Genomic DNA, 72,089 nt, shown 5'->3' on the forward strand with positions numbered 1-72,089 from the left:
TAACAATAATTACTACATTTCTCCAATTATTATTAGCAATAGCACATGGCACACCATTGTAAGATAAATGCAAATAGTCATGCACTTTTTAAGCCGCTTGGATACGACATGTATAACTGATGGCCTGTCAGAGATAACCATCTTCACCTGTATTTACACTAGGAGACAATGTAAAAGTTAAAATTGATTAATTGCATTTATTGCGTTGCAGTGTAAGACCATTCTTAGTCTAGGCTCACCTGCATACTTTGATCCACTACCAGGTCATATTCCATTTTACAGGCATATTATCCTGGCTGCACTATCTCAGCTATCTTGCCGGCGATGTCTCCTACTAATGTTTATTAGCATGTATGTATGTCAGAAATGCATCCGTTATGTGCACTGCAATACTGATGATGTCCTCTAATATCATGGTGTTACTTTGTATACTTTTCTTAGGCTAGAAAGTAATTATTTTACTTGTAACCCAATAAGACTGACTTATTCATTGTTTGTACATTATGTGACCATTTTTGTCATAGCTCTTTGTTGTACATATCAAAGCATTATGAACATAGTGATAGCTTTGCAAGACATAGCAGCAAATGTACTATAAACTTGACTGCTATAATGTGGGTGAAAGTACAGTTGTGTAAAATCTTACCATAAAGGTAGATGTTCTTGCCTTCATTGCTGCAGTATTCTTAACGTATGGGGGATTCCCTGCTGTGGAAGCCCGATGTCTGGCCAGTCTACCAAGGTCTACTGTTTCTTTAAGGTATACCGAATGTCACCCAAATGCTCATCGCATACCATAGGGCATAAAGGTGACACTCAGGCCTACTATAATCAGAAGTTATTGCCCCAGTAGGAACACCAGTCCAAGGAAGCCAAGAGGTAATCTGTACATCCAGGAAGGCAAAGAACTAGGGGGGGGTGGAGGGAGAGAGTGAATACTGCAGCAGAAAAGGCAAGGACATCTACCATTATGGTAAGATTTTACACAACTGTACTATGTCCTTACATTCACTGCTGCAGTATTCCTAAGAAATGGGAAAGTGCCAAACCTCAAGAGGAAACTTGGGAGGGAGAAGGAGCAGAAGAGACCCATAAAAAGCCATGAAGAATGGCACCAACAAAACCAGCCCTAGCTCTAGAGATACCATCCAACTTGTAGTACTTGGTAAAAGTATGCACAGAGGTTCAGGTAGCTGATTCAAGAAAAAAAAAATTGTATATAAGCCCTTGAATAAATCACCAGAAGAAGACCAGAAGAAGTCACAGCTCTAGCAGAATGAACCTTAACTGAAGAAGGAAGGCTCTCACCATAAAAACCATAACAAAAGGAAATAGCCTTAGAAATCGAAGAAGAAATAGTTGTCTTTGACACAGCAAGTCCCAAAGATCTAGGATGAAAAGAAACAAATAACTGATCAGATTTTCTAATAGCCTTAGCCTTATCCAAATAAACCCTGAGTTGCCAATGCACATCCAAAGTATGCAGCACCCTCTCACTGTCAGCTTGTGGACAGGGGAAATAAAGTAGATAGATTAATAGCCAACAGTGAAAAACCGAAACAACCAGGAACCAGAGAGAAGCAACCGAACAGCAAAAATGCACTGGTGGAAACAAGTGCTCGACACAATTCTTTTAGCGTAAACCAAATTTATTAATCTACTATTCACCCAAAGACTTCATCAGAAAGGGTTTTTGTTCCTGATGAAGTCTTTGGACAAATAGCGGATTAATAAATTTGGTTTACGCTAAAATAATTGTGTTGCGCACCTGTTACCACTAGTGTACTTTTGTGTTAGGCAGATTAATAGACTGATTAAGTGATAGTTCATTAACCACCTTAGGCATAAAAGAAGCATTAGTGTACAAGGACACCTTGTCTTCATGAAAGATAAAAAAAGGAGTTCAAGCCATAAGGGCCTGTAACTCAGACACCTGTCTGGCAGAAGTAAGAGCTAACAAAAGAACAGTTTTCCAGGAACAATGTTGTAAAGAAGCTGAAGCAGCAGGCTCAAAAGGAGCCTGAGTCAACTTTTCCAAAACAAAATGAAGATCCCAGGGAGGAGGAACATGCTTCCTGGGAGCTCTAATATTAGGGACACCTTTAAGAAATTGTTTTACCTCAAATCTAGATGCTAAAGGAGGAAAAAAAGGCAGACAAGCAGAGATAGCTGATAACTGTGCCATAATAATAGAAAAGGCCAAACCAGCATTGAGCAACATACACAAATAAGAGAGAACCTAAGGAACTTCCACAGTAAGTGGGTCCAGGTTTTGAGAGAGACACCAAATAGAAAACCTCTTCCATTTGGATAAGTAGGATTTCCTAGTAGTAGGTTTCCTGGCCTCCTGCAGTACTTGCAGCACATCCTCAGATAAAAAGTGTCTATTTGGAATCAAAACCCTATCACCCACAGTGTCTGTTGAAGTGTGGACAGGTGGGGCTGGATGAGAGACTCCTCATCTTATGTGAGGCGATCCGCCCTGTGAGGTAACTTGTGATAATTGCTTCTGGCTAGATGCAGAAGTAGAGGAAACCAGTGCTGTTGCAGCTTAAAAGGAGTCACCAACAAGATTTTGGGAGCATCCCATTGAATTTTAAATAGGACTTTCGGAATGAGAGGAAGGGGAGGGAATGCATAAAGAATCATCCCCTTCCAAGAAAATGACAGGGTGTCTATCTTCCACACCAGAAGACCTGTGACTCTGGCACAAAACAAGTTGTCTTTTAAGAGGGGAGGCAAAAATATCCATTTGAGGAGTACCCCATTGGTGGATAATGTCCAGGAACACATCTTTGTGAAGCATCCATTTGTGGGAGTGAGTTAAGGACCTGCTCAGAGTGTCTGCCACAATGTTCTAATCAGAAGGGATATAAACTGCCTGAAGAGTCACTTGATACTTGACAGCAAGATCCCATAACAAGTGCCAACCTGTAAAAAAGATATGATTTCATTCCTCCCTGTTTGTTAATATACCACATCACTGTGGTATTGTTTGTGAACAATTTGAGAGGCCCTGGAGACTAGAGACAATGAAAGGCCTGAAGAGCCAGCAGAAGAGCTCTCATCTCTTTGACATTGATGTGCTCCTTCTGATGATGAGGTGACCACACCCCCTGCTCCGTTAGGGAGCTAAATATCACCTCCTTATCCCATGTCTGAATCATCTGGGAACAATTCCTGAGAGGGAAGGGGGGATGAAAAGAGATCCCTGGATTCAGGGACAACTGCTAAATCTACCAGTGAAGTTCTTGTCTGAGACAAGGAAGAAGGGGAACTATAAAATCTAGAGGATGTGCATGTTGAAGCTACACTGATTTCAGAAACTACTGAAAATTTCTCATGTGAAGTTTGGCGAGAAGGAGCATCAGAATGGTGGATGCCATGAAACCCAGAGCTCCTAGAAACTCCCTGGTGGTAATGGAAGCCAGAGGAAAAAGAGTGTGAAAGAAAGAAATGAGAGTTAAGGCCTTTGTAGGAGACAAGGGTAGAAGCATTGGCACCGTCTGAATCCTGTAACCCAGAAAAACATTATCCTGAGAAGGAGTCAGGGAAGACTTTTTGAAATTTATAGTGAACCCCAGGCTCTGAAGAAGGGAAATAGCAAAATGAAGATTTTTCAAAAGAGTGTCTGGAGAGGACACCTGAATCAGCAGATTATCTAAGTAAGGAAACATTTGGATCCCTTTATGACTGCAAAAAAAACATTCACAGGAGCAAGGCATTTGGTGAACATCCTTGGGGCAGTAGAAAGGCCAAAGGGCAAAGTAGAGAACTGAAAATGCCAGGAAGCAACAGAGAAATGCAAAAACTTCCTGAAAAGAGGCTGGATCAGAATATGGAGATAAGCATCCTTGAGATCTAGACATACTATATAGGCCTGAGGGAGCAAAAGAGGAAACAGAATCTGAATGGACAACATCTGAAAGGAAGGCACTTTTAGAAAAGTGTTTAGATGAGAGAGGTCTAGAACAGGTTTCCAAGTGCCCTCTTTTCTGGGCACTAGAAACAATCTTGAGTAGAACCCTTTCCCTTTTGGGTCACAGGCACCTCTTGAATATTACCCTAAGTAAAGAGATTTTGAAGAACCTCTGGGAAAAAAGGGCATTGTTCCTGAGGAGCCTGAGGAATGCCCATAAAAGGAGGATGGGAGTTCCATACCATGAATTACCCCTGATGAATCAGCAACAGAACCCAATAATCCTGAGTGATCTGAAGCCAAACAGGAAGAGAAAGAGAAAGGCAAAAAGAAGGATGAATGTGGCTGGGAAGAGAAGGATAGTCGTACAACATTTGGTTTGTCTGGAAAGGAAGGATTTGGAATCCCTAAAAACTGAGTAGCCTTACCAGGATGAGCCCGTTTGCCACTCTTCCTACCTTTAGCAGAAGGGCGGCATTGCCTATGAGCAAAGGCAAGCTTAGTGAGGTGGTTTTTCTGAAATTTAGGCACAGAAGAAAATAACACATTTAAGCTCCTTTAAGGCCTTACCCTTATCCTGAAGGGACTTAAACAAACCAGCAGCTGCTTCCCCAAACAAAAATTTAGAATCCAGAGGAGCATACATCAACTTAGCTTTAATATCATCAGGTAGAGGCTGAAGCCTAAGCCAAGAATAGCTCCTCATTGCTGAACCAAAAGCAGCAGCCCGAGAAGAGGCATCTGCTGCATCATAACTACATTTAATAGAATGACGAATGACTTAAGAGGAAGTTTTTAGCAAGGAAAGAACAGAAGTTTTGCCCTCAGAGTCTGGAAAATCAGAAATACATTGACAGGCCTGAGAAAGAAGAGCCAATACATACCTAGACATATGGATCTGATAATTAATAGCCTTAAAAGCTAGAGTAGCAGAACTGTAAACCTTCTTACCCAGCCTTTCTATAGTTCTGCTGTCCTTGTCAGAAGGCAATAACCTGGGTGAAGGAAGCCATTCAGACACTTATCAGAGGCTACAGACACTACAGCAGGGTCAGCAGCAGGACATATATATAGAATATAACAATCCTCAGGCACCCTATAAAACCTATCAGGCTTCTTGGAAGCAGGGAACAGAGAATCAGGCACATGAGAGGCATTGCAAAAAGCATGCAGTAAAGTAGCCAATACAGGAAGAATAGCCACAGGTTTAGGGGATTCCAACTGCAACAACTCATAGTACCTGTTATGGATATCAGAGACCTGTGCACAATCCAACGTAAAAAAAAATCCATCATCCTAGAGTGTATCCCCAAAGGAACTTTCATCAAAAGGAATATCAGGACTAATAGATTCCACCTCCTCTGACCCATAGTTCAAAGGAGAAGGAATTTGAGCAGAATACTTCAGGGAGTCATCATCAGAATCTGACTCATCCTCACAAGAATCCTGGTCGTTAGGCCTTTTAAGGGGAGTAGAACACCAAGGAGGAGTAGGAACTGAACCCATATGAGGAGGCTTTAAGGACATTAAAGCTTTAAATAACCCCTGAGTGAAGGCCTGCCACTCACTTTGTAGATCCCTAGGAGCAGAAGAAACATGTTAAATTTTTGGTTTCTTTTTTAAAGGAACATCACCTCCAGAAAACTGAGAAGGCTCAGACCCAGGACTGCAGTCGAGAATCATAGTAGGAACTTCTTCCCCAACTAAAATCTAAGGAACTCCTCTAGGCTCCTCCGAAAAAATCAATTATGGTTCCCCCTGAACATCCGAGATGGATGCCTGCAAAGCCTCTTCAGATGTGCTACCAGCCAGATCCTCAGTGACCACCAACACAGTTGTGGTAGAGAAATCTGACAACACAGCTGGGTGAGCCTCCGGGTTTGTAATGACCTTGAGAGAAACACCTGGCAGAGGCTGGACAGCAAAAAATTCCGGTTGCACCTTTTTCACCTTTGTCTTCCTTAATGGCTGGCTCTTGGGGTGGGAGATTCCTTCCATTGTATCTTTAGTGAGAAGCTTAAGACGCTGGTTCTCAAGATACAAGGTGAGGGAAAAAAGTCTACTGCGAAGGGATTTTGGGACAAACGCCTGACAAATTGTACAAGACGTATGGTCATGAGAAGCTCCTAGGCAAAAAAAGACACTTATAGTGGTGGTCTTTATGAGGAATCTGTCTCCCACACTGGCATTTACCTTTCCTGGGTGACATTAACCTCAAGGAGCACAAGAAAAGGCAAGAAAAAACAAAAACCCCAGTGGGGCACTTATCTGGAACTGCTACAAGTCAGCAAACAGGTGTAGGTAGTCATTGGAGAACGAAAATGCATTCAAGTGGTGGAAAATGGAAGATGGTAAAGAGTGAAAAGATATGTTTGGACTGGCGGCAAAGAAGTTCTGATTATGTTAGGCCTGAATGTTACCTTTATGCCCTATGCTATTCTAGTTGTGTTTGGGTGACATTCAGTGTATCTTAAAGCAACAATAGCCTTTGGTAGACTGGCCGGACATCGGGCTTCCATGGCAGGGAATCCCATATTTTAAGAATACTGCAGCAGTGAACGTAAGAGCAATCAATAATATTAAGGAGGAAAACAGTAAGAAGGATTAGAAAAACTGAAAATCCACGAAGGATATATGAAAGAGTTGTTACAACCATTTACTATTATCATTATTATTATCATTATGAATACTTTTTTCATGTGGAAATAAAAAATGGCATTATGGACTAGTTTAGCCACACATAGCAAAAAGAAATGGAGATTTTATTTTTTGCGATAAGAGGTTGATCTATGTTTTAGTGCATTAACTGCAGTTATTGAAGAGATACATTGAGTTTTATTTGCCAACTGAAGTGTAGTGCCCTTTTCTGTGATGTAAAATGTTTCTATTTTATGAAGATATACATCTACAGGCCTTCTAAAAATTATTTACAGTAAGAGACTGAAAACGTCCTTAATTTTACATTTCACCTACAAATATAGCACATGGGCCACTTGCACCCATGCCAGTGATATCTGAAATAGGTAAGCACAGTGGTAGAATCAGATGAAAAGTTACCTACCTTTTCCAGTACCTTATCCATTACTGGTATTAAGTCATGTATTGGTTTGACAAAAAAATTTACAGATGCTGCTTGCTGTGTACCATTTTTTGACTAGGATGCTACTACAGATTTATCATTGCATCCAGGTTAGTCATTTTGATGTTGGGGCTGTGGCTTGTGGGTCATATTGGTTCTTTCCATATGTGAGCGTCACTTCTCTGGCAGAGTAGCATGATTTGTTTCGGATAGAACACATTGCTGCTTTGAGCTCCTTCTTTTACGTTTGTGCACCTATTTACTGAACATGCTGTATGCATAACTATTAATTTACTTATTTATCCAACATTTGTTAACTGAGTAAGTTGACTGGTCCAAGGACCTGTTTTAGCCATGATGGGGGCCTAAGTGGCAAAAAGAACAGACAAACAGCAAAAGAGTAACAAACATGTATCATATGCATTGGAAAAACAAATATAATAAAAATATATAAGTATTTAGGAATATATTAAGTACAAGTGCTTTGAGAACAGAAGGAATGTCAGAGCATAATGTAATGCACACCAGTATTGTCAAGAAAGGGTGTTTCAGCTTTGCATAGGTATGTGTAAAGTACACAACAAACATGGAGAGAAATGCAATTAATCATAAAATAAGCAAAGGCATTGCTATTAATTTTCTTTCTGTCGTTTATATTATCACATTAGTGCCGTACTTGTGTTTTAATACTCTGCATATATGTAAAATAGTAGGAAAACCTCTATCTAACAGGTCCAGGGTTCAGTCCTGACCTCTCCTCTGCTAATTTGCATTTTCTGTTTGTGCACGTTGTTCCTCAGTTAGTTCAGTTTATCACACCTCCCAAAAGCAAGCTGCTTGATTTACATTGTTTTGGCTTTGGTCTTGTGCCTGAGGTTATGCCTGGAAATGGGTCCCAGATGACCATATCTGTCAACCAGAAAATTAGTAAAGCTTCTGTGTGTGTGTGTGTGTGTGTGTGTGTGTGTGTGTGTGTGTGTGTGTGTGTGTGTGTGTGTGTGTGTGGTATGAAAGCTGTGTTTATCTATAAATCTAGCTTTCCCGTCTAGCTCTCTCTTTCTCTTTCTATCTACCAGGTTTTTAGAAGTGCATCTAGTTGCACAAATGACCAGAGCCATGGCACTGTTGTAATAAGATGGACATCTCAGCATGTTATTCTTATTTTAGGAATCCCCTTTCCCGATCCTGAATCATAGGATCATGGGAAGTTACTAGGCTATTGGGCCTGAGGGCCTTACAAGCCCAGCCAAGAATTTAGCCCATGTTCCAACAAGTCAGCACCCGATGCCACTGTCTAGCAGGGGCATAATAATCATATTTCCATCATATCACAATGTTGCTGCTCAGAGCAGAGTTCCTTTCTACCTGAACTGTCTCTGAATGTCCTCAGTCATCACTTATTCATTTGAGCTCATGTGTTTAAAAGATCGGAGTGATATTCAATTTAAATCCATTTAGGATGAGTGTTACTTTAGAATGGAATTAACATAAATGGGTTATTAAGCAGCACTTCACTGAGGTATGTACATCGTTTAGTGAAGGGAGTGAAAACTTAAAATATTTCAAAATGTGTTTTTTTTTCTAGTTAGCAAAATATAAACATTTTAAAAACAGTGACTAGATTTTCTCAGAAAAGTATTACTGCTGAAAAAGTTTATGGTGGTTAGCAAATGTTGTTTTAGAAAGCAAAACTGACAAGTTCTGCAGCTAATGTGGAGTGACTCTTTGTATAAACATTTCCCCTCATAGTAATCATAACCTAACAAGTGGCATTGTAAATATGTATCACAAGTTGTGGTATGTGACCAGAAAGCACGAGCTTCAGGCCCTCAAATTCAAATGTCGCCAAGTACCAAAGTCTTAATTCAAAGTTGTACACAATGCAGGTGAGTAAATAAACGTTGTTGCCTTAAATTACATAGTGGTTTTACTGTGTAACAAGACATGCTGCTTTGTTGTTTGATGGAACCAACATCTATTAAGTTTAGTTTGACTTTCACAGTAATGCTTCTCAAACAGGACTCTTGCTGAATATGCAAACAATCTGAGTGTTGTAGTGTTTTACTCCTAGTAATTAGTCAGGTGAGACACAGCTGGGGAAGACAAACACATCTTGCCCTCACCATATGGATTTTAGCCTACTGTTAATTAAATTAACTTTTAGGAGAGCTATTTGAAATTATAGGTTTAATACATTTGTTGTGTAAGGTTTGCATAGATTCTTTCTGTGTATTGTACCTTAACTTTTAATTTAATTTATTCCTTCACTGTATATGTAAGTGAACAGGTGTATCTCAGACCATTTTATCTATGTCTGTGACCCAGGACAAAGAAGAAGGGGTAAATTTTATTTTATTTTATGTATTTTACATTTGTTTACTGGGATAATCCAACTGAGCAGATTTCATTTTCATAAGACGCCTGGAGATAAAAGCCCTTAAACTTGGTCAAACAAAACCTATACAAGAAAACATTTATAATAATTAAACATACCAGTTATACAGGATCAAAGTAATAGGGGATAACGCTGGTGTGTGCCTGTGTGAAGGGCAGGATAATATATTTTAAGGTAGATGTCTACCTGTCTCCATAGGGGTTCCCCAAGGATCCATCCTTGGACCCCTACTCTTCTCTGTTTTCACCAATAATCTAGCCTCTGCCACCAAACATGGCACACTCATACAATATGCAGATGACTCAACCATCATCTGCTCAGCCCAGTCCCTACTCAAACTGCAAAAAGTCACACAGGAAGCCTTTTCCTCTGTTGAAACTTGGTTATCCGATGCCCAGTTAATACTCAACCCAAACAAAACTAAACTACTCATCTTCCAACCCACCAAACATACTCAAAACAACTCTCACTTTAACATCACAGCAAAAGACAACACCACTATATACCCAACTGAACACAACCAAATTGCTAGGAGTAGAAATAGACAATAAACTAAAATTTGACATTCACATATCCATGACCATAAAAAAAGTCCACAAAAAACTAGGAGCATTATACAGAAATAAGCAACTTTTCACCAAAGCAGCAAAGATTTCAATAGCAAATTCCCACCTTATTTCCACCCTTCTTTATGCCTCTCCAATATATACCAACCTAAGGGAATGCGATCTAAACAAGCTAGAGACCTGCTACAACAAAATCGCCAAATTTGCCACAGGGGCATCCTACCGTAGTCACCACTGTCTCTCACTTGCTGAACTGGGCTGGCTTGAACTCCCTCACCTCCTTCAATGGTATCAACTCTCACTCGCCCACAAACTAGTAAACCATCCACTAAATGTCCCATCCCTCCAGAATCTACTCCAACCCTATCGCACCACCAGACCACTAAGATCCAGCAACAAAAATCACTTGCAGATCACTAAAGCCAATAACTCTGCTGGTGAAGCACTATTCTCTTGCACCATAGCCAAATTATGGAACTCCCTCTCACCCACAATTTCCTCCATACCATCATGCACCCACTTCAAAACTTTACTAAAAGTGCACCTAAAAACATGTTGGCTATGCCCTTGCAACTCCCACTCTAATATCACCCACCCCATCCAACCACTATCTTTCTTTCCACTCCACTAACTACCTTGATTATAGCAAGCTCAGATGCTCATAAGCCTAGTACTTATTATACAGCAGGAACTTCTTATTGTAATATTTGTTAATATCTGTTAAGTACTTCACAGATAAAGATTCTAGTTGTCTACTGATGTACTATGTTCTTCATCTGTAAATATGTTGCAAGTAATTGCTATGTAAATTGTTAATCGCTATGTAATCCAATGTAACTACTGTCTGTTTATTTTAACTGTGGAGCTTTTCTCCCCGGGCCTCCGCTGAAAATGGACCTACATCCAGTCGGACACTCCCGGTCAACAAATATAAATAAATAAATAAAGATGTCTGATATGAGTATTAAAATGAGTTTTCTTTTTTATTAAGTGTGCTGTAATATGGAGAGCCAGGACCATTTCATTTTACAGTATTTTTTTTTTAACATGTTGTTAATTTTTTGGGATTCATTTTATTTCTGAGATCAGGTGGAATGATGGTTATGGATGGTTTTATTAATGAAGTTGGAGAATAGAATTGTTCCTAGAATAGATACTAATGCGGAGAAAGTCTGAGAGTGATTGTGACCAATGGATGGCTTGGGTATGATTTGTGTCCAAAGCAGATGCTGGAAATTAATGTCTACATGGATGTGCAGGGCAGATATTTAGCCAGTTAGCCTAAGAAAAGGCTGCTGCTTGCAGGATGAATATGTTCTAGGTAAACAGAAAAAAAGCTTCATACAGTTCAGATATGGTGCGGCATTACTGATCCTAAAATAAGTTAACAGTTGTCTGCCCAGCAAGAGTTAGTGGACCACACTGTAGCAGGTATAGTAGCCCACTGTCCTGCCAGTGAACTGCACTACATGAAAGGTACATGAGTAAGCTGAAACAAGTACAACTGCTAAGGGACCAAGGGAGCTAAACTACAGATTATGGCAGAGTTAGTGAAGAGCTGCAGTGAAACAGACACTCCACTTGAAAAAACTAGTGTAAAATAACCCAAATTACAACAAAAAGTGAGAAGCTACCTATGGGTGTCTTTTGGAGATCAGTTACAGATCTGCCTTGACAATCCAGGCTTGATGTCAGTCCCATTCTAAAAAGATACATCTTATTAAGAAAAAAATGGTTCTTATTTTATTTTTGTTTGAAAATATATTTTGCTGTATGTAACAGGTATAGTCGTGGATGTCATTGGAGTACAGTTACAGATCTGTTTTAGCAGTTCAGGTGTGTTGTCCGTCCCTTTCCAAAAAGATGCCTCTTATTTTCAGGGAAAAAAGAATGTCCTTATTTGATTTTTGTATGAAAGTGTCTCTTGCTGTTATGTAACATGTGTAGTCAGTATACAGGACAAATATGTTGACAAATAACCACACTGCACCCTAACAGGGAGAAGAGTGGCAGTGGTAAAGTATGCTGGAATGCAAATTATGTGAACAGTTTGGAGTAATCCGCCAGCCAACATGTTTATGGGAAATAGGAGGGAATAAAAGAACTAACAGAAAACCCCTCAAAGACATCAAACAAACATAACTCCAGACATACAGACACTATAGTGGGGAGGCAGAGACCTTAAACAATGAGACACTGTGTTACTCACATTTAGCAAACACTTTGGTTTGAAACTGTATGGAGTACTACCAGACAGTGGAGAACACTTTATTGACCAGATTAGTTCCACTAGGCCAGTGGTCTCTCTTCAAGGGGCAGACCCAATTAGGCATTCATACTGACTAGGTAAAATTTGGTAAGGGTACCAGGGAACTTCACCTACTCTCTTTGATAAGTGCCATGGAATCTTTTACATCCGTCTGAGCTACCACAAACTGAGGCAGATGGGCCCTCACTTTAACATGTCATCCAAATTACAACACACTCAGGAGTGTAGCACCTATCTTATGCTGCACTGCAGTCTCAGTACTGGAAAATAATCAGGCCAACTGGTACAGGAGTGGAACTAGCAGTCTTCTACACCAAAGCTAAGTGTGCTACCTGTTGAATATTTTAAGACTAGAAAAGAGGTTAAAGGTCAGGCATAGATCTCAATTGTTCAGATTTTTTAAGACCTGCCCTGTTTTATTTTCAAACTTTTGCTCTGTCCGTCAGAAAACTGGAAATTATTTTGAGAAGTTCTTATTTAATAGAGCCAGCATTTAAAAAATGTCCCCAATTTTGGCCTTTTCCATAATTATTTTTGTCCATAACTCTGGAGGTAAATGTTTAATTGGTCATGTTTGCATTGCAAGTCTTTGCTATCACAATTACTTATTTAACGTTTGTTTACCAGGAAAGTCCAACTGGGACAGAGCACATTTTCAGTGGAGACCCTGGGGATAAATGCTATCACAATTAATACTTCACCTTTGGGACACAGACAAATGCATTTGTCATAACCACACAGTGATCACATCAACCTCCATGGTCTCCTTCCATCAATCTTAGACTTCAGTCCAACAGGTGTGCTTAAATAGTTATTCCCCTGAAAGATACCTTCGACATATATAAATTTGTCTGACATTTACACCGATATATCACTCTTCAGTTCCTACATATTATTTAACTACTATATTCAGGTCTTTATCTGTTTGGTGCATTAAGATGTGTACAATGAACTTTTTAAGCCCATACACCCTGTGCTCTACACCTAGGCAATATCTGAAATAAGGCATATGTGCATCATTATATTACCCAGGTCAGCAAATCCTAAATCCATAAATATATAAATAAATACATGTTTTGCATACTTCAGGCATACTTTCAACAGTTTGTTATCAATGCATGGGCTTCTTGGCAGAAGGATGGAATACTTGCATTTTTTATTATTATTATTATAGGTAAGCTGTCAATAGCTCTGAAATATCACCACCACTAAAAGAAAAACAGGGGGCACTAAGTGACGGTGAAAGGCTAAGCACTTTCATTCTTTAATCATAGGGTGGTATTCATAGTCATTAACACAAATGTATTAGGGAATTTCGGGGTGAACGCAGGCACAGCTTAGCCAAGATTCGGAGAGGACATTTACACCAGTTCCCAGTGTCCCTGAATGTGGGTATGCAAATATGCAGATAATGAGATAGTAATGAGAAGTGACATAAAGATTCTTATGTTAAATAAGACTATTTTACAACCTTTGCAATTTATAGTCAGGTTTTTCTGAAGACTTGCCAAATGTATCAAAGTTGAAATTAGCAAAAATGCTAACACTTGCCTGAAGCTTTGCTATATCGAGGTCAGATTTGCTTGTCTTGGCTGGGCCAAAATTGCTTGTGCCCAGAGGTGCTCACCCACCAAGAAGATGGAACTATAAGCAAAGGATTACTCATTTTATGTTTGATAATCAAGGAATACTTGATAGGTTTAGAGTGGACAGGGAGATTATAAAGCTCATAGTGGGCATGTTTGACCCCCATAGGGGCACTTGAGGACTGAGTGGACTTCCTGTTCCTGTGGACAGCAAAGTATGTATACCCTTACTATATTTGCAACAGGGACCTTCCAGAGGTAGTCTGGGGACACCCTGGAGATCTCGCAGGCTTCTGCTTCAGGGATACTGAAGGAGTTCCTGGATGTAGTCTTGGCACATGTGGATCAGTGCATCTATTTCCAGTGATACCTCTGGATCAAGCTTGGACTATGCCTGCCTTTTATAGGATGGCACATTTTCCTGAGGTACTTAGTGCAATTTATTGCACCCACATTGCAATTAGAGCTCCTTCTGGTCCACAGGGTGAGTGGTACTGCAAGAGGAAGGGCTTCCATTCCATCAGTTGCCAGGTAGTGTGTGATGCATGGGGCATGTATCACCATAATCTCTGTCCAGCATCTTGGCAGTGCACATGATTCCCATATCTGGCACATTAGCTCACTCTACCACCCCTTCCTGCATGTTAAGATGCCTAGAGATCATCTTGTTGGTACGATGACATTTTTTTTTCTTTTTTTTTTAAGTAAGTAGTTAAAGGAAATAGCTGTACATTAATGTGTATTCCCTTAATTTGTCTCCCTTCCCATTTCTTTCTTTTTTTTTTTTTTTAATGGATTGCCAGATGTCCACAGGAGCCATGGCTAATGACTTTAGTGCGAAATCCAACTGAGCTGCATAGGAAAAATATAACACATCCTTGTCTCAAACCAGTATTGTGATTGAGAGTGTGTTTGGCCTCCTGAAGAGTCTGGGGGTGCCTTTCACTATGACACAGCTACTGTGTGTAGGATGCTCACTGCCTGTTGCATTCTGCATAACATGATTATGCACCAGTCTTATGGTGGAGTGACCCATGCTGTCACTACAGCTTCCAGTTCTAGTCCCACTATGACTAATAATGACCAGCTGACAGCAGTAGTAAGGGACCCCATGCAACAGGCTCATGCCCGGCATGCAGCTGCACAGGTTTAGGGGTGACATCTAGTTCAGAATATGGATCAGGGCAATCAGGTTAGTAAAACAAATAGAATATAACTGATGCATGCAGTGATACCTGTGGGCTATGCTGTGTGGTGCATGGTATACTGTCACTGTTCATCTGACATTCTCTCTCATCTTAAAATATTTTTTATTATTAGCTGTTTTCCTGAGTGCTCTCTGATTCCTGTACAATGATGCTGAAAGGCAGCAAATGAATAAATAAGTCAACAATTACACATGCTGTGTTTAATAACTGTTTTGTTTAATTATTTATTGAGTATTCAATAGAAAGTGCTACTGTCAGCAGTGAAAAATACAACTTCCATTTGCAATTACTTTGTATGTAAAGAATTATGTTGCTCTGCACCTCAGATTTCTTTCTTACTGTCATTTAAAATATTCATGAGGTCAGAATCATTCTTCATCTGTGCAGTGATGAGGTTTTACTGGCAGACTTTTAGTGTATATAGCAGGAGGATTATTTCAATGTGTCATTTCTGTATGATGTAGTGGACCTGAATATTTTTGTCCATTGCTGTTTTGATTTCTTATCTAACTGTAAGCATATGGAACAGTAATGAATGTATCACTGCTTTCTGGCCCAATGTTGTTATGTACAGATGTACACAGAGCTCACTCCTCCCCCCAACACAACACAATTGGATTTAAACACAAATCTACAAGACTGAAATTTCAGAATATGGTGAAAGTAATAGATGGAAAGGGAATGACTTGGCATATATGACCACCCTAATTCCCCCTCCACCCCCGACTAAACCTTATTTTCATTTCACAGACATAGTTATCAAGAAATGCTAAGTCACAGTAGCTCCAACTTAAAAGAGTCATACACATCTCCTGTGGACAGGCCTGGTGATAGTTCAAGAGAACTGTAAGGTGAGTTAGTGTAATAGTGTGCTCTAGAGAAGGAAGGTGATCCTCCTGTCACTGACCTGGCAGTGCTTTATGACCATCCATGACCTTGACCTGGAAAGTGAGGTTCTCCTAGGTATAGATGACTGTTGATATGACCTGTGAGAAATATCTTATGATCGTTCACTATGATTGCTGATATTACTGTCTTGTGAGCCAGTGTTAGTATCATGTGATCTTCTCCTACATGTATGGACAGTCCCCCGTCCCCTTCCCTTAGTAAAACTGAGTCCAGCTTGACTCTGGTATGTCCGAACCAGTGTACAATTGTAGGCACTGATGCCTGGTGTTCCACCATACTATGCATCAGTAAAACTATGGCATTATCCCTGCTCTCTGCCAATTTAATGTACTGTTTGAAATCTTCATGCATACCCTGTAGAACTCTAACCATTTCTATCTGACTCTCTGTTGCACTTGTTTGAGCCCTAACTATATCACAACACATTTCTTGTTCTGTAGTCAATGCTTTATGTTTCCTGATGTAGTTCAAATTAATTTCTGTGCCTAACAGCACTTTGTAATGTTGTAACTGTGAGAAATGCGGCCTCAGACTGCCTGCCTTCATCCTCAAACTATTCCTTTGCATGTGGAGACACTGGTGTAGACATGCATGTTTGTTCCTGGTGAGCAAGTGTGAGTGGAATGTCAGCCTGTAGTTGGCTACATGATGCAGTGTCACTTTCTGTAGAGTTACTAACATGTTGTGAGGTGAGAGACCCTGTCATTACACTGGGGTGAGAGCTAACCATTACACTGGGAGACTGCCTGTCACTTCCCTATGGTTGCCTCATAACTACAACTATATCATCATCATCATTATCCATGCCTCTTTTGCTTCTGACTTCATACATACTTATTGGTACACTTGAACTATTTCTTTCTGATGCCAAGTCTCTAAAAGAAATCATTGCAACACATTAATAGCAGAGTAACAGCATATAGTATAGCATGCTTGCAAGGTGGGGGGGGGGGTTGACACTTACCATGAAGTCTGCCTTTATTTTCATTAGCTGCTGATGTACAAGGCTGACCTAATAATAATGAATTATGACATGCTTAATTAAAGGACAGTTTGTCACCATTCAGTGTTAAACATTTAAATGGTGTATACTTTAAACCAACCTTCAGGAGCTGATGAACGTAAATGCTGTTGCAGACTTTAGTTTGATGGAACAGTGTCCACACCACCTTTAATTATTCCAGTTGCTCCAGCTTCTGTATCATAGTCACCCCCATGGATGGACAGAGGGTATTTATCATCTGGTGTTAACTTAATAAGATTCAGTGACTCCCTCCTGTACTGGTCCTGGAAATTACGTTCTGCCTGGCTTTGCTTCTAACACATCCTACCATATAATTTTCCCTTTTCTTGCACTGTGCCAGAAATCTGTTTCTTCCTCCTACTGCATTGATTTCAACAACTACTTGACTCCATGTTTTACTCCTCTGTCTGTGCACCTCTAACCAAACAGCTGTTTACCATATGTCCTAAGTGCTGCCATGAGTACATGATTTTCCTCAGTGATAAAATTATCAACTCTATGCCTGGATCCCTTATTCTCCATATGTACTATATAGGGAAAAAAATAAAAAATAATGTGTCTACAGTCAGCCACTTGTCACACTACTGACATCAGCAGTTAAACTATAAACCACAGCCCTGCTATTCCTGTCACCAACACAAATACATAAATAATCAAACAGAAATGTGCTTTCAAACAGCACTACAGCTTGAGTTTATTCAATACTGGTGCAAGTAATTTCACCTACATTACAATGCAGTCAATACTGATGAAAGTAACTACACCTACATTACAATGCAGTACTGTCTTCCATAACCAAGTATTCCTCCCTTACTGACAGAGTAAAACAACACTTTCACTACTCATCTGCATTTCTGTCTTCTGCATAGTACACATTTTGAAACTGCAACAAGCTCTCAGATGTATGGACAATACCAAAGTTACGTAATAATACAATGTTCACGTATTGCATTTTCAGTCAAGTGCACCACATACCAAACTGAATAGTCATTCAGTATTATGTATAAAAACATAATATACTTCAAAATGCAATGTAATTGACCTTTAAAATATTATGACAACAACCATTAACTGGCCTGTTAATAACTATTAATTTATTTATAAACATTTTGATTTATAAACTTTTTCTTACTTTTTGATGTCTGAGTTTTCCCAAGTAATTTGCCACGTATCTCAGCTATTCACAGATCACTATGGAGCAGCTCAACCTTGCAGAGTAAATTCAGGCCCATTTCCACACTCAGTATACAAATTAGGCCAATTTATATGCATGTTTACGAATTGTAGTATAACACAAATGTGTTACAAAGTATATCAAAGTATTCTCAATTTTCACTGATTATGAACAAGCATGGCACACTACATGAATGAATCTGAAAAGCCATGGACATGCTGCAGCATTTACAAACTCTGCAGCAGTCCATAGCACTGCCAAGCTGTTTGCAAACACACACTGATTGGCCAGTACTAGTTAATATAAGGATATACTGGTAATTCAAAATGGAGTCATCTGAATGTCAGGGTGTAATGAATCTGAAGTTTAATCCCTGGCCATCCAAGTCTGTATGTCACACTCTGACAAGTAATACATATACAAAAGTCCAAGAAATACTTCTTCACATTAGTATTGACATTTATTTTTCTGCTACCTATTAAAAAATGGTAAAAAAAAAAAGGAATATGAAACCAAATGTTGCTAAACTCAGACATAAGAAAAAATGTAGATGTTGTGAAAAAAATTTTACCAGTAACAACTGTTTTAGATAAACCTAGAAATAATCTACTGGTAATTGACCTGCCTGGTAAGTGTTTCCCTTTAAGAAAAAAAAGTGTGAGAAAAAGCAGTTTTGTTTACACCAGACCTGCCATATTATCAGTACTTGGTCTAATGGTGCCCATTAGTATAAAAGGGCTTGGTCAAAGTGATGTCACATACAGTAGGGAATGGTTCTAATATTGCTTACTATAGGTCTCACCATACTTTCCTCATTCCAGTTCTGGCTCTTCGAATGGTGGCGGCACCTATGAAGGAAAGAGGCCTCTCTCCTGGCCAGTCTGAGAAAGAGACCTTAATCATGTTCTGCATGACTCATACCTTGAGAAGATCTAGGTGTGCATGTGTACCAGCACTTGCAAAAAAGTTAATACCTGTTAGGAGTTTGGTGACCACCTTGTCAAATTTGCCATCACAGGTATGACCAGCTGGGTAAGTAGCCTGATCAGGTTCAGGTGAGAAGGCCAGAGTTCTACATTAAATACATTTTTTAACCCATATATAGCTGTGTATGTATATACAGATATATATATATATATATATATATATATATATATATATATATATACATATATATATATATATATATATATATATATATATATATATATAGATATATATACATATTATAAATGTTATAAATGGTACAGGTATATATACTTCAACAGTCAGATATCTTAACCTGTAACTAAGAAGTTGAGGTGACATTCTGAAATATACACAAAAAAAATAAATAAATAAATAGCACTTATGTAGTCAAACATCTGTTTGTGACATTGAGAAAATACTGTGATTGCTAAGAGGTTGTAGTAATAAATGAAAATGTCAGTAAAGAATATGAAAATAGCAATTTGTACAAGTGACCCTGTAAATACATTATTAGTAATGTTCAAGTACCAGTAAAGCTGACCACATGTACAGTAATGAAATAATACTTGCCCTTACAGATGTAAAGAATTTTGCAGCATTGCAGTGAAGAAGTTGTATGACCTTTTTTAATTATTAATCATTTATGACAGGTTTTTACTCTATGGTTACCTTTCTTTGGATGCATGGAAAGCAAGGGTTTGGACATTGTTTTAAGGGTTAACAGAAAATGCAGCTCATGATTTATGGCATATATGAAAACTGCAAGGATGTCACCTTAGGAATAAGCAAAACCCTGACAAACATCCATACCGTTTGCTCCGTCCATTTTTATTTATAAATGTCAGCCTCTTCTTTTTTTACTGTTAATTGGCACACTAGTCGTCACCTGAGACAGTAAACATTATGCTTAATGCAGGAGTTAAGAAAATAAATAAACACACTTCACATGAAGCATTAACTTATAGTATTTTTTACTATGTTAGTAATCATCATAACTACCAAAACTTTTATAATAGATAAATGTGAAGACTAAAAAGTGAAAGTAAATAGGACAGGAGAACAATAAATAATGCCTGTTTGCTCATAACATGCAGGATAGTTTTTTTGAATTTAACTCCTCTGTGTGACTATCATCTGTATCTTATATATAATGTAGTTACATCTGTTCAACATATTTATACAATATTGCCTGGTGGTGCTTTTCAGCCATGACCTGGGCCACTAGCAATGCAAGCAACAGTTACAGTGACAGAAATATGAAACATAAATGAGAGCACTTAATTGCAGGATTGCTGTATATACAGATTGGATTATCAAGAGTGTACATACAAAATATGTATTATATATGAAGTTTAAAAGAGTAAAACTGTAAATTCAAACAGGCTGTGGGATTTGGAAATGTAGGTTAAGTAGGAGCACTGCATCAAATAGATAAGATATGACAAAAGCTATAAATGTAGGGAAGCCTCAACTTTTTCATATGTTTTGTGGGTAAGGAATTGCAAATAGATTTTGTTAACTTATGAAATGCTTTTTTGGGGGTCTTGATAAGGAGTGGATAGTGTTGTCGTTTGAGATGTAGTTGTAGTATGGCTATATGTTTAGGATGGAGTATGAAGTGGTGAATATGTTTAACCGTAAGTGGGGGGAGTGAAGTTTAAGAAAATTAGTTTGTAAATTATGGAAAACAGGAAGATAACTCAAATGTTTATAGGAATGGTGTTTGTGGTGATAAGGAGGTTGCCACAGTGAGTTCTCTCGTCTGAGATGAATTTGAAATGCCAGACTTAATTTGCCAATTTTGTAGTTTGCCAGGATTTTAGAGAAAGGCTAAAGATATATGAGGAAATAAGTATTCTAATTTGTGCATTAGGACATTTTTGTCATTAGAGTATATAGCATCAGAAAACAGTAAATATGATATTTGGTAGGACAGATTGAGATGTTTTAATACTTTTTTATGATCATTTCTATATGCTGCTTGAAAGAGAAAGAGGGTTTAAGATGTGTACCTAAGTATTTATGTGAGATGACAAGAAAATAGCTTAGAGCATCAAGGATCTGCAAGGAAGTGTTGTTGGAGATATACACATATGTGTACAATATATATATATATATATATATATATATATATATATATATATATATATATATATATATATATATATATATATAAATATATGGTTCCCCATCACAAGATCAAATGGATGGAAGCTCGAAATTCATAATCTCGAGACCAAAATCTCGAACTCCCATTCACTCGAAATTGTGAATGGGAGCCTTAAGTTTAAAAAAATAAAAAGTTAACTTACCTTACTGCAGGAGGCCAGGTCCCCCTGTACCCTAGCAGTTTAAATGTGAATGTTTCATGACCACACTATAGCGGAGGAATGAAAAATTTTCCATTTTGCACTTACACGTATAGCGCGGAATGGGAGATTTCCCTTTCCTTCACTATAGTGCGATCTCAGAGTAGGTATATTTAAGTAGGAGAGGTGTGGGGGGTACAGGGGGCAAAGCCCCCCTGCAAAAACATTTGAAAGGTGGTTTTTTTTTTTTGTTCCTTTCATATGTTCAAATTTCTCTAAATTCGAGATTCTGGTTTCGAGTTTATGACTTTCGAGTTTAGAGTAATTCGACCATATGAAGGGGAACGATATATATATATATATATATATATATATATATATATATATATATATATATATATTTATGGTTTACTATCATAAGCTGAAAATGCAGTTGATCGAATGTCAGTTAAAGGAAAATACAGTTTCAAAGTTGCACAATACCAAACTGGAATACTACAAAATCATAATAACAAAAGTAAAGCATGATTCGTTATTATGAGTTTGACATTGTAAGGAGATCACAGTACAGTGAGAATCAGGGAATTTTCCCTTTTCTTCACTGTAGTGCTATCTTGGAGTTGGTAAATATAATTTTCAGGGTGTATAGGGAGTGCAGAGAAGCTTATCCCAATGCAAAAATGTAAAAGTAGAGACTTTTGAAACCAGATGTGTGGCATGTCGAATGTCGATTGCTGTGTTTCTGACTTTCAACGTTTAGGGTAAATGTTGTTTTTGTTTTTATTTTCAGTCTTTTCATTAAAAAATATTTTGCCTTTGATATTGTGATAGTAAAAAAAATATAGATATATAGATAGATAGATAGATAGATAGATAGATAGATAGATAGATAGATAGATAGATACTTAGATTTTTTTTTTTTACAAAAACAAAAAAAAACACAAATAAAAAATATTTTTTTTGTTTGGAGGAGTTTACTCATTCGAAGTAACGAATTTCAGATTCTTATGAAATCATTGTAGGAGATTTTAAAGGATGGAAGTGTAATGCATACTTTAGCATATGGTAGGTAGCATATTTATGTTGTAAGGGTCTGAAAGAGAGGAGATAATGAACTGTGAGAAGAAGATTGGGCCAAGAATAGATCTTTATAAGACTCCAAAAGAAAAAGAAGATGGGGCTGAGATTTCTAAATCTGACTAATAGTGATGGTTGTTGAAATTTCCCATTGCAAATTAAGCAAACTGACACCCTAGCATTCTTCACATTAAACCTGAGTGATTATGTAGGTGCTCATAAATTTACTCTGGGACTGACTTCCTTTGCCATTCTTAAGAATGGATGGGTACAGTATGAGGGTGGCTATTGGCAAGCAGTGGATTCTCTTGTGACTCAATTACCTTATATTTTTTAAGATTCTTTGATTCTAATTGGTGAACCATTATACTTTATTATGTCCAACACCTATATTGTCATGCCTCTCAACCTCTTAGTGCAAGAAATCTGTACAAAACCTAAAATAATGTGGGGACAAAGGCCCAAAAATAGGGACAGCTTTTAATTATTGCTCTTAGAAACTTACAGAGTTGCTAAAAGAACAGGATTTGTGTTAGCATTTATTTTCTAAATGATATGAAGTCTGAAACTCAAATGCATATCATTAGTTAATGATTTCAATCCTCAGTGACTTGCCAGGAAACCAAAAATTTATGAGGAACAGACCAAAAATATGTGATAAAAATCTGGACAGTTGAGAGGTATTGCTTAGATGATTAAGTAGCTTCTTGTGGTCTACAGAATCAAATTACTTGATGTCACCAAAACTATCTCTGATAAGATTTCTTTGTCAGGGTATGGAATATTTTGTTAGTAGCTAAGTAAGGTGGTGGTGGTAATAAAGGTGGGATGAAATCCATGTTGTTTTTAACTTGACATACATCTGTCTTGTATGTTTTGTACTAGTTGTTTCTAAATTATTTTTTCAAGAGTTTTGAGTGGAGATATACTGTAGATAGGGCAATAGTGTTCTAGGATAGCTTGTTGTTTTTTTTTTTTGGAAAGGGAATAATTATTGTATTTTTCAATACCAATAGAGATGGAGTGATTAAATATCGATTTTAGTAGGTTTACAACATAGTTTACTGCTTTTTTTGGTTATCCTGAAGTGTAATGATCAAATCACAGAAGCGGATTTGTTAGGGATTTTTATAAGGTATTTTTAAACTGTATTGCTGTTCCTTGTGTTGAATTGAAAGGTAGAAGTGGGAGGTCCTCAGTTTGATTGAGGTGGTGGTATTCTTAAAGGATATTGTAGAGACAGACTGGAAAAAAAGCATTAAAGGCACTTTGAATTAATAGAGAGAGAAAGGGGTAAGTCATTTGCATTTCTCATTGAACTAGATGAGTGAATTTGTTGTGTCAGGAGTATTTTTGATTTCTGGTCAACAGTGTTTATAGCTGCACTTGCAATGTAGTGTATATGGATAAAGTCCTGACTATAACACAGAAGACCCAAGATCAATTAATGTCTCAGATATCCGGAATAGTTGGGCAGAAGAATGAGTGAGTTTGTGGCTTACCCTGGCTCATCCATTCTGGGGACGATATATAGTTGTCCCTGGAAACTGATTACTCCTGTGTAAATGGAGGCGTTCATGTCTACATTGGGATGGAGCATCAGAGAATGTGTCTGGTGATTATAGCTCTCATTTGGTGTATGTGGGAATGGGTGTGTAAGTATGTATGTATGTATATATATAAAAATAAATATATATATGTGTGTGTGTGTGTGTGTGTGTGTGTGTGTGTGTGTGTGTGTATATATATATATATATATATATATATATATATATATATCTATATACACACACACATATATATATATATATATATATATATAAAATACATGCAAACAGACGTGAGTGTGTGTATGTGTGTGTGAGTACTCCTACATCATAGTGAAAGTATAGGATGCCCCCACAGTAAGGCAGGTGCCAATGTCATCTACCACTAGACTGGTTCAGATCATTAAGGATAAGCTCCAATGGCTGCATTCTTGAGGGTTTATGCAAATGTCTCTCACCCACATGGTGAAGAATGCCCAATCAGTAGCAAAGCTTGAAGGTCAACAAGCAGCATAGAGAAAAAAATGTTTAGGGCTATCTAAGATGGTTCTTTAGATGATTGAGGAGGGTGTAGCATCTAAGCTGAAGTGATGTATGTGTGAGTCTTGACTCCAGATATTAATCTGGTAATATCCTAGTTTGAATCATTTAGATAGATGTAGGATTAAGGGGATAGTTGTGTCGGTGTTATGATTTTTTTTTAAGCTTACTCTTTTCGTTCCAGGATGTTCATGTCTATGAAAAGAGTACATTGATTTTACAAGAGGAGACGTGATGGAGTCATTCTTGAGCCATGTACATCTGCCATGATAATATAGCAGGATTATATTAATTTATACATGGTACCATTTTATTTACTTTATTTATAACATCATGGTTGTTGTGTGTGTGTATACATACATAAATATATATATATATATATATATATATATATATATATATATATATATATATGTATATATACATGTGTGTGTGTGTAATTTGTAATTTTTTTGCTCATTTCCTCCACTGAACATTGAACTCCTTCTAATATTCAGTTTGTCCATTTTTGTTTCATCTGGGGTTACAGCCCAATCCTCATTTATTCTCCTAGTGGTGAGAGTGGTGATTTCATCTCTACAGGGACAAGGGTTTTTATCACTTTTATGATGTTAACTCAGTGCATCTGCCTAGTGAGCATTCTCCCTGAATGGTGTACTGTGGGTACAGCATGGGACTGTCTCCTCTGAGTAATGTAAGCAGGTCTATGACAATGGATCAAATACACTAAATATCGAATGGCCGAAAAATAAAAAATGCAGGCGATAGAAATCCATTTTGTAGGGGGCTGCACCCCCCACATCCCCCGCTAAATATATATAGTAACTATATACTAACTCCAAGATCACATTACAGTGAGGAAATGGCAAATTTCCCAATTGTCACTGTACCATTATCTCATTAAATGGGTTTCTATCAGCAGCGTTTTCGTTTTTTCCGGCCATTCGATATTTTGTGTATTCGATCGGTTGTCATAGACCCATGTGTGAGCAAACAGATAACTTTGTCTCGTAGAATGAGCACATTGTTCATGTTTCTCTCATCCCCACTGAGGAAACTGATACACTTTATATCTCCAGACACACACCAATCTCTCCCACAGAGAGAAGAGAGTAGGCTCAGCCCCTTCACTCTTCTTCTTCTCTAGCCAAGATCACCAGGTGCCTGAACCATTAACAGAAGTTGGGCCACCTAGGTTGTAGTCAGGGGGTCTGTCTTTCTACACCACTTGAGTGGTGAGTTAAGCATACATTTACATATTTTATTATAGCAAATTGCAAGTAGTAAAGCTACTCTGAAATACAAAGCCATTATTTTGCTATTACAAAAAGAAGTCCCTGACTTTATGCAGCTTTCACTAATTCTTTTAAGATTGTTTTTGGAACCTTTTTTGGCCCTCTGCATCATCCTAAAGCACTGTATCTAGTGCCCCACATCTAGTGCTAGATCTAACAATCACCTTCGAACACCCTCAGCCATACTCCAATAGGGCTGGAGCCAGGATGGAGCCTAAGAGTGTCCTGGGAGTCTGGCCACCAGTATCTGCCAGGAGAGTTTCCTTTATGATCTACTCTATTGGACTGTCACCTCCAACAGGGTTCTCATGATTTATATCTAGAGGTATGTGCAGTGAGGACATGCAGCATTTTGCTCCACCTCTGCAGTAGCTTAGTCATGCCCACCATCCTCCCCTTTGTACCACATCATTCAGTAGCAACATTCCCAGCCTCCACCAAGGATTGTCACAGGACATAACAGAACTGCCCTTGTAACAGGAATGGTAATACCCAATCCTCTCTGCTGCTCTGTCAGTTGCCTGAACTACTAATTTAACCAGGGTCAGCTGGACCGTAGTCAGTGCTTTATCTTTCTGTGCCACCAGAATGGCTAGTTCTGCTTCCAAGATGATAAGGCAAGATGGTTAGGTTAACCTAGACTAATTACCTGTTAATAGCCATATTTCAATCATTCATTTACATATTAAAAAGAAGCAAAAGGCTATGTTTTGACAAACAAAACTGACTGAAGCTTAGAAGTCCTAGGAAAAAGGATAACTCATGGAAAAATGTACTTTAGTCTATGGAACTCAAAATGGTTCAAACCATTTATATTATTACAATTATAGTTACTTTACAGTCTATAAATAAAATGGCTATTTTAACTTAATGATCAGCAAGAAGAAAGAAATTTCTGGGTTCATATATTCTGACATTTATTTTTCTTTACTTTTTTATAGCTGGACTAATTCAAGATGATCATTTTCAGCCTCAGTTCAAGAAAATGCAAACATGGGGATATGGCATGTCATAAAAAGCAATTGTGCATTCAGGTCACATAACAGTGCAGATTCTATCATTGTCTTCATTAAAATTCACAGAGTGTTCAGTTAGATAGCAGGTCCTAGCTGTGTGGCAGCACTTACAACTGAATTAATGGAAAGATACTCTTTGAGCCCATCTATGAAGGATGCTCCACTTTCATAGATGAACAGTAGAAATGGCCTTACTAGCAGTCCTGAGCTTGTACTGAGAGATCAAAAGGGAAGACTGTGCAGTGAACAAGAAAGGAAGGTCCAGCACTGTATATTGTAGTAAAACAGAGTAAGACTCACAGAGATGGGACAGTAAATTAAGTTAAGCAGTATGAATATGAATGATAAAATGAACTACTCAGCATGCCTGTAATAATCAACATTATAGAAAAAGCGGAATGAACTAACATATATAATTAAATAAAGATTGACTGCAGGGTGTGGTAGTTGAGTACAGTGAAAGGCTTGTGTTCAACACACTCATGATTGACACTGTTTTGCATAATCACCAAGGAGCAAAAACTGCATTTTGCATATGAAGGTCAGTATTGCAGTATTCTGGAGGTGTCTTATTTTTCCAAGCTGGAGAAGATGGTACAATCTCATAGTTGCTATATATATGTGTAGCAGGAATGTTGGAGATGCAGCCCTCCACATTTAGGGGGACACAGGAAGGCTTGCCCCTACAGAAATGGTTTTCCTTTCACTTTTTACAGGTTGACTGTGATTTGCATTCAACCTCATTGTTGATTTGTAAGCAGTAGCCAGATGAGGGGTTGAGACTACTACACATGAGAGATGTGGGGAGGCATGTCCTCTGTAAAAACATTTATTTTTTTTTACATAACGACTATGGTTTGCATTCAAGTGATTCAGCATATCAAGGACTATAACAAAATATCATTGTTCCTTTAGGAAGCTAGTTGAGTAGATTAGGGCAGTATGGGAAATGTGGTATTCAAGTTGAGTCATGAACTAACTATAGCAGAGTGAACTTCTGGGTGGAAGAGATTAGAAATAATAAAAAATGCTATTAGTTGTACATTAATTTTGTGCTGGAGGGGGTCAAAATAATCTTGCAGTGATAGACAGGGTTGAGTCATATGCCAAGCCATTTTAATTTACATAGGTTTTTATGCATGGCGTGTCTGATAGCAGCCATGATTGTGTGGGGAAAACACTTGAAAAGTGTATACCATGCATTTATATTTTGCTTAATTTTAGCTGAATTTTTTTTTGCTATACAGCCATTTAATACTTTTAGATAGATAATTTTCCAGAATTATGCTAAACAAATGAAGATACTACCCTGCTCTGATGGTGCAGTGCAGAGCTAGAGGTGAAGCAAAGATCGACAAATCGGGATGAGATACAGAACCTTGAGGAACCCCTGAGGTAACAAAACAGAGGAGGACAGGCTGTAATTTACATAAGCTTTGATTATCTGGTAGTTTAAAAAGTTGCATGAGCCAGCTTACTGTACTTTTTAAGGCCAAAGAAGTGTCTGGTTAATAAAAGCTGCTGGAGGGAAATGGAGTCAAAGTTTTTGCAACCTTAGTGACATTATATAAGTCAAAAATGACCCACCATAAGGGATAAATTAAAGCTATATGTCACAGAATAAGAGACGAAAAGAGCCCAGACAAAGGAATTTGAAACATTTTCCCAAGATGTATCCTTATTTTGTAGGTTATTTGACAGTATATAAGTAGAGAGACTTGAAACATGAGTGGACATATGATATGGAAGGAGACAACATAGGAATCAATAGCACAGAACTGAACAAGGAGTGTGGAGATATGAGGTGAGTAGATGTACAGATGATTAGTGCAATGAAATAATCGTAGAATGCACTTGGAAGACTTATTTTGATCAGCGTGTGATTATAGTAATAGGAGGAGGAGGTACTTGTCCTTTCCAGCAATATAGCTGATGTATTGCCAAAACCCTTTTTGCTTACTGAAAAAAGGGCTTGTTTAATGGCTTATTAATTCTTGATAAAAAGGGGCCTCAAGTGCTGCAACCTCAGTTATGCAGGAATGTTTGATCTCAATCAATCTTTGCGGCATTTGGTCTCCCTGTAATTTTGTAGCTCAGAAGGGGAGCATCACGGCATACTAATTAGCATTGCTTCTTTACAGATAAGTGTTTTCAATTTGGTTCTTTCTGGGGTATCACCTGTTTGAAATGAGAAAGTCTACCCTCTATCTTTTTAGGTTTTTACTGCGTTTTCCAGAGTCCTCCAATATCCAAAAGAGATGCTGTTAGCTGAACAGAGCAACATGTGAACTGATAATAGGTATACATGTAGTTTGCAGCTGATTGCATGTTTGTGTGTGTGTGTGTGTGTGTGTGTGTGTGTGTGTGTGTGTGTGTGTGTGTGTGTTCATCCTGTGGTAGGCTGGTTTTCTGTCCAACACTGGTTCACATTGGTTCTGGATTGAATGTGACCCTGAATAGGACAAAACAAATATTAGTAAATAAATGAAATCCAACAGCAGTCCCTGCAATGCACTCCATTTTTAGTTCATGGACTAAGTATCCAAATATGCCTTTATACCTTCTTCTGTGCTGAAGCAGAAAGAAAATGTGCTAGATAGATTGTAGATTGGTGGAGGTTAAAAACAGTGAAAGCTTTGAATAAAGATGACTTGCTGTTTTACACAGGAACAGTCAAATACAGTAATGAGAGCAGAGAATGCAGGTAGAAAGCAATAATCTGAACTGCACAGTTAAAGGTGAAAGGTTTGAGTCTTTTGCTAGTCACAGCAAAATGAAAGGGGAGGGAACATCATTAATAGGTGAAGACAGAATGGATATATTGCAGTTTTCTTTTAATAGATAAGTAATTGCCAACTCAAATGTGGTATATTTGATAATAAAGTGAGACTGTGTCAGCTCCATAATTATTTTTCATAGTAATCCTATAGTCTGAAAAAGCCTGAGTGTAGTGGCATTACTGTAACCCAGAAAGGCAATGCTCTTTTGATTTCACAAAGATGGACTTTTCTTCTAGTCAATATTCTGCTGTCATTTCTTGACAGGTAGAGAAAGCTGAGGGGAATGAACAAGCAGTATACCACCCAAAGAGAGTTCATAGATGATGTAAAAGAATGTTTGCATTAAGTAAGTAAACGAAAACAAGAGGAGGTAAATGTTTGAAGCATTCTCAGAGGGAAACATTTGTCAAGGGTGAAAATGATGACTTTCAGGAAGGAGTACAAGAGGACACTCAAAAGGATGAGAAATTGCACCTGGACAAACAACGGGAAATAGTTACAGTACTCAGCATTTCAAACGCAGAGACAGAGGGAAAAACAAACAACAGGGAAAGGGGAGATGAAACTCTAAAATAAGAAAGAAAATGGGAGATAGCATAGCCAGATTTAAAGGGCAAATGAGACAGAGAAGGGTAGCAAAATGGAATTTGGCAAAGGATGCATTTGCTCTATACTGTCTTGCAAGAAAGGCAGGATTCACGGCAGCAGGCAGTACAGTTTATTGTAACAGCATTGTGACAAGTAGAGCAATTAAACAAAACTGGCTCTGAAATAACTTCGAACACTGAATATTGGCAAGAAGGTAAAATAGATGAAGTATACATAGAGTTAGACTTTTCAGTAAAAAAATACAGAAAGACCCAGCAAAGCTAGACTCCTCACTGAGTAATACTTACACCACCTGTAGTGGAGGCCCATGTGATATATGCAAATGACCCCTCAAAGGCATACTAGTGCTTTGGTTACATGACATCTGAAGGTCCATGACTTTTTACTTTCACTTTTTAACTCCTTGTTGGTACATTCAGGCCAATGAAGCCAAATTTCACTAGCTCATCACTGCAGTCATCAGTGACAGTGCTACTGGTTCCTTCTCATAATGTATTATTCAAGATACAGGAGTAATTATGTTCCCAGAAATGGGAAAACAGTAAAAATACAAATTATAGATAAGTCACTTTAACATCAGTAGTAGAAGAACTTATGCATTTAAGGTAGGGACAGTTCATTGAAAAATGATACTGAATCACACAGCACACAGACTCTCAAAACATCGATCTTATACTAAATCATACTCATATCATCAAAAGCACTTGGCTTGAGCTATACTTACGCAGAATATATGCAACCACATAAAATACATTAAATCTCATAAACAAGTATGAAATGAAATTATAAATCAGTACAAATCTAAACTGTATATGTTCCTCTACTTCTTCGTTTTGATGTAAATTAAACCATGCCTCAATTATTCATAGAGCAAAGAGCATTCATATAGCAATAACCCAGTAATACCTGGAGGAATAGTGCATACCATCCACATTACTGGCAGTTCTCCACATCACTGTCTAATATTCACCCACAAATCTTGGAGGTTTGCAACATTAAACATGCCACTGTTTTCCACTCTGCTGTTTTGCCTAGACAGTTCTTCAGCAGTTAAAAAAATGTACCTTTCAAAGTGCTATGCCTTATCTACTTACTCAGCCTTCCATCAAATTCTTCTCCAGTTAGTAAGCCACTAATTCTGATTCAAATATTTATTTTCTGCTTCTTACTGGAAATATATGGAATGGGAAGAGGCACAGGACATCAAACCCTCCAGATGCACTGTGACAAAGATGTAACAAACACAGCCCATGGATTTCAATGACACAGTAAGCAGGGTTTCAGTCATATTGCTTGCTAGTCATATATTATCTCAGTTTCAGTAAGATTTATTTATTTATTTATTTATTTCCAGTTTGATTACTAGGTAAGTCCACTGGGCCCAATGGATCCGTTTTCAGTGGATGCCCGGGGAGAAAAGCTCCAAATACATAACACTGTACAGATATAGTAATACAGAAATGTAAAGACACATTGGGCCAGATTCAGGAAGCCTCCGTGTAAGAGTTATAACTCTTACACGGAGGCTGCAGTTAAACTGTGTGATGTCAGCATGTCATGCATATGCATGAGGTGCATGAGGCATGCTGAATCACACCAGTAACTCTTACACGGTCCGTGTAAGAGAGTAGAAGCGTGTCTGTAGGCTAAGCTCTGCAAGTGGACACGCCCCCGGAAAACTAGAATGGCTGAAAGTAAACAGCCACGAGAAAGGCCATGAAAATGTGAATAAACACACTATACAACACATGCCCCGACTGGCCATCAGTGTATAAAGTGAAGAGATGTCATAAAAGTAAATGAAAACCTTTTTTTGTTTTTGTTAAACCCCGTAAATGTTTGCTACTGTGTGCGCGGGTGTGCTACTAGCGCAACCACAGTTAGCAGTCAGGGGAAAAGGATATAAGAACTAAATATGCAAAGTAAGCCAAGAAATAATAGCTTAGTGGTAGAGTACCTGCCCTATGAGTAGGCAGGCAGGGTTCGAGCCCCTACAACAACCTTTTTTATTTTTGTAAATAAGCACTAAAAGCCCCCAGACAGTATTGTACAAATGTAAATGTATTCCCTTTTGTAAAATGGAATGAAACAGAGCATATATTTTGAAGTAACATAAGAATAAAAATAGTCAGAAATGTACTGATAGCTAAGCTGCCGTGAGACAGAGTGCCCGTAGCCGAGTAGTGTTTAAAAGCTGCAAACTGCGTGCCCGTTGCCAAGCAGCGGATAAACAGGCTGAAACTGTGTGCAATTAGCTGAACATGTGTGTCACTAGCCAATTAAGATTTATCCCAGCGCACACCGTTTGCCGCTCCCACAAGCTAACTGCCAGTGCGCTCGTTACCTCTGCGCAAACGAAGCAGAACAGGTTTAAAGTGCTTAAAAGTGCTTTTGGCATGTTTGATTGACAGGTCTTCAACTCATTTCTGTCAGGAAAAGCAAAAAGCAGTTGCCAGATTCGAACACAGGATACCATGCACTAGAGTCAAGGAACTAAACCACCAAGCCATGACAGCAATACCTAGAAAAGCAGAAATAGCATATATATGGGATAAAACCCAGAATGGAGCATGAGAAAGCATTTTCAGTGAAGTAGATACAATTCCAAAACGGCCAATCAGAGAAATGTGCGGAAAAGCGGCATATATAAGCCCCATAGGCGGAATACACAGCATAACTGATTGTAGAACAGACTTGCAGTCAGCATGAGTGGAGTAGGTGAGGGACGTTGCTTTCGAGCACAGCGTTGGGGCGTTGAGGAGTCCAGATACATGGTCTGGCTCCTTGTCCATAATCACGAGGCCCAACTCATGCAGGGCCAGGTCTCATGGGGAGTATATAGGGCTGAGGCGTGGGACCAGTTGGCTCGTGAGCTGACCAGTGCTACTGGCATTCCACGCACTGGTGAGCAGGTCCGTCACCACCATGCGGACCTGAAGAGACGCAAGCAGGACCAATTGAACCGTTGGATCCAGGAGGCCCGGCAAATGCCCAACGCCCACTACTGAGTAAGTCACATTTTACCCATGTATGTAAGGATTTCAACCAGCTGATACCATGGAGATGTGTAGTCCAATATTATTCCCTTTGTATTACAGCTGCAGGTGTCCGCTCTGCGAATGTTGAGATACACGCCAGAAGGCTGGTGCGGCTGCGCCACCATGCAGGTTAGTAACCCCACCCAGTACTTGTAAATAAATATTATTATGTACCATGTATCAGAACAGTGCAGTGTATTGATTAAAAGTAATATAATGTGCAAGCAGGAATTGAACGTCTGCAGGTATGGCTGCAACAAGTTCATCAGTATGCAAGTGTAACTGGAAATATAATTGATAGGATTAAACAGTGCTGTAATACAGATGTCCCATCATTAATTAAATATACTGTAACCTGCAGTATAGTCTCAAGAGTACAGCTTCAGAATCTGAGGTAGTCACATGTCAGATATATCCCCTGTTGAAATGCTGAATCATGACAGAAGTGAGGCTGTTGGAAAGTGTTTGAATCACCACAGGTCTAATATGTGAACAAAGCCTAGAAGTACCAACCTGAACTGTGAAGTTGCAGAATGTGTGAGAGTGACAGAAAGGCTCATGTATGAATAAAGAAAGTAGTAATAACCCCTGAATATATAAGCCTCAGTGTGTTTTACAGAACTAAATGCATGTGGGAAGTACAAATTAACATCCCAAACTGATTTCAGTGTGTCTGAATCTGAATGTCTAGCTCAAAATCTGTATATGGTGATAACAGTAAACAATTTGCAGATAGAATGAATGATTATCTGACAGACTAAACAGCCATAGTTGTCCCCTGTCCTGTCATCAAAGTGTAGCAGGATGATGTATCTGATCAAATTCAAAATAAGTAGGATAGTGATGTATGTGTAACAGGTGTAGCATGACAGTCAAATAAAGATTATTTTGAAACATCAGCCTCAACTTAATTGTGTATCTATGATAAATGTGAATTAATGTGTAACATATGAATGTGTCATCACTTTCTATCCCCACCCAACCCTGTAATTCCATATAACAACATCCACTAAATAATGGTATGTGAACATTTCATTAATCATGGACATTTGTCCATTCCAAACATATATGCATGTCTGTTCGTGCATGTGCCCTGTTCATACCTGCAAATACGATGGCCTGTTGCCATTAATCAACCCTGCATGTCGTTTGACTGTGTTTTGCTGTTCAAATAATGCATGTGATATTGATATGCCCCTTGTTCAATGGTGTCCATATCTGGGTGTTTGTTTGATGGGAATACCAATGCATGCTGTTACAACTAATCTGAATGGAATAAAATGCCACTAACCCAAACTAACATAACTACTCACAAACCTAGAACGCTTGGGAAGGCAGGTCCCAGCGGACCCACCTCTCCCACCTCAGCTGGTGACTGCACCTGGCACTAGTGCCCAGGCGGACCCCCTCCGGTGGCCCTGTGCCACCTTCGGGTGGAAGCGCTGCAGGGGATGGGGCCCGTCCCCTCTGCAAGTGTGGCCGGAGGGGTTCGTCCACTCACCCTCCGTGGTGTCCGGTCTGTGGTGCGTAGGGAGATCCAAGACACTGTTCTTGGAGCCCTACGCCAGCTCGAGGCTCGTGTGGCACAGCTAACGTCCCGCCGTTGCCCGCCTACACAGCCCCCAGCACAGCCCTGTCCTGGGCTGTGAAGGAACAGTGGCAACTGCCTATGGGTGGGGATATCAGTTCCACTGTTGCCATCTGTGGGCTCGTGCATCTCAGATATCCCAACCTCCGTGCCCGTCAATTGTGTAACCCCCCCACATGTGTCATACACCGTCCCTGTATGCGTCTTGTCTGTCTTGTCTGTTAACCTACCCAACCTACCTCCCCAGCTTTACCGACTTCCTTCACCTGTCATACCACTCTCACCTGTAAAAAAAAAAAAAAGGGCACTCTGTCCCACAAACAAATTACGCGCGATACATAGGCGTCCATGTCGCAGACATGTCCGCTGAACATCTAAACTGTTAATTACAATTGGCTGTACAACAAATATTAATGTTGTCCTGACACCTCTCTCAGAGGTGGAAGGTTTCAAATGTCTCACCAAAATACATAGAAATATACAGCTGTTGCTGCAAAGACATGGGCATCTATGGGCCTTACCTACACCCTTCCTGCAAATCCCACACTTCTTTCCCTACTGTCTTACCCTCTTTGTGACCCCTTTTCACCACTTTCCTGTCACCCCTTTTTCTTTTCTTTCAAAGAAAATAGCGCGGGTGTGCTTGTGTTAGCGGAGCTCACCGCCAGTCTTGCGCATGTGAGCTTCAGCAAGCAGACCTGGTTTAAAGTGCTTAAAAGTGCCTTTATGGCACTTTGATTGACAGGTCCTGTACTCAGTTCCAAAGTTTGCTAAGAAAAATAAATTCCCACTGTCAGTCTCGAACCCAGGACCTTGGTAACATTAGTCCGTATGATCTACCACTAAGCCATGCCTGCTTTACAAGAACAAACTGCTAAAATAAATATAACATGTAATAGTAGGAATCAGTATAAAGGTAATATAGGAGATGTACTATCCAAAGCATGTTTGGTAGAGTTTTAATGGCCAAATTACTGGATTCCCATACTAGTTCAGTGTGAGCAGAAACAGCACTGCTACCTGTTAGCTTGTACATAATAATGTAAGGTAATGTACATATGTGAAGGTATGTATATCTACACATACATATATATAAATATATATTAATACATATGAAATATAATCGTAGGTCTCAGTAGCCATACACACTCACTACAGGAAAAGTTAACATAATTGCTGCAACCTGAATCTGCAACACAGCCTGACCCCTGTGTGACCTACTCACCCTTCTAACTGCTTACAGGTGGCCTCAACACTTTGATTGACAGGTCCTGTACTCAGTTTGAAAGTTTGCAAAGTAAAAATTCCCACTGTCAGTCTTGAAACCAGGACCTAGGTAACATTAGTCTGTTTGACCTACCACTAAGCCATGCCTGCTGTGGAAGAGCACACTGCTAAAATAAATATAACATGTAATAGTAGGAATCAGTATAAAGGCAATATAGGAGATGTACTATCCAAAGCATGTTTGGTAGAGTTTTAATGGCCAAATTACTGGATTCCCATACTAGTTCAGTGTGAGCAGAAACAGCCCTGCTACCTGTTAGCTTGTACATAATAATGTAAGGTAATGTACATATTTGAAGGTATGTATATCAACACATACATATATATAAATATATATTAATACATATGAAATATAATCGTAGGTCTCAGTAGCCATACACACTCACTACAGGAAACAGTGAAGATATATGCAGCAACCAGAATCTGCAACACAGCCTGGCTCCTGTGAGACCTACTAAGCCCTTTAACTGCTTAAAGGTGCCTCTAGCACTGTGATTGATAGGCCCTATACTCAACCCAAAAGCAGAATATGAGCATACTAGTAGGCCCTACCACAAGACCATTGTAACACTAGTCTGTATGACCTACCACTAAGCCATGACTCTCATACAGGAATATAGTGCTAAATAAGTGGAACATGTAATAGTAGGAATGAAGATAAAGGCAATATAGTATGTCTACTACCCAAAGCATGTCAGGCAGACTTTTATAGTCCCAATTACTGGATTCCCATACTAGAGTAGTGTTAATGGAAACAGCCCTGCTAATTGTTAGCTTGTACCCAATAATGTCAGCTAATGTACATATATGAAAGTATGTATATGTACACAGATATATATATATATATTCATATAGCAATACATATGACATATAGTTGTAGGTGTCAGTATGCATACACACTCACTACAGGGAACAGGCAAGATAAATGCAGCAACCTGAATCTACAACACAGCATGAAGCATGGGAGATGTACTAACCTTCACACTCACAGAACACTGTCAACAGCATACCAGCATGGTCCACGCCCTACAATCTGAAAGGGCAACGCCTATCTCACATACCCTTTTATAGCAGTGTCCTGAAATCACAGTGAGACATGCAATTAGTACACACCCAGCTGCTTGCAATTAGCAAATGCTGCCTTACAATTGGTGCAGAGGCCATCACATGGATCCATGCAGATACCTACAAAAGTATTCAGTACCCACACTCCACTCATGCAATACAGTCATTGCACTAACCGAATGAGAAAGAGAGAGAGAGAGACAGACAGAGAGAGACAAAAAAATATACTGACAGCAAGCAGCAAAACAGCAGCAGCAGCAGCAGCAACAGCAGCAAAATACAAGCAGCACGACTGACTCACCAAAAGCTGCCACAAACACAGGTAATGCAAAGTAGCAGGTTAATCCTGTGTATACTGTGACACCTCAAATGTATCATAGTTCACTATCAATAGGTATGTCCATGAGATAGGTTGTGTGTAGATAGTCATGAAATATAAACATATGTAAAATTGTTGTACATGTGGGCCATAACTAACACTTCCATAGCTTAGAACACAAGGCCAGTTGTGCATATGATGCAGTAGTTCCCAGGGTCAGTAGAGGTTCCTCCTCATTGGTGTGGGACCACTGTGTATGTATGGCACTGTTCAGGTACATATCCTGTAGTATGGCCATGGATTAATATCAGTCTGTCATGTGGTGCTATGTCCTCCAGGGGTGAATGTAGCACACATCCAGGGATACCATTCCGTAACAGTGATGATATGTGTTCTGCAATGATGAGGGTGGCTCTCACCTGGACATGTGAGAGGATAGGGAGGTTACAGTCATCTGGGATAAGTAATAACACGTGTGTAGGACAATGGGGGTACCTGCACCTAAACTGTCTGCAAAATTGTTGGCAATATCTGTGCATTTGGTGAATGTGAAGCAACTTAACACTGCAGACAACAGATGCCTTCCGGTCATGTGAATCTGCCCTGTGCTGCAGTAGCCTCCTACTATTGTTATACAATATGCCTGTATCTGTAGTCCACTGGACAGGATTAATAAGTGGTGTGCAGTTGTTCTGGGTTAGATAACTGTGTGCACAGTACATGCAGTATGTGGGATGTCTGTGGTAAGCATATGCAAATGTGCTGGCGGTGTGTGTTGTGGCTTCCACTGGCCCAGTGGGCTGCATGGATAGCATCACTGTCATAACTACTGAATAACTGTGTAATCACATGCATACATAGCAAGGTAGTGTATTGTGCTTGTGGTGTTGTTCAGATATGTATATCCAGGCTGAGTAATTTGTGTCCACATCACAGGGTTGGATGGCAGCACACATCCAGTATGTATGGATGAACACCCAGAATGTGTCACACGTGTCACCTGTGCAGGCGTATCTGGCCATTACCTGTGCATCCCCACAACACACACACATGCAACATATGGCAGAAGTACTATAGCAGTACACACATGTTCATAGGTTCATACTAGGCTATCTGCCCGAGGGCATTTACAAGACTAGCCCATAGTTTTGTGGCTTACGCCACCCCTTTAGTATGGGGAACCATACCCATTATTTTGCTGTGCCTCTGTCGAGCAGTGACACTGAGGTAATCCCTGGGGTATATCTGCGATCTCCCATCCATTGGTCAAGATTTCTCTAGAACAAGGCCATCGAGGTGCTCTGCCTCACATATACCGTGATTTTGTTCCACAGCATAGGAGTCTTTGGTTGATGAATCTATCCCTCCAGCATGTCCTATTAATAGCCGTGTCGAGGTTTAAGTCTCCTGGCCTTGTGGCTCTGATGGATCTAGATTTTTTAGGTGAAGCATATTCATCAAATCTGGGTCTGACATGGCCTTGTATGTTGGGCAAAGGTCACCTCTGAGCAAGCGGTGGCGACTGACTACAACATACATGGACATGCTGGAGGGCAAATTCCTAACTGAGAGGCTCCCTTTACTCTGTAATGAGCTCGAACAGTTGAGAATGAACAGTTCATAGGTTCATACTAGGCTATTTGCCCTAGGGCATTGGTAAGCCTAGTAGAATGTGTTTGTCTTTTGCCACCCAATCAGAAGTTATGCTGCTATGCCCTTGTCCGACTTTAGTATACTATGCCTCTGTCTAACAGTGGCATAGAAGTGATACCTGGGGTACAACTATGATCTCCATCCACTCATCCAGATTCCTATGGAAGAGAGTCAATGAGGGACTCTGCCTAACCAGTAGTGTGAGCTCATTACAGAGTGAAGTGAGCCTCTCGGTTAGGAATATGCCCCTCCAGCATGTCCATGTATGTCAGTGCTGAGGTCCAGCTCTCCTGAGCATGTGGCTGTATGGGACTCTGATTGCCTGAGGTACATCACATTCATTACTGCTAGGTAGGACATGGCTGTATATGGCATGCACAGATTGCCCCTGAACAGGCAGTATGCCACTGAGTCCAGCTGGATTCACTTTACCTGGGCAACATATGACATCTGTGTGAGCCATTGCATCCCCTTGATGATGCACTGTTGTCCTGTACCAGTTGCTGTAGGTGTCTGGTTAGGTACATCCCAAAAGGTGCATTGTATGCAATTATAGGCCTGATGATGGATGAGTACAGAGGCACAATGACCTCCCCTGCCATACATGTGAATCAGTCATGATTAGCTGGGCTATATAACATGTCTGTCAATCCACGTTGCCCATGTGGTAGACAAATGACAGACTGCTACCATGTTTCTTCCCCAGGTCCCCAACTTCGTCTACTGTACTCAATGGCCTAACACCTATGTTGTACTGTGCCACCAATGTGGAGGCGTGGGAATCTGCATTGAATACTGATACTCCCCCTCCCTTGTTCAAGTGTTGTGGCCGACAAGAATGGTAACAGCTATAACGTGGTAGTACTGGTGTGCTCCTGTGAAACCTGAAACAGGTTCATGTTACTGCACAGATATCGATGTCCATAATGCTAGGTAGGGTTTTGGGTGCGTGCATCCTTGGGTCTAGGCGTCCAGTGTTGAGTAGCATCACTCTTACTTCCTCATCCTTTGTGATACAAATGGATGTGGGTTTGCCTTATGAGCCTTGCCTAATACAGGCACAATGGGTGTAGCAGGAGGCTCCGCCAAATGTCAATAGGACTGTGGTGACAGGTGCAAGCTGTCCCTAGCAAAGCATACCACCCCAAGATGGCAGGGATTGGCACACCTGTGAATGACACCAGTATGTCAGTCAATTGTTGGAAGGGATAATTGTGCCTTGATATTGTGGCATTGTTCTAGGTGAGGGTAGGATGCTACTCAAGGTCAGGGTCAAACTGTCCTGGGCTCCGTGCTCAGAGAGCTCTGTAATGTCTCATGTCATGTAGTCCAGGGAGGAATGTGTCAGGCCATTCACAGCAGCATGGACATTGACTGAGTCATACCTGTACCTGCCTTGGGGTTACCTGACTGTTTGTGTTATGTGGCAGGTCATAGTGCCTGACAGGCTGCACACCGTGACCCTCACCTCATTAAGCCTGGTGAACGTGATGTGAGTGTGCCTGATCATAGAGGCACCTAGTACAGGTGTATGAGGTGTGTTGTTAACTGTTAATGGCTGTGAGTGTTCAGCACATTGGCTTTGTGTGATATGTGTTGCACATGTTTGTTCATGTGGTAGTGGTTGCCTGGATGTCTGCATAGTAGGTCTCTGCTGCATAGGCAGAGCTGTGGTCTGAGCCTACAAGTATGATCATGTGTGATCATGTGTTAGGTCCGCTGTTGTGTTAGGTCTACGTGAGACTGGAAGTGTAGTGAGTGATCCCCTTTGCCACGTGACTGGTTATGGCGGTATTGAGTAGACAGAGCCTAGCCTCCAGTCTGGTATATGGTTGCATCACTCACATGAGTTTGAATTTGTCGTTAGGAGGAGGGGTTGTCTGTGTACATGCATCTGTTCTAACATTGTCTCTGGAGTACCACACTCACCAGCTGGAACTGACAACTGACCTCTGGACATGCTAGAATACTATTGTGAACTCTGTAATCACTAATGATTGAAAACAAGGTCCAGTGGGGAGTGAGGGTGTACTGACATTACCTACAACTGCTGACTGACATAAAAGCGTCAGTGAGCAAATGCCAGGTAACCTAAGTGCAATGTGTCACAATGAAGTAAATGCAACAATGACAAGCAGTCACTTGCTGTCATGTGTAACATGGAAGAACGTACAGTAAGCAATGCAGATAACAGTAGTGAGTCACAGATGTGTTTTAAAGATGTGTACTATGTGGAAGTAGCATACCAGTGAAATAACAAGCTAACAGATAACAAGCATATAAACAAAGGTAGATGCAGGAGGCCTGGATGTAGTGTTTGCTACAACAAACAAGGTGTAGCAATGTCAGTAAGATACAGCTCAGATATGCATGCACTATAAACCTGATACCAGATGTCCCCAGCTATGAATGGCAGAGTACAGCCTATTGTCACACATGACTGCAGACCACAAACCTCGTTAATGTTAAATAACTGGCCTAAAGGACAACTGCCCATACCAGAAGTAATACACTTGTACACTGGGCCCACAATCAGCAGTTCCCAACTTCAATGGATGAAAGATATGTGTCCTGCCACCACAGTGCTTGCCACCAACCTCCCTAATGTAAAACAACTGGTCTGAAGGCCAAGTACTTAGTACAAATGACATAGAATGATAGCTACACTGTAATCAGGTTTTAACCAATCAGTAATAAGTAGAAGTTAACACTCCTGTATAGAATGTGTACCATGTATTGTTGAGATACTATGCTGATAACCTGTTTGTGTACCTTTCCAGATAGACATGGCACCTAAGAGAAATCCGGCGTACTCTGCTGCAGAGGATGACGTGATCCACCAGAGCCTGGTGCGTGACTATGCCATCCTGTTTTCACGCACCACCCAGAACCAGCAGGAGAGGTCTGCACTGTGGCAAAGCCTTGTTAGCAGGATAAATGATGTTGGCATGCATGATAGGACATATGAGCAGGTGAGACATCACTGCAGTGATTTGATTAGAAATGTCCACCAGCGTGCTGCAGATATCCGCAGGCAACAGGCTGCCACAGGTGGGGGGGTGGCCACACATCCCCCCCTCACCAGACAGGAGGGGCTACTGCTAAGTGTTGTGGATCCAGCCCCAGAACAACATCTGCCATCATGCATCATGATGGAGGTTGGATCCACACATCAGCAAGACAGTGGCGTGCAGGTAAGATGCCATATTCATTTATTGTTATTACTTTTACATTTGTTGACCCATATAGTCTAGCTGGATATGAGTTCATTTTCAGTAGAGGCATGTGGAGAAAAGCTCCACACATAACGTAATAAAGGCAGACAGACAAGTTGTCAATACAGACAGCCAACATAATAGAATTGTACACCAGCCTGTTAATTAAATAAACATACATGTAAGGAAGTCAAACAGTTTATAGTCATACACAATGTACCGTTGGTTTCAAAGCAATCCTACCTAAAGCATAATGGTTATGCAATAAGGCAAAAGCCATATACAAAATAGTTAGGGCTCAGAAGGGTAGAGAAGTAGAAGGAGTATGACAGATACAATGATATGGAAGAGGCAGGAGTCAAGAAGGGAAGTGAGGAAAAGAAGGAAGACAGTCAAGAGGAGGTGGGAGGGATGGGAGAAGTAGGTCAGAGCATAGAAGGACATCAAGGTGAAAGAAACAGGGTAGAAGCTAGTTTCTATGCACAATGAGGGGTTAAAGGTGAATAGAGCATAGGGAGAGGGACATTAGTCTGGACTCCAAGAAGAACAAAGCCAGTGGTTTTGGAAGTACAATTTGAGTTGACGTTTGAAGAGAGGTACGGGTGAGATTAGAGTTAACTCCTGGTATGTACATATGACTGTTCTGTACGCTGTTACTTCATGCACGCATAAGGTGTGCATGTGGTATGTATCTGTCATCATGATATATATACAGACATGATGTGCAGCTGATGTGTATAAGGGAACTAGTGTACTACTGTACTGTATCATGTGCAAAACAAATGGCACACATGTGCCCACTGACATTACTCTCTTCACACTTCCAGGTCCCTCCCATGTATCACCGAGGCAGGCCATACATGCTGGTGAGTCTTTTTAACAGTATCTGTAAAACAATGTATAAAACTAGGAAGAGTAGTGTAACTCTGTAGTAGACATGCTGGTGACTGTGTCCACAAAACTGTAATTGACAGGTAGTAAATTGAGTAGTGTAACACGGTATTGATGTGTGTGTTTACTGTGGGGTGTGCATGTGTGCAAGTGTGCCTGTGCCCAAGTGTGCATGTGTGTTAGTGTCCATGAGTGCATGTGTCCATTTCTGAATGTGTGCATTAGTATTGAAGTTCATCTCTTTCAAATATGTATTGAGACTGTAATCTGTGTTCCATGTTTTCCTCCGTAGGTTCTGGTGCTGCTCTGGTGACCTGCAGCAGGGAACCTGAATCTTGTGCCCCAGGTACTGATGATGATGAAATGTCTGTAATGGTGCAGGAAGGTGTGTCTGGGTCCGCCATTGGTCAGCCAATTGACAGTACACAGCTTTCAACCCCGTCAATGCGCACAGTCATCCTGCCGTTACATCCTTTATCACCATTGTCCCTAGGTGATGGACAGTCAGCAGTGGGCATAGATCAGGGTAATGTGGTACCTGTGGCACATGCATCCTCACACGGCAGCCATGTGCAGAGGCCTCGAATGGTACCACGCAGACAGTCGCCCATGGGTTCTCGGGGGGGCATCCGTGGCCGTACTGCCTCTGGCCAACGTGCCCAGGGAGGTATGTCAACCTCCACTATGTTTAGAACTGTCATGCAGGCACAGGCATGTATGGAAAGGTACACCAGACAGGGTCTGAGGGAGATGAGAGCATGTCGCATAGCCATGACAGACGGCATGCATGATGTTGCGAATGCTATCCGTAACTTCACAGATGTCGTTGACAGACATTGTGGGGGCATACAACAGCTGCTCCACAACCAGATGTCCATGGGCCAGGGCGATGGTGTGCGTTTGCGGCGTCGACGTGGCCGTATGCCAGCAAGAGCACCAGCTGGCAGTGGCCGCGGACGACAACGGGCCCACTCGCGCGCCTCAAGTGCCAGCACCAGCCCCAGCAATGCTGGGTCTGTGCTGTCATCCAGACGCCCCAGGAGACCACGTGCACGTGGCTCTGGACAGTCCCAACAGGGAACTGTGTCCAGTCAACACACCCTGCTTCCGATGACAGTACCCAGTCTGGGTTAGTACCGGATACGACCCGTAGCACCCCTGCCAGGCACAGGTACCGTGTCCGTGCCCACAGACACTGATTTGGATGACCTGACAGGTGCAGTCTGTGGCTGTCCACAAAACCCTGTACATGGCAGCCATTATGTGGGACTGTGTGCGTGCTTACACACATGCAGAAACCTAACACCTAGGGCAAACACATACACACACACACTGCACCAACAACGGTCCACCCTGTACTGCTGCCCCTCACAAACACACATACACACACATGTCAATTGGTGTTACCAGTGGCGGCTTGGGCATATCTAACCCACACCCTGTGCATATGATGACACTGTGCCACCTCCTGCATACTACAACATCGGTGCAGGTAAAGGTAAACACGTTGCTGATGCACAGGGTGACTACATAGATGTGTATAAGTAGTAACATGTTGGTAACTGTTGTGTGTTGCAGTATAAATGTGTGTATATCCCATCAGTCCTGCTGCAGTAACTGTATGAATGTCCTCAGTTGTTATCTGCACCCATACTACTTAACAAAGTGTACCTGCTGCACACCATCACATGCTAACATTGACTATGGCAATGTGCATCTTGTGCTGTTATGTAGATTCAGCTACATGTATCTGTTCTGTCACACATGCATTTATACACACCCTGCTACCCACACACATGCACACGCTCACCTGCCATTCCCATTATTTATCACCCTACATGAGTAGCTGTTGATACATGACAGGTACACATTTCAGAAGTGCACTATGTTGTTTACTACTGGCATCCCCTTCTCTACCTGTACTCACAGGGTGCAGGCAACCTCATCAGTTGGAAGATGTAATGTGCATCAGGTACTGTAGTACCCTGATTGCCACAGCAAACATGCTTCCCATATGGAAATGCACACACAGACACATCCCACATCCACACACTTGCCACATTCAGGCTTCAGAACACTATCTAGGTATATTCGGTACATGTGCATGTTCAAGTAGCATGTAACACTATACTGAGTACTGGCACTTAGTTGTCTGTAGTCATGTTGTCTGTATAGAATAAAAGAAATGTTTTATTATCCTACTCCGTTTTGTGGACATTACTTGAACAAGTGTTACCTTACATGTGTTATCAGTACCAACACCTTCTGTTTTGTAGTTTTGTTTGTATAGGGTGCTATCAACATCACTGCTTGTTAAGGGTAATGACCACCCTGCAGTGCATAGCCCCATGTGGCAAAAGCCACATCCCACCCCATCATTGTGCACACACACTAACCCCACCAACAGTAAAACACATACTTTCCATTTGCAAGGTTCAAACCCACACCTAACTGTGCAATGACAGTAGAAACAGACACATTAGCAGAGTGTGCTATTTGCAGTAGTTGGAGAAACGTTTACTAATGCTGTACTTAGAGGGTGCTGACATCATCTGTGTGTAGGAGGAGGGATGTGCACCCTGTAGTGTGTTCTCCCAGATGGCAAAAGGCAGTTAACCCTCCCAGCATAGTGCACACACATAAACCACACTCATACATTCCCTTTGCAGGATTCAAACCCCCACCTAACTACGTTATGACACTGAAGAAAGACACATTAGCAGAGCGCGCTATGCAAATTACTGGAGGACTTTACTACAGGTGATATAGTTATACAGTCCTGACATCATCACTATTTCAAAAGGGGGATCTGCATCCTGTGCGATACTGTCACGGTTGCTAATAGGGACATTTCCACACACACACATCGATGTGTTGGAGGTTTGCATATGTGGGGATCCAGAACACCAGTGTGATTAGTATATGGTTTGATTGCAACAATGAGGGATATACTCCCAGTGGTGATTAGTTTTTACTCATGTTTGTAAAGATCAGCTCTAGTATATCTGCCCCTCTTGTGGGAAGGTTGGTTACCTGTTCCATAGCCAAAGAATGTCTGATCAATGGGAATCTTAGAGCTTGGGTATTGTGGCCTGTGTAATGTACACAGTCTATGTTTGGGTAGCTGGCATCACCCAGTATGATGGTGTTTGCAGAGTAATCTAAACTCTCCTGTGTCAGCATGAAGGCTGTGTGGGAGACCTGAGTTTGAGAGGGTGCTGTAAGAGCTCCTCTGTGTCTCTTTCCATGTGGTCCAGGGAGGTGCGTCCCAACAGGTAGCTGACTGTGACCCTCCCTTGCTCTGTCTGGAGTGCGCACGTCTGTCAACAGCTCATGTCAAGCAAGTGCACACCCCTCATAAATGATGTGGAAGCCTTCAAAGGCCCAAGGCCTGTTGAAAATATGGACCAGACTGCAGATACCTGTATAGAGGCATTCTGTGGACACATTCAGGAATGCATGGATCATGAAGCCACATATGAAAGCATGACCCAATTCTCCAAAGACAGATGTCCTGGGCACGGACACCAGCCATAAACACACTATACAATAGAAGGATGGCGCCACTACATGATACAACAACCTCCCAAAATGTGAAGGCACCACTGATGAGTATTGGAAGACAACTACAGGCACCCATATGATTGTCTAAGGCCATCTTTGAGAGAGGATTCCACAAGCCACTGAGGATAATCACAAGGCTGCCTGTAGTTATGTTAGTAACCTGGGTGGTACTACCCAGATATGCTCAGAGGTAATACAATATGTCACACAAAATATAAAACACACAGACATTGCCATCATCCTAGTGGACAGGTTCAATGCTGCCTTCTCTCCCACCACACCAAAGGGAACATATGTCTCGCATCACAGTGCTTCCCCTGACATCACAGATGCTCAGGTAAGAGATGCCCTTCCCAAAGCAGTAAACACTGCATCAATGGGACCAGACAGTGTCCCAGGCTGTGTCCTACATGAACCACAAGAAGAGCTACACCCAGACATAACACCACTGTTCAATCCCAGCCTTAATACATGATATGTGACCAGAGAGTGGCATACAGCAACAGTGGTCCCTCAACATGCAGGTGGTGCCGTCACGGATCCTGGACACTACTGCCCCATATGTCTGACTAGCTTTGTCTGCAAAGCTATGGCAAGAATCATCAAGAACCTCACATATCTAGATATTGTGGACCTACAGACATGTCACCATACACAGTTTGGCTTTGTCAATGGCAAATCCTGCCTATCAAACCTGTTTGCTTTGTTTGAAACAGTCACCAAGGCCACTGTCAAGGGGTAGGAGGTCCACACAGCCTACCTGGACCTTGCATAAGCCTTGGATACAATACCCCACTTGTGCATTCTAGGCAGCTCACCAGTGTACATATTAACCCCTATGTCACTATGGGTATTGCACAGTGGCTCAAGGGCAGAACACACATGGTAGAATTGCTGGAGCCATGTCAGCCTCCAACCTGGTACAAGTGGTGTCCCACAAGGCAAAGCCCTAGGGGCTGTCATGTTCATTATATATTTGTCATAGGTACAGGCCAACATGGAAGTACTGTGGCTCAGCACGTCACAGGTGACTGCAGACCGAACACCATAATCAACTCAACAGCTAACACGCATCCTCCAAAGGGACTCTTGCAAACACACGACTTGTGCCACAGCCATGGCCTCAACATGAATGACAGAAAGAGTATAGTCATCCCCTTTGTCAAACAGTAAATGACCACAATGTACCACATATGTGTTAATCCAGTAAGTGCAGACCTAGGAATTATGGACCTTGGGGTATGCAGGTTGATAGCATCCTACCATTTGACAACAACATGGACAAAGTGGTTAGGTAAGCATGTGATATGGGCCACATCATCATGGGATCCACATGTAGGCCAGGGGAGGACATTGTGCCCCTTTACTCATCCCTCATCATGCCCATAATTGACTATGATGAACCTGTCGGCATGCACCTTACCAGACACCTGCAGCAACTGGGGCTACTACATATGTACCTCGACAAGGTGATCAAAGTGCTCAAACAGATGCCACATACTGACTGGTTAAAGTAGCAGCAGCTCTACTCAGTGACATACTGCCTCTTCATAGGCAATCTGTGCCTTACATAGAAGGCCAGGTCATACCCTCACGTAATGGCCATGCTGCATCTCAGAATATCCAGATCCCACCAGGATACACGCTGGAAATACATGAACTTCAGGAGTGATATACATAGGACATGGTGGAGGGGCACATTCACAACTCAGAGGCACCCTTCATTCCTGATTATTATCCCAATAGAGGTTAGGCGGACTGACTCAGTGACTATCCTCAAGAGCGATATTAATGACTGGATGTGACATTGTAGGGTTACCCTGGGTATCACTTATGTGTCACTGTGAGAAAGAGGCACAGTATACTAACCTTGGAAAAGGGCATAGCAAGACAGATTCACAATGCATGTTGAAAGGCACGCACATTCTGGCTAGGTGGATACATGCCCTGGGCAGATATCCCTGTACGAACCTATGGACCTATGTCTCTTTTTCACCATTGGCCCTATGTGCTGTCAATCACCAATGTAATCTCAATACTCTGGTAGCATGTGCAAAGGTCAGTTGTCAGTCACCTCTATGGTACAGTTGTGGAATATGTGTGTCATGTAGTAATGTCACAGCTGCCACATGTACACAGTCAACCCTATCCCTACCCATTGATGTACATCACATGTATGAGATGGAAACACATGGCCAAACTGTAACAACAACATACAAGTCAGTCAGATGCATGGACACATATGACTCAGTCATTGTCCATGCCACCACAGCTGATGTGGGATGTCGCTCACTGGGATACGTGATAGGGAACATGGAAGGGATCACTGAGCAAGTGACACAGGCTGGTAGACCCCTGACCTTGGTTGGCATCAGACCCTCACCAGGGATTCCGACAAATTACTGAATGCTAATGAATAAGTGTATCTACAACACCCTAGCTGAATGGTTCTTAGCATGCAGTCACTGCATTGCTATGGAATACTGTCTTACCACTCCCACAACAGGTGAAAACATGCAGCTCCTGTACATTAACAACATGTAGACCTTATGCCCCAGACCAGGTGTGCATCCCTCACTACTAGGCTGATAGCATCTACATCTCACACTGTATATACACATCCCACATGCAGCATCTGCACAGAAGACCACGGTCATAATGTTACCCTGTGCAAATACCATGTATTCACATGTGGCAGGCATCACACATGGTAACTATTGAAAGTCACAGGTACATATGTGTATTTGGCACACACATACATCATGTGTTCATTGCCATAACCGGTGTAATCAATGTCATGCATTATTGTGAGGGACAACCCACATACATGGGCATTCTGTGTGTGCACAACACACATGGCATGTCTGTAATCAAAAGCCATACATAATTGTGATATCGTTTAGAAATGGGTATGTGCATCCTGTAGTGTGTTTTCCCAGTTGCCAAAGGGATATATCAATCATACACACTTACCCCCTACACACACACTTGTCATGTGCGGTTCAAACCCCTACCTAACTATGTTAAGACACTAGAGACGGACGCGTGCACAGCGCTATTCGCATTACTGGGGAAAGTCCTTTCCCTGATATACTATAGGGTGCTGACATCATCAGAGTTTAGAAAGTGGACTGATCATCCTGTGATGTGTTTTCCCAGTTGCCAAAAGGGATGTTTCTTTCATACCCACACACTTACCCCTTTCACACACACTTGTCATCTGCTGGATTCAAACCCCTACCTAACTATGTTAAGACACTAGAGACGGACGCATTAGCACAGCGCGCTATTCGCATTACTGGGGAAAGTCCTTTCCCCTGATATACTTATAGGGTGCTGACATCATCAGAGTTTAGAAAGTGGACTGATCATCCTGTGATGTGTTTTCCCAGTTGCCAAAAGGGATGTTTCTTTCATACCCACACACTTACCCCCTTCACACACACTTGTCATCTGCCGGATTCAAACCCCTACCTAACTATGTTAAGACACTAGAGACGGACGCATTAGCACAGCGCTCTATTCGCATTAGTGGGGAAAGTCCTTTCCCTGATATACCTATAGGGTGCTGACATCATCAGAGTTTAGAAAGTGGAATGATCATCCTGTGGTGTGTTTTCCCAGTTGCCAAAAGGGATGTTTCTTTCATACCCACACACTTACCCCTTCAAACACACTTGTCATCTGCACGATTCAAACCCCTACCTAAGTATGTTAAGACACTAGAGACGGACGCGTTAGCACAGCGCGGTATTCGCATTACTGGGGAAACTCCTTTCGCCTGATATACTTATAGGGTGCTGACATCATCAGAGTTTAGAAAGTGGAATGATCATCCTGTGGTGTGTTTTCCCAGTTGCCAAAAGGGATGTTTCTTTCATACCCACACACTTACCCCCTTCACACACACTTGTCATCTGCCGCATTCAAACCCCTACCTAACTATGTTAAGACACTAGAGACGGACGCATTAGCACAGGGGCCTATTCGCATTACTGGGGAAAGTCCTTTCCCTGATATACTTATAGGGTGCTGACATCATCAGAGTTTAGAAAGTGGAATGATCATCCTGTGGTGTGTTTTCCCAGTTGCCAAAAGGGATGTTTCTTTCATACCCACACACTTACCCCTTTACACACACTTGTCATCTGCGGCTTCAAACCCCTACCTAACTATGTTAAGACACTAGAGACGGACGCATTAGCACAGCGCGCTATTCGCATTACTGGGGAAAGTCCTTTCCCCTGATATACTTATAGGGTGCTGACATCATCAGAGTTTAGAAAGTGGAATGATCATCCTGTGGTGTGTTTTCCCAGTTGCCAAAAGGGATGTTTCTTTCATACCCACACACTTACCCCCTTCACACACACTTGTCATCTGCGGATTCAAACCCCTACCTAACTATGTTAAGACACTAGAGACGGACGCATTAGCACAGCGCGCTATTCGCATTACTGGGGAAAGTCCTTTCCCCTGATATACTTATAGGGTGCTGACATCATCAGAGTTTAGAAAGTGGAATGATCATCCTGTGGTGTGTTTTCCCAGTTGCCAAAAGGGATGCTTCTTTCATACACACTTACCCCCTTCACACACACTTGCCACCTGCTGGATTCAAACCCCTACCTAACTATGTTATGACACTAGAGATGGACGCATTAGCACGGCGCGCTATTCGCATTACTGGGGAAAGTCCTTTGCCCTGATATACTTATAGGGTGCTGACATCATCAGAGTTTAGAAAGTGGAATGATCATCCTGTGGTGTGTTTTCCCAGTTGCCAAAAGGGATGTTTCTTTCATACACACTTACACACACACTTACCTGCTTCACACACTCTTGCCACCTGCTGGATTCAAACCCTACCTAACTATGTTATGACACTAGAGACGGACGATTAGCACGGCGCTATTCGGATTACTGAGAGAATCCTTTTCTCCAATATACTTATAGGGTGCTTACATGATCAGTGTCTAGACAGGGGACGACCATCCTCTGGTGTGTTTTCACATTTGCTAGGGGTAACATTTGGACCAAGTGTGTGAGCATGCCCAGTTCAGCCTTCCTGTGGCATGTTGTGTGAAAGATGTCTCATTTATCTAAGTGTGTGAGCATGCCCAGTGTGGGCTTTACATATGTTGAACTCTGCAGCCCATCACATTTGTGGATGAGTGTGACCTTCAACAAATACCTCCATTTTATGGTTGTGTGTTCTGTGCCATGTTGTGTAGTTACTGTCCGAATGCTTTTTGTGTGAACAAAACTGGGAGTATACTGTGCCTGCAGGTTTTGCATGGGATACTTTGCACACAATTGTCAACATCCGTTCATACTGACCTAACACTGTAGCACTGTCTAGTGTAGTGTTTCAGTACTTTCACTGTGGTGGTCAGTATCCTGGGCTTCAGTCCTATCACTGATTTACATTTCCATAGTGTGCACAACAGGCTGGTTAAGGTCAGTTGTGCACATCTGCACAAAGGCAGTGCCTCTACAGACCCTGTTAATTGCTGCCCCATAAGCTTAACAAGTGTAGTCTGCAAATCTATGGAGAGGATCATAATTGAGCTCATAAACAAAGATATAGGGGACATGCAGACATTGTACCCATCCCATTTTGGCTTGGTCAGGGGCAGATCATGCCTTTTGTACTGGGTTGACATCTTCAAATTGGTCACTTAGGCCATTGTTGGGGAAAGGCAGTCCATACAACCTACCTTGGCCTTGCTAACACTTTCAACACAATACCCCACTCAGGTATTGTGGAAAGACCTCACAACTGAAATGTAAACCCATATGTCACAAGATGGGTTGCAAACTGGCTTAAGGACGGGACCCACAGGGTTAGAGTTGCTGGCACTATGTTAGACTCCAGGCTGGTCACAGGTGGTGTCACACAGGGCTCAGTCCTTGGCCACCATTGTTTGTCATGTACTTCCCATGAGAACAGGCCAACATGGGAGGACTTTGGATGACAATGTTAGCAGATGAGTGCACACTGGGCACCATAGTGGACAGTGCATCACACACAGATATCCTTCAGAAGGGACTCACAGTAACTGATAGCTGGTGCCAGGGCCATGGCCTGAAGTCAGAGTGCACAACATGTGTAGACATACCCTTCAGGAAAAGCAAGGTGACCCCAAGCTACCATATTGGTGGCAATCCTCTAAGCACAGAGGAGGTTATCACGGACCTGGGGACCCAGGTTGACAGTCGCCATTCTTCTCAGACTCACATTGCTAAAGTGGCTAGGAAGACCTTCTACATTGCCCACCTGATAAGGATGGGATTCACATCCAGATCTAGTGGGTCATTGTTCCCCTGTACTCTTCAGTTATCAGACCGGTGATCAAGTCAAATGCCCTATTCTGGCTGTATCTCACCCAACATCTGCAGCAATTGGAGACACCCTGACTGTCCCCACCTAAAGGATCAAGGAACCACAACAGCTGTCATATGCTGCCAGATTGAAGACACTCACACTCTATTCACTCACATACCGTCTGCTTAGAGGTGACATGTGCCTGACATGCGAGGCCATGTCCAAACAGAGATTAATGGACATGCTCCACCTCAGACTCAGAAGATCCACCTGAACCACTAGTGCAGGTGACTGACACCTTAGCAGGGATGTATGTTGGACATGTTGTAGGGATGGAGTTATCACTCGGAGACTCCTATGCTGTGGAATACAATCCTGGTCCATTTGAGGCAGAGCACCTTGCTGGCTGTGTTCAAGAGGTATCTTGACCTAATGCTAGTCGGAGAATGTGTTTGTCCATCAACACATTGTAAGCGTAGTTTGACATGTCATATGTCTTGTTTAGTATACTGTGCCTCTGTCTACCTGTGACATAACATTGATACCCAGGGTAAACCTCCCATCTCCCATCCACTCATTAGGATTCCTGTTGAGGGGACTCAACCAGTGTCTTTATGGACAACCTGTAGTGTTAGTTTACTCATGTGTGGGGGTGGCTTCTGTGTTTTGGATAATGCAGTACAGCCTGTCCTATATATGTCAGTGCTGGGGTTCAGGTCCCTCATGTGCATATCTCCCTGCCATTCACATTGTACAAGGTACAGCATGTGCATTGCTGACAGCTTGGACATGGCTTTCTACATCAGGCACAGCTTGTGTCTGGGTGGACAACATGGCAGTGTGTGTAACTGCATTCTGTTTAATCAGGCGACACATTACATGTGTTCCAGCTCTTTGATACTCCTGGTGAGGTACTGTTGTGGACTTTACAGTTGCTGAATCTATCTGCTGAGGTACACCACACAGGCGCTGTTGTGGTCATTTGTAATGCTGCTGAAAGATAACTGCAAAACCACAATGACCTCCCCTTAGCTAGATGTCATAACCCTCATGATTAGGTTGGTATATGGATTGTTGCTGTTAACCCTACAGCCACATTTTTGTCCAATGCAGGATATCTATCACCTTGTGTCCCGCATTCTGGCATTACATGTTAGGAATGTCATGGGTCGACACCTATGTGGGAATTGGTGGTCACTTACTGGATTATCCACAGAGGCTGACTATACTGTTTTCACCATTTAACATGCTGACATGGCTATGGCACCAGCTGTCTGTTTCTATGTGGCCCTTTTATGGGATGCTTGTGTCAGCTGGTGTATCAGATATGTCAGGCTTGTTGTCCTCTACAAACATGTTCCAGCACAGTCCTTACTTGTTGGCCTGTACCTATGGGGCATATATACCAGATGGTGAAGGTCCCAGGACCAAGCTTTGTGGGATGCCTGTTATATGTGGTTTGTAGTCTGACATGGCTGCTGCATGTCTGACCATGTCAGTTCTGTCGTTGGTCTGGTTTGCAACCCTCCCATGACATTGGGGTGTATATATCAGCTGGTGAGCAAATCTATCACGGAACACATAGGGTATTGTACAGAAGGCTTTGCAAGGTCCGGCTACACTGTGTGGACCACATTGCCCTCATCACTGACTTCAAGTACTGTTTCAACTGAGTCACACATGTTTAGGGGTGGGGTCTGCACTTTGTAAACCCACACTGGGTAGGGTCAGGTGTCAATAGATCCACAATATCATTATGTCTGTGGTACATGCTGGTCCTTTCCATAGCTGTGCAGACCAAACCTCTCATGATTCTGTGGTGGTTGTTTTTCCTATCCATTCAGGAGACACCTTTGTTGAGAACACCCACTGTTGTTGTACACTGCTCTTTGGAGTGCATTACCCTGGGGTAAGGGTGACAAAATGTGAGGGAGGCGGCGGTCTGCTGGGGAAGGTATTTGGCATTATGGGGGGGGGGTTGCACTGCACATGTCAGGATGTATGTTGGCCATACCTGTGTGTGTCTGGTATGTTGTTTGTAATATCGGTGTGATCCGGAGCATATCCAGGAATCAACAACATGCTTACTACCATCATTTGCAACAGCCTTGGGGTTATCTGTAGTGTCCTGTACAATCTGTATCATAATGGGTTCATACTAGGCTACCCCCCCTAGGGCATCTGTAAGCCTGCATGTCCATTTTGTTTGATGGATTCTGGGGAATTGTTTACACCTGTGTCAGTGCTAGTATGATACCAGGGGTATAGTGACAAACAGCTCAGAAGCTGACTTCACACTTCTTCAGACTGAGATGGTATCCATTAAGCCCACTGGGCCAGTGGAAACCACAACACACAATGGTGACTCCTGCACAGACACTTTCTACGGACATCTCCGAGTAAGCATGGACCATGCAATCACAAATGAGAATGACACCTTCACCACCAAGGGAACGTGGCCTGTCTGGTGGACCCCAGCCATAAACAAACTGTATAACAGATGAAGGATACTAATGCAAGACAGAGCTACATCTCCAGAATGTAAGGCAGCTGTGATCAGCAGTAGTGAAAGCTACATTCTCACATAAAGACACCCAAGTTCAACTTGGGGACATAAATCACCACAGGCGATGAAGGTAACCACACTGCTTTATTCAGATAAGTCTGGCGCCTGGGTGGGAACCCTCATATATGCTCAGATTTGGTACACAACAACTTATATCCCAGGGACCTGACAGATATTACTGACACCCTGGCAGACCAGTTCAGTGCAATGTACCCCCTCCCTCACCCCCAAGACATGATAGTTATCACAGCTGTATGTAACCTCACTGTCATCCTGGATGTCCATGTGAGGGCCGCAGTCAGCAAAGGCAGTACACAGCATCAATGGGACCTGATGGTATCCCCAGTTGCATGCTATGTGAACTACAGATGGAGATAAACCTGTATATGCAGATCCTATTTAACCTTAGCCTTGCTACAGGATCTGTACCTGAACACTGGCGTACGGCAACAGTGGTCCCACTCCACAAAGGAGATGCCTCCACAGACCCTGGCAGCTACCACCACACAAGCTTAAACAGCCTTGTCTGCAAAGCTTTGTGAAGGGTCATTATGGAGCTTCCACACAGAGACATTGGTGTCCTACAGACCCTTGATCACACCCAATTCAGCTTTGTACAGTGCAGATCCTGCGATTTGCACCAAGTTGACTACTTTGAAACTGTCAGTAGAGCCGTTGATGAGGGCTACACAGTCCACACAACCTACCTGCGCTTGGCTAAGGCCTTTGACACAATACCCCACTCAGGCATCATAGACAAGCTCAACAGCTGAGATATAACACCATATGTCACAGCATAGGTTGCAAAATGGCTCAGAAACAGAACCCATAATGTCAACATTGCAGGTGCCTTGTCAGGTTGAAGCCAGTCACAAGTGGTGTCCCACAAGGTTGTGTCCTGGGACCTCTCTTATTTGGTATTTACTTTTCAGATGTGAAAGCAAACATAGGAGGGTTGTGGCCGACAAAGTTTACAGATGACTGCAACCTGGGCACCATAGTGAATACATCAGCCAGCACACACATCCTACAGACTGCCGTCACACTGACAGATAGCTGGTGCTGGACTCATGGCCTAAAACTGACTGCGACTGATGTGTAGCCATCCCTTTGGGAGGAACACAGTACCCACAGATCTGTACATAGACAGCAACCCAATGAGTACAGGAAACAAATCAGACAGCTGGGGACACATGTAGATAGTGACATCTCATTTGACACCCATGTTGCCAAAGTTGTTTGACAGACTTTCTATCTTGGCCACCTTATCATGGAGGGTATTCCATCCAGACCATAGGAGGTCATTGTACCACTATACTTCTCCCTTATCAGGCCCATGCTTGAATACAACGCCCCATTTGGTATGTACCTCAACCAGCACTTGCAGCAGCTGGAGAGACCCCACAAGTACCTTACCATGACGATCAGGGATCTACAACACATGTCATATACTTCCAGAATAACTAAAACAAGCTTTTTCAGTGTCATACCACATACATTACAGGTGACCTATGCCTGACATACAAGACCATGTCCGATCAGGATTTGGTAGACATGCTCCACTGCAAGCAATCCACATCCACCAGAAACATGGGAGCTAAAGATTTGAACCTCAGCACATACATGTATAGGACATGCTGAAGGGACAGAGTCATAACTCAGAGGCATCTCACACTCTAGCAGAGTATCCCAGTTCATGTTAGACAGAGTACCTCACTGACTCTCTTCAAGAGACATCTGGACAGCTGCATGTGGACAGGGGCACAGACTGGACAGAGGCATAGTCACATTATTCAATTATGTAAGGTGGTCATAATGTGTCACTACTAAGTCAGAGGCACAATATTTCGTATCTATGCAGTACACATATTACCACTATGAGGGGTGGCAATAGCAATATTCATCAGGGACACCCTCACCTCATGGTTGGTGGCAACACACGATGCATTGTACACCATCCGGGTGCAATTAACCATAGGCAAGACTGCTCTGAAGTTTGTAGCATGTTACAGGCCATCCTCTGAAACTCAGGTACCTCACAGAGCTTTCATGAAAACAGTGGCGGGGATACATGTACCTGCAAACACCATCACACTGGGTGATCCCAACTATCCAAATATAGACTGGGATCAGTACTACAGCCACAACACTCTAGCCCACAGGTTCCTAGAGTTCATACACTCACATGCCATGGAAGAACTAGTCACCATCCCCACAAGAGGAGACAACATAGTAGATCTCATCATCACAAACATGGGCTCACAATGTTCAACACCAGAGGTATACCCATCATTGGTGAGATCAGATCATGACCTACTCTCAGTGGAAGTCCACATCCCACCTCCACCCCAGATAGAAAAGACCACAGTGCAGAACCTCTCAGAAGCCGACTACACACTTCTAATGACTGTTGTGGTCTCTTTCAAAACCCCAAGCCAGCAGACACCATTACCCAAGCCACTGTATCACTTACAACTGCCTTCTACCAGCACCTTCAAGACTGCATGGATGAGGCAATCCCAAACAAAACACAGACTCGTTGTACCAGAGGCAAGCGTCCAGTGTGGTGGACCTCAGCCATAAACAAGCACTACAACACAAGGAAGGAGGTACTACAAGATAGGCGATATCCGTGGAAGGGTAGACACCCCTGCTCAATATAGGTGAAACACTGAGTTCCCCATGAAATCATCCAAGGCGAATATTGGGAGTAAACCCACTAAGGGCTCACGGGACAACAATGAGGCCTTTTATAGATCGTTACACACCTGGGAGGAAACTCCCAGATATGCTCAGAATAGGCTCAGAATGCTGTAAATATCACTGAACCTACAGACATTGCCAACATACTGGCTGACAGGTTCAGTGCAGATTTCTCCACCCACCCCTCCACCACAACTGGAGAGATATGTATGAAAGAGGATTGTAGCCCCCCAAACATCTCAAATGCTCAGGTGGGAACTGCTCTATCCAAGGGAAAGGGCGCAGCATCCATGGGACCAGATGGTGTCCCTGGTTTTGTGCTCCATGAACTCACTCAAGAATTAAACCCGCAGTCAGGGCAGCTGTATGATCTTAGCCTCAACTCAGGATATGTTCCCAAGGAGTGGCATATGTCAATGGTGGACCCACTTCACATGGGGGTGCCTCCACCGACCACGGAAACTACCATCCCATCAGCTTGACAAGCAGGGTCTGCTAAGCTATGGAGAAGATCATAATGGAAGTCATAGATGAGGACATAGGGGACTTGCAGACATTAGATCCAACCCAGTTAGGCTTTGTTGAGGGCAGATCATGCCTTTTAAACTTGGTTGACTGTTTCATAACAGACACCAAGGCCATTGACAAGGGCAAGGCACTCCACACAGCCTACCTTGACCTGGCAAAGGCTTTCAACACAATACCCACTTGGGTATCATTGAAAACATCACCAGCTTAAATGTGAACCCATACATCACAGGATGGGTTGCAAACCCGCTACGTGACAGAACAGACAGGTTCAGACTTGCTGGTGCCATGTCACACTCCACAACTGTCACAAGTGGTGTCCCACAGGGCTCAGTCCTGGGCCCACTATTGCTCAGCATCTACTTTTCAGAAGTACAAGCAAACACAGCAGGATTATGGCTGACAAAGTTTGAAGATGACTGCAGACTGGGAACCATAGTTGGACACCCATCTGACACAGACATCCTTCAGAAGGGTGTCATAGTCACAGATAACTGGTGCCAGAGCCATGGCCTTACATTACACACTAAACAATGCATAGCCATACCCTTTGGGAAGAACAAGGTTACCACTAGTTCCCATGTAGGTGGCAATCCTCTAAGCACACAGGAGGTTATCAGGGACCTGGGCACCCAGGTTGAGAGTAACCTTTTGTTTGACACTCACGTTGCCAGGGTAGTTAGGTAGAACTTCTACATTGCCCACCTCATCATGCAGGGATTCACATCTAGATCCAGGAGGTCATTGTTCCCCTGTACTCTTCACTCATCGGACCATTGATTGAGTGCAATGCCCCATTCAGCATGTATATGACCCGACACCTATGGCAATTGGATGGGCCCACAAATTCCTCGACAGGAGGAGAAAGGGTCTCAAACATATTTCTTATGCTGCCCGACTGGAGGAATTCCAGCTTGATTCCGTGACTTACCGTCTGCTCAGAGGTGACCTGTGCCTGACATCCAAGGCCATGTCCAAACCTGAGTTAATGTACACGCTTCACCTCAAGACCTCTACATCCATCAGAACTACAGTGGCAGGAGATTTAAACCTCAACACAGATATTAATAGGATGTGCTGGAGGGACAGATTCTTCAACCAGAGAGTCCCTATGCTGTGGAACAACATCCTGGTACATGTGAGGCTGAGTACCTCACTGGCTTTGTTCAAGTGAGATCTTAATCAATGGATGGGAGATTGCAGGTATGCCCCAGGGATAACCTCAGTATCACTGCTTGTCAGAGGCACAGCAATATAATGGGCAAATTATCCGTCAGAGTGAAGGTCAGGCAGACTCCACGGAACTCTGGTCTAGGCTTATAAATGCCCTAGGGCAGATAGCCTAGTATGAACCTGTGAACCTGTGAACATAGGCCTGGGGCAGTTGCTGCTATTAGGACAGTGGTCTGCAGCAAGCTATATAGTAGTAGTCAGTTTTAGCCATTGGTGTTTGACCATGGCTAATGCATGTTGCTTCTTGTTGTGGTAACAACAGGGGTGTGTGGTTATCCATGCCATTTATTGGTAGTCACCCTCATTTTGTATCTTGTTCCATGTTTTTGCACATGTACATCACTGTATGAGGTGTGACCCTGGTAGTGTCAGGGTGCTGATGTGCTCTTTGACCCTGTTTTCTATTACAGCACTGATATGTGCATTCCCTATACTGTGTGCATTTACACTGCACACATCTTGCTGTTTATACCTTTGGCATTGGGTAGCATTACATCTAGGTTCCTATCCCTTGTGATAGCTATGAGGTGGGTTTGTGTTTTGTGGTTTATGATTGGTGAGGGTGGATGTTAGTCATGGTCCTCAGGTGTGCATATGATACATGGTATTACATTACTTAACACATGGCATTCATGCCTCGGGTGGTGCTGCAGGGCTGCCTCTGTCGGATGCACATACTACACTCCCTGTACATTTGGAAGCAGGTTGTGTCATGTTAGGCATCCCTGTTACTGTATGAGTGAGTCAGAGTGGGTATCGGTCCCAGTGTTCCTACTGACCAAGCATATGTGCTATCGTTGCCTCTTTGCCAAGGCCAGGGCATACTGGGCACGCCTCCTTCTGCCTACTGGGACAAGGTCAGGTTGTTCCTCCTCCAAGTCACCCCTGCCTGTGGTGGCCTTGGCAATGGTGGGGGATGTTTGGCCCAGCCCTGTGCTGGTCCTGCTGCAGCTGTTTCCGCGGGATCATATTATGTAGCATAGCACATATCATGATCATTTGGGTACATGTAGTTGGTGTGTACTGCAAAGCTCCACCAGGCGTGTCCAGACACGGAACCGTGACTTGAGCAGCCCAAACACGCTCTATGATATTACGTGTTTGTGCGTGTGCCTCATTATGGCGTTCCTGTTCGGTGTGTGTGCATTTCTGATGGGTGTCATCAGCCACGGCTCAAGTGCATAACCAGCATCCCCACTAGGTGTCCGTGTGGGAAGTCCCCATTGGCAAATGATTGGTACAGCTGCGACAGATGCCAGATGTGGGAACCGTGGTACCTACCAGGGCAGCCAGCACACACATTCATTATTATGCCCTGGGCATCACACGACCTGGCAGTTGATGGAGGGTATCCTTGCGGTTAATGTAGACTCTACCCGCTCACCGGCTGGTGCCTTGATGCGTATGTGCGTGCAGTCTATTGCACCCAGCACCTCAGGGTATCCCGCTATTTGCTGGAAGAGTCGCATATTGCTGGACACAACCTCACGGTCACTAGGGACATATATATGATCACTGACATGTGGTGACATGGCATCCAGGAACTGGTGCAGTACCCTGGAGGCTGATGCCTGTGATATCCCCATCATATCGCCAGTTGGTCTCTGAAAGGTACCTGTTGCTAGTATTCTTAGGCCAGCACATACCTTGGTTTCCACTGGGATGGGTTCCCCTCTGTTGGTTCTGTGTGTGAGGCGTGGCCTGCACAGCTCAACAATCTGCTGCAGGAGCTCTCTGTCCACTCTATAGCGCCTACTATCTCCAGCTCATGTAACCCATGGTAGGTGACCCTAGGCCTGTATACTCTTCTCCTTCTCCTCACTCTGGGTTGTCTGTCAGCATCTGCATTATCACCACCCTCGGCACGCCTATGTCTGATTATAACAGCTATGGCAGCCCCTAGCATTTCTGCTCTGAGTTCAGCTTTTTCAGGTTTCAACTCTGATAGCTTAGTTTCTGGCAGTATCTCTTGTGAGAAACAGCCTGCACTGCTCTTTGTTGTGTTTTAAGTGCTGGGTTGGGCTTCTAGTCTGCCTGTGTAATTGCCTGCTTCTAATTGTTTCCACCAATTAACTTTAGTAGTATCTTCTGGCAGTTTCCCTGTATTTTGGTTGTTTTCCTATTTCCTCTCTGTTTCCTGAGGGGAGCAATGTGCACACCGGCTTAAACACGCTCACAGTAACTTAAGCGTGTACACATCCCTACACGGTGTTACTGCAGCGCACACATCCTTACGGTGTTAGCTAGGCTGATTCATGCTAAAAGCAGCGCACACCGCCTTACACGTGCGCCAGCGCAAACCGTTGTAAACAGTTTGCAACACGCTCCACATGTTGAACCTGCCTTACAGCGCGCGCGGCGATGCACGATTTCAAGAAACTTAGAGTGTAGGGATAGCGTATGCCCTCAATTTCTTGACATTCCTAGTGTTCTGTTGGGACACACCTCCCTCCCTGATGTCTGTCTGTCATCTCTTACCTTACATTGCCCTCCAATCTGGTACATTTCTTTCTATCCTTCCCCATGATGTCACCTACCTCTTACTCTGTTCCTCCCCTTCTCTAACTCTTACGACTCAGAAAGTGCTCATTACTTATGTGGCAGTGTGATTCAGTATTGTAAGCCTCATTTACATAGGATTGCCTAGTAATGCTTAGTTACATATCTTACACGGAGCTTCCCCTTGACAAGCACTAAGCGGAGGCCATATTGTTTTTGCTCTGCAAGTCCCTCCATTGACATTTCATGTAATACATAAATCCCACAATTGTGGGCTTATAAGCTTCGGTTTTCAGTTTTAGGTAGCGCACCCGTTTGCGGCGTGCGTGTCTTCTGATTAAACACATAAATCCCGTGAAAAAAAAAAGTTATATAACTTTTTTTTGCAACACTTTCATGACAATGGCCACATATTTGGCCATTGGCATGCTAATAACAAATGCACCCTTTATTTGGAGCTGACATAGCTCCGTTTTAATTTTGCAGAAATGTACTCAGTTGTCAGCTGAGTACATTTCTGCAATACACGTCCGTTACGGACTGGTTTGGAAAAGTGGATGGATCGCTCACATACCTCATTTGCATATCTTGGAGCTGCAAATGAGGTATTGAGTATTCACGCCACTCCGTGTAAGAGACGTGTTAGCTGTCTCTTACACGGAGATTTGGGCTGTTGCTGAATCAGGAGGCTTACACGGAGGCTTACACTACTCTTGAACTCCGTGTAAGCCTTCCTGAATCTGGCCCATTATCTAGAACAATTTTCCACAAATGTACATACAGTGTTGCACAATAGTTAGACAGACATCATTGTAGATGATCTTAAGGGTTATACAGGTTCATTTATGTGAGCACTCATTGCATAGTATGTGGGGAAAACACTTTACATACACACTTTTAAAGTAGAAATATAAAACCTTTACAAGTACACATTTAAAGTATGAAACTATTTACAATATTTAGACAGTTGTGATGAGGGGTATAGCCCAAATTAAAATTTTAACATATAAAAAAATAAAATTTTTTTTTTTTTTTTTTTTTTTTTTTTTTTTTTTTTTTTTTTTTTTTTTTTTTTTTTTTTTTTTTTTTTTTTTTTTTTTTTTTTTTTTTTTTTTTTTTTTTTTTTTTTTTTTTTTTTTTTTTTTTTTTTTTTTTTTTTTTTTTTTTTTTTTTTTTTTTTTTTTTTTTTTTTTTTTTTTTTTTTTTTTTTTTTTTTTTTTTTTTTTTTTTTTTTTTTTTTTTTTTTTTTTTTTTTTTTTTTTTTTTTTTTTTTTTTTTTTTTTTTTTTTTTTTTTTTTTTTTTTTTTTTTTATTTTTTTTTTTTTTTTTTTTTTTTTTTTTTTTTTTTTTTTTTTTTTTTTTCTTCTTTTTTTTTTTTTTTTTTTTTTTTTTTTTTTTTTTTTTTTTAAATAAAAAAAAAAAAAAAAAAAAAAAAAAAAAAAAAAAAAAAAAAAAAAAAAAAAAAAAAAAAAAAAAAAAAAAAAAAAAAAAAAAAAAAAAAAAAAAAAAAAAAAAAAAAAAAAAAAAAAAAAAAAAAAAAAAAAAAAAAAAAAAAAAAAAAAAAAAAAAAAAAAAAAAAAAAAAAAAAAAAAAAAAAAAAAAAAAAAAAAAAAAAAAAAAAAAAAAAAAAAAAAAAAAAAAAAAAAAAAAAAAAAAAAAAAAAAAAAAAAAAAAAAAAAAAAAAAAAAAAAAAAAAAAAAAAAAAAAAAAAAAAAAAAAAAAAAAAAAAAAAAAAAAAAAAAAAAAAAAAAAAAAAAAAAAAAAAAAAAAAAAAAAAAAAAAAAAGAGACTAAAAAGTTAAAAAATTTTTTTAAACATGATTTTTTAATAAAAATATTAAAAAACTGAAAAAAACCCAAAAAAAAAAAGTTTTATTACTGAAAATGGTTATGAGACACAGACTAAGAGAATGATTCAAGGACCACAGAACAGGAGCCTAGGAGGAGGAGCAATACAATTTGCAAAAGTTCTATTCTAGTTATTCAGACAAACTAGAAGCTTATCTGGAGTAGTTTCATTCTATCATTAAATTCATATGTTTTTATATCCAGACCTTTCTGCTCCCTTATTTTGGTAAATTCTAAATTTATTTTAGAGGCATTAAGTTTACAAAATTCCTGCCCAGATTACTCATAAGACATTGATGTGAAATTGTATCAGAGACGCCTACTACTCCATTAAACTTTTATTACTTTGACCAGGAAGGATGTCAGTCCGAATGATTTGACATCTTTCTGAAACTTCCATTATGCACTGTACCACCAAAGCCCTTTTCCACTTTTCTGAGTTCAGGCACATATCCATTGTTAACAAACAGGTTTGTTTACTAGTGCTATTCGATTTTTCTCTCTCTTTGGTTCTGTACATTTTCCACTTCCTTTGGGCACCTGGAATTGTGGCCCATCTAGATCTGTGTTGGCTACACCACTGACTTCTTCTTTCATTGCTGAAAATTGCCATGCCATTCCTCCTATCCTGCTGACTGTCTCATTCATATAATCCATCCAGTTTATATACACAGCTACATATGCTAATCTTTGCTTCCTTATATCTTCTGCATGTCCAAACAACTTTTTTGCAAACAGATCTTGAATCCCCTTATAACCTTCTTTCTGTTTAGTTCATACCCTTTTCAGTGTTATTTCTGCCTGTTTTTTTGAAGTTTTGTGCACTCCACTTTTTATTCATCCTCTAATAGGCTTGCCTTTTCTCTTTCACTGGTGTATGAATCTGTACTAAGATCTAAATGAGTAGATTGAATAGCTTACCTAGCTTGCCTTATTCCTTCCTTCCTTCCTTCTACATTCACAGCCCGTCCCCTTTCACCATCCATCATTTAACTTCTCCCGTAACTCCTTCAGATTGACTATATTGATCCATCATAAAATGCAGCAAGTAATGACAGTGTCTTCCAGTATAGACTGGAACCTAAGCCTCTGTTTTCAGTCTCTCGATATTTGCAGAAATGTAAAATATCTGATATACGATCGTTGTTCTCAGCTGGTCCTCATAACATCCAAATGAAAATGTAATCATTAAGAAACTACAAGCTGTAAGTTAAATAATCAAATGATAAAGCTAATAGCTGAGACAACCACTTTATTAAAAAATTAGCACACTTGGGTGCTTCAGTGAAAGCCTTCAAATGAGACTAAAAACTGTTAAAATGAACATGATTTATAAATATATTACTGTAGCACTATTAGAGTTATACTGGTGAGGCATAGTATCGCTATGGTAATAAAAAGTGATTCAGAGACATGCAAGAGCCGCATGGAGCAAAAGCTCATTAGCATGTCTCTAAAATGAACACACCACATATAGAAATAACCACATAGTGTTCCCCCTACAAACCTATCCAATGATGGGGGACAGGAACCTACAAACACACACACACACACACACACACACACACACACACACACACACACACACACACACACACACACACACACACCTTACGTGCTATAGCAATAGCAACAGCAACCCACACCTGCTCTCTAAAATAACACAAAGATCTTGTGTTTGAATGGCTCCAGCAGTCTGTTCCAGTGCTGATGAAAGACTCTGCATATGGCTAATTTGTACTATCCTTGCCCCCCAGACCATTGTATTTGCATAAGGCATTCTCCAGTAACATCAATGTAGCATTAGATGCTGGAGTCTCCTTACTATTGTAGCCATAAATGGTCATTGAATGCCAGTCCTGCCAGAAACAGGATTGTGCAGTGCAGTGCATTATATCTTTCTGAATTCAGGCCAGACAATAATAAAGGGAAATAAGAAAAAAAAATAATAAAATAATTAACTACTTAAGCTGTTTTAGTAGCAATCAATGTTTAAACTATAATGTGTTACAGTGCTGAATTCCAGAATGAGCACAGATTCTTTATCCCTTTGTATCTGTTATTGATGCTTAGTCTAACATCTGCATTGCGCATGATCACAAAACTAAAATGTGACCAGGCTTTCTAGATACCTTTAACATTTTGCTACTGCTTTGTCTTGAACTTCCTTATTATCTCAGCTGTACAGACAAGGCTGCAGGGACATGAGAGAGCATACAGTACCCCTGTCGGATCAGAAGAAAATCTGTTAATGACCACTCAGAATTTGCTGTTAATACAGAAAGATTCAGATTCTTTTTTACACACAGACAAATACAACACACACACATGTATATTTATATATTATTTGTTACGTGCACAAGCCCACTGGGCATATGTGCTCTTTTTCATTGGCAACCTGGGAGCACTGCTCAGTCACATGTTCTGCAAGTGAAAAGTCTAAACTACAGATGAAAGCTATCAGTAGCAGCAATCTAAATCATCTTAGCTCAACTGCCAGACAGTTGTTAGTTATACAAGCCTTATGTTTTAATCACTGATTGCCAATGAAGAGAGGAATTAAGTATTATTTTTTATTTGTTGTCACTGCTTCCTCTGTTGACACTTGTCCTTGTAAGTCTTGTGAGTTTTAACTTTTTACTCTCCTGTGAAAATGTTCATTTTTTTAATAAAGTATTTGTGCCTAGTGCTCTTGTCATTTTATTATTTTACTGTATGGTCTGTAGTTTCTCAGAGATGCCTGATAAACCTGTTTAGAGCAGACTATGATTTGATGATTCTATTTCATACTGTGTGCAGATTAATCATGTTATTGTATTGCATATGCACATAAATGCTGCATACTCATATCATGGTACAAATCCCTGTCCTGTTGGCTGAATACCAACTGATATATTAGTACTAAATCATCCAAAATACACGTGTGTGGTACTGACTTCTACTCATATGGGTACACAACATGTAATGAGGACATAGCCTGACTAGTATGGAGAACTAATTCAGGTATGATGTCCACAGATAAAAGCTTTTATTGGACATTGCATCTCATTGGGTGAAGTATTTTTCTGCTGTATAGTACTTGAGAATATTTAAATTTTAATTATCAAATTAAAATGCTATAACTTTTAGAAGCTCAAAATATTATGATTGTATGAAGAAACAATTTGAGAACATATACTGTGACTTATTTATAAGGTGAAAGTGTAATGTTGAGAAATGTAGTATTATGAGTTTCATTAGTTGCACTAATTCTTGTTGATTGTTTAACAGATAAAAATGCTAGTGTTTGAAATATTCATTTTTCATTTCACTAAAAGGCTTCATGTTAAGGTGTTAGGGAAGAGTATTAAATTGCTTTTCTATCAGTAGTTTGTGTGGGGATTTTGCTTTTTATTTAGTTGTAGGTCAACAGTGGTTTCCTTTTCTCACTCCCCATTAAGGGAAGCAGTAAACCTCTCATTTGTTGCAAGGAGTGGGATCTAACTAGGACCACCAAGGTTATAACTGTGGTGCACAACAGGAGTTTTGCAATATTTTCTTACCCATTTATTTATTGAACGATTGAGAGCTGGTCAGCACCATCTATGATTGTATTAACATCTCAGATCTTTTGGGTAGGGGTATAAAACCCTAACTATGACCCAAATGACATGGGTTCAGCTATTAGGGATGGCACCTGCTGGAGGTGGTATGGAAAAATTAAGATGCTTACCGGCCCACCAATCTTCAGTGGGAGGGATGGAGACATGTTCAAGGTACACTACCCACAGTAGAATCCCTGGTGTAGACCAGGAATCACATGGATATTCTTGTCTAGAAGTGGGAGGGGGAACGGCTATATGTGGAGCCATGGATGTGCATCACAAAGCCCTTTCCATAGCAAGTTTTTTGATGCTGATGAGCATGTGCAGTGATGTGACAAGACATAAGAAGAAAATGTTTTTCCTCTAAAAATAATGGTCCCACTCCTGGTTTGTCCATTTTCCACCTCCTGAGCCAGGAGCTAATGAATGGATCACTGTGGTGGCCAGGGATGGCAGTGAGGAAGACACTGATGGTCAGCAGAGGAATGGAGCAAAACAAGTCAGTATTAATACCTACAGCCACATATGTTCTGGTGAGTCAATCCTAACCACATAAACAGGTATTACCAACATTTCCAAGGAGCCTGGATAAAGTGGTCTGTTTCCACCTTATCAAAGTTTTCTGTCTGGCTTTATCATTCCTGGGTTTCTAGTTAGACCTGATATGGTGAGATATAAAATGTACCTATGAGCAAAATGAATGTTAATAGTCATATATCTCCTTATCAGAGCAGCTGACATATTTATCACACAAATCTGTCAGCAATTCCAGATTGCTTGTGTCAGCAATGTACCTGGCAACAAAAGATGTATAATACTGATTTGGGTAGTACCTTTGATGGATCCATGAATTTGCACTGTCAGCATTCTGCAGTACAAATATGTCACATTTAAATTATGTTTCCAATGCATATTACAGCCATAAGAGTAATCCTTTGTGACTGTTATACCCTAGAAATAGTGTTCAAAGTAACACTTCCAAGGACTGTAGAGTCATGGGATGAAAAAGATAGTATACTTAAATGTTAGAGAGCCTCATGTGTCTAATGCTTGCTAAAGGCATGACTGTATTTACAAATCTGATGGCATGTGTCAAGATGAGGGTCCTGAAATGATAGTACTGCCACCAGACACTTACTGTTATTGATAGCAATGCACTGCTTTACAGACATCCTTACCTATACATTGTATTTAATTAAACAGATATCAATGTACATATAGAATATAGTGCAAATTTAAGTTACACAGTGCAGCACTTGACAGATATAGGCTGTTGTAGTCACCAAAAATATAACATTATTCATTGCTGATTATTGGAGCAGTCTTAAAGGTTAACAAAATAATGCTATGTGAACAAAATATCTTTACTTTCTGTATCAATGCATACCACGCAATGCATATTAATGAGGGTTTCAATTTCAGACTCATGTAAGTCTCTAAACTAATATAATGCAGTGGTGTAGTTATACTCAAAGCAGGCTTATGACATATTAATCTGAAATGCAGTATTGCTTTATACTGCACAATGATTCTAAGTGCCTTAGCCGTCTCCATGTAGTGTTGTTGTTGTTGTTGTGTCTTTCGGCTTATCCCGGTTAGGGGTCGCCACAGCGGAACTCCGGTCCACTAATGTTTGGTAGAGGATTTTTACATGCCGAGTTACCAGCCCTGATGCACAACCTTCAACGAAGGCATGCCCATTCATGTATGTCTCCACACAGAAGATGCTCTAGCTGAGAATCGAACGGGACAACGTCTTGCTGTGAGGCGACAATGCTACCGCAGCACCACTACCGTTTGTATTGGATGGAATAACTCTGCTTAAAGTCATAGTTACACATTATCCACATGCGGGTTGGGAGGGTGGCCTAATGGTTAAAGTGTTTGCCTTACAAAACCAAGGTGCAGGGTTTGAGTCTCACAAGGGATAATTGGCTAGGCTTAAAATGGCTTGCAAGGGCAGTTAGCTTAGTACTAATCTATGAACCTGTAATATTGTTCTATACTGCCTGACATGAGCATATCTGATTAATGTTCCGTTTGTAGATGCTTCATGTGCAGGCATTAAGCAACAGTATTGCATGACTTTACATAAAATGCAGAAACTGTTTAATCCATTTGTGATGCGAGCAAGTCTTACTTGCTATTCTATAAATCACATGGCATGTAAGCACAGTTTTGTGGTTGTGACTGGTTGATTTCAGCATCTTCAGTCTGTTCACCTCTTACATCTTGTGTCATACTAGTACCAGTTATGGTTTGCTTCCTCGTAGCTGTATAATTCATTTATAGCCAGTTGCCAAGACATTATATCAAGGCACCAAGGCAGCAGGTAGAATGGCCATCTTGTGCAGCTTGGCATGCTACATTTTGACCATCTGTTTGGAGTGGCGTAGTGGTCTAAGAGGCATCATGATGTGTGAGAAAACACTGACTTTCTCTTCCTTATTCTGATGGTCATCTTGCAGAAAAAGTGAGTAGCGATAGCACAAATGGAATGACCTACAGCAGTATCTCTCCCAGTAAATAGCTGACCTGGAAGTGTGTGTTTTGGTGAGGCCTTAACAATAGGTAATTACATAAAAAAATCATGGTTAAGTGCTTGTTGTATAGTATAACCTGGTCTGTGTTGCACAATCTGCCCATGCAAGGTAATTGTATACAGCTCTGCTGTAGCATATCTTGTGATTTATATGGGTTAAATGATCATAACCTAGCTGCAATACACTATTATTGTTTACTGATGAACTTTAGAACTGAAATTTCTAATTACTTTGCATGGTGTTGCTAAATCTAATTCAGTTATACTGCTATTTTTCCGCACTGGAATAATTGCTAAATATTAAAAGACCAAAAGGCATGTCTATAAATAATGAAATCATAACAACAAAACAATAAATGAAAAGCCAAATAGTGACACAAATGTTTCTGTAGGAGTTAATCCCCCTTTACTTAAATATATGTAGTAACTACACTGCTCACTAGGTAAGAATATTCACTCCAGAGCTGAAAAGCTCTTCCTTAACCCATTCATAGCATTTTGCTGCACATTACAAGAAATCTAAACTTCATTATTTATACTCGACCATGGCAGGGTGAACATAACTGCTATGATGCTACCGTAATCAATAAAACTGTCATTGAATACATGGTATTCTCCCTTTTTCACCCTATATCATTGGGAAATACACATTCCTTTACATGTCTGACCTATATAAATGGACAAAAAAGATATGACTTTATGTTCTGAAGGCTGTGCACAGTGTCTTACACAACGTTAAATATGGCAAATAATCTTGGGTAGCTGGGCAAACTGTTCATAGGGTGAACTTCTCTTTGGCTGAGGAATATGTTTCATTACATCTGATAAGTGACACTTTATCTTTGTATTTGTTGGGGAGAAAATTTATTATGATTATGCAGAACATGTGTGATTGTTTGCTCCTACTCTACAGATGTAGGTAATTTGGAATATTATATTGTTTGATGTACCTGTACAACATATGTGTATGCCATCTCCTCGATAAAAAGAAAAATATTTTTACATTGATAAATGTGTTTTTAGTACTCCTGAGTGATGTATCTATTTACCATATTTGATAGTTCTATGTTTTTCAGCTTGCTATGCAGTTAGTCCAAAGGTGCTTGTGATCTCCAGTTATGTCTTGCTTTGTTGAATTCTATTATACTAATCTGGTTTTCATACCAGTTGTAAGAGTATAGACATAATTAGATTTTCATGAGTTCCTTAGCTTTCTATTGTCATAGACTACTTGGATGTTACTTGATTTATTGTTTTGCAGAACTGATTGTAATGCTACAAATAATGATTGCTTTTACTGGCTTGTACATACCATGTATGTATATTAGGTCTAGTTGTTCTCTCTCAATCCTCCCTACTGTATTTTTT

This window comes from Protopterus annectens, chromosome 7.part0 (assembly GCF_019279795.1).
Source record: "Protopterus annectens isolate FY-2018-M chromosome 7.part0, PAN1.0, whole genome shotgun sequence".
In the NCBI taxonomy this organism is placed as follows: Eukaryota; Metazoa; Chordata; order Ceratodontiformes; family Protopteridae; genus Protopterus; species Protopterus annectens.